Source organism: Glycine soja, chromosome 12 (genome assembly GCF_004193775.1).
Source record: "Glycine soja cultivar W05 chromosome 12, ASM419377v2, whole genome shotgun sequence".
NCBI lineage: Eukaryota > Viridiplantae > Streptophyta > Magnoliopsida > Fabales > Fabaceae > Glycine > Glycine soja.
This window is the reverse complement of record NC_041013.1, coordinates 5,645,036-5,715,921: the sequence shown is the minus strand read 5'-3', so window position 1 is coordinate 5,715,921 and position 70,886 is coordinate 5,645,036. Positions and strand designations below refer to the sequence as shown.

The following is a 70,886-nucleotide window of genomic DNA, read 5'->3' as shown; positions in this document are numbered from 1 at the left end:
TTTAAATTTTGTTTTAATATATATTATAATTAAAAAATTATAAGCTTAATTACACATTTTGCCTCCCAATTCTCACAATATCTCAAATTTCATCACTAAACATTTTTTATACATTTTATCTCTTAACTTTTAAAATCTCACACATTTACGCCTCTTAAGAAAAAAGATAAAAGAAAGACTTAACAAACAAATTTTCTCTCTAAATCTTTTCTTCATTTAAAAATTTCCATTTTTCCCATCTTTCATTTAAATAAAGAGTAAAATTATAAACCAGGGAATTTAATTCAATTTATTAAATAAAATACGTAAATTATTATAAATTTTGACATCCTTGAATTACTACTCACCAAAGAAAAAAGTGCAAGCTGGAAGCTTCTTTTTTGCGAGCCCCCTTGGGGACTGAAAGTGGAAATAAAACTGGTGTAGCTAGGTGCACCCAACATTATTGTTGGTGTACCCAGCATTTTGCACTTTTTTCTTGTGATGAGTGTGTGTGAAGGTGATCCGTAAATCGTACGGATCAAGTCGATCCGTAAGGCTTCTACGGATCAAGTTGATCCGTATTGTTATGTAAAAAGCTTATGGATCAAGTTGATCTGTAAGGCTTTTATGGATCAACTTAAATGACTTACGGATCAAGAATATTTTCGTCATTTCACCTTAAGTGCCGGGTGCACCTAGCAACACCCAAATAAAACCAAGTGCTGAAGAAGAAGCCCAATAGTTGCCCAATAATCTTTCAACGGGCCCAGCCCAATATGTATCGACAAAGCAGAGAAATCTCTCCGAGTCGGAGTTAGCATCGTCGACGTTGCGATGGAGAAGGAAGCGAGTAGCACCGACGACCCTTCTTCGTTCACGCTTCTAGTGTCGTGTCCTTCCGGCCTTTCACCTTCACAGGTTCGCTTCACTTCGAATCCTCACGATTCGCCGTTAAAACGTGCGTCGTTAACGAACTTTTTTCTATCGCTTTTGAAGGTTTCTGTGGCATTCAGCGACGCCTACGACCGGATCCCCCACTCTGACGTCATCTTGGAGAACACGATTTCCGAGGTGGATCGCATTCCTTAACATTCGTTTTCGCAAGTGATGCATTCATGTATTCTGCGCGTGCGGGCGTGTGTTTGTTGGGTACTCGGGTTTTTTTTTATTTTTATTGCGTTTTCTGCTTTCGTTTCCTCTCATGCTTATTTTTCTGTTTTCGTTGTGCAGATATGGAAGCAGAGGAGTCAGAAGAACAATTCGCTCTTCAATGGGAAGAAGTTCAGGGTATGCACGCCTTGTTAATGAGATATTCTTACTTTCTCTGAAATTACTTCACCAAAATCCAAGTCAAATATACATGCAGTGATGTTAAGAATATGATTATTTTAAATTAGATTCCGGTTGCTTAACTACTGGAGATATTAACTAACTAATGTCATAGCCTGAATATTTTTCCTTATTAATGTGTGTAATGGAATGGATCAGATGAACAATTGAGTTTTAATTTAATAATTCATAATTCTATATGACCTGAACATATGGCCTATTGGATCATAGCATGCTTATTAGTCCATATCTGTATTCCACGATATAATGCAATGACCTCAATCTCTTTCTCTTTCTTTAATCCTTTATGTTGTTATGTAATGCTGTGCATCTGAGATGTGTTAGTGTATCTAGAGTAAAGTTTGAGGTTATGTTTGCTGACTCTGTTTAGGACTATCCCTAACAGAGTGTCCTTTTTTATGCAAATATAACAGTATGGAGGGTGTGTTTTGCATGCCAAAGATGGATCCGACCATGAATGTGAACCGCATTTATGCCTCCATCTAGGTTTGACAGATTACAGGTCTCGTGTCTGTGCCCCTCTTTTAAATGTTTCATTTTTTTATATAGCATGGTTAGTGATATTGATAGGATGCTAATGAGAATATAATCTTGAATGATAATTTATAATTTCATTTTTCACGTGGATACCTCAATGATCTTAATATGTATCTTTTTCATTGTTCTTTTTCATTACTTCTAATATATATATATCTATCTTTGATAGGTAGTAAATAGTTAAAACTCATATTTGGTAAATTAGTGGGAAACTTTTGTATTTCCATATTAAATTTCAACATAAGGTAGCCTTTGGCTTAAAAACATGTGCATGATTGATGTATTAAACAATTTGTATAATATATCAGCTGACATACAAATGTCAGATGTTATTTGCAGCAAATTTCATATATACTGTACAGTTATTTTTGGTGTTTTTGTGAAACCAATGGAGGATATCTCTGCCATGCTGCCTTTAAGCCTAGTTGAATCTTATTGCTATTCTCTCCTTATATTTTGCTTATCAGTTCTACTTCCCTCTATTTATTAATTATTGGTTAAACTTTCTTCCAGGACTTTTGTGGGGACAAATTTAAGTCCTTTGTGGGAAAGGTTCCTGGTTCCATCAGAAGGTAAATCATTACAATTTTCCACCTTCTTTTTAACTTAAGTACTACTATTTTGTGGTTACCCTATGACCTTAAACTGTTAGCACCTAAACTTAGGTAATCTGACACCTGACTTTCAAAATGAAGCTGCTTTGATGTCCAAAAAAATTATCAGGAAAGGATCAAGGGGATGGGGGTTAAGTTATTGAAAATTTAAGGCAGTAGGAGGGTATCTCTCTTCTGTTTCCCTGCTTGGATGCAGTGGAGTTTCCCTTTATGTCTGAAAATATGTAGATCTCGCTCTTCTCTCTGTTCCCAAGTAGAGGAGATATTACTGGATCCTGAAATCATTAGCCATTTGGGAACTTGAGCATTCATCATCATATAGCTTTCCAATTCCATAACTCTTAGTACAGTAACCCAATAACACAGGAACCACAATCTTCATTCAAGTTATAACTGTTTTAGGTCCTGCCTTCCTCCTTTGTACCTTGTTTGAATTGGATTGTGTTCCACTTTTTAATCAGAAAATATTCAAAAAGGGTAAAGGATGTAAAATTGTTGCCTTTTTTATGCCTCAATTGTCATGTAGGTTCATAGAATTGCTAAACAAGGGAATAAGAAAGAAGGAACAATATTACATATTGGCTGCTTTATGAGTTGGTTGTTTTCATTAAGAGGATAACGTACTATGTCACAGTTGGAAGATATAGAAGCTCATTTATGATTAGTAGTAGGAAGAGAATGTACTTATGTCAGAATTCATATGTTTTATATATTTTTATTTTATCCACCACTTTTCGGGGACAAAGTAGACACGGCTTTCATCAAACATTGTTCAAACATGTTAGCTTCATCCTACGGTTAGATGTATTGGTTGTTTTATTTGATCTCTTTGATTGAATGTTATTAAAAAATAATGGATGGAATTATAAGGACCAAAATTGCGAAGCTTTTATGTTCCCTCTGGCTCTGCCTCTGCCTCTGCCTCTGCCTCCTCCTCTTCCATCCTTTCTTTGCTTTGAATTGGTATTGATTTATTTCTCTTAATCTTCTGGCTTCATCCTTATCTCTCTTCAGATGATTCTGTTCTTTGTCAGCACACCTCCAATCCACTAGGAAATGGTGCAGTGGTGGAAACAAATGACAACAAAATACTTGTATTACAACGAAGTGATAATGTTGGTGAATTTCCTGGACATTTTGTTTTCCCTGGAGGCCATCCTGAGGTATTCAATGGTGAAATGGATGTAATAAATCCTTTCTGTTGCTGTTATCTAGTATTACAGTAGTACATTTATTTTCTACAATAGATATGTAATCTAAGAAGCACGGACGCGGCACTTCAACGGTGTGTTCGGTGTTGGACTAACGCCAGACACGGATGTGGACCCGACTCGTATGCGATGCGGTATCGGGTGCGTTCACCGTCGCTGGACATGGTTGGGCCGACGGACATGCGTGATTGGACGAGGACACGTTAGCTATTTGTCGACAGAGGGAGACGACGACAAGACGCGCAAAGGGAGAATGTTGTCGGTTGCTTTGTGGCCGTCAATAATGGCAACATTGTCCGTGGTTCCTCCGTTTTGGTCAGCAGAGGGTTTGACTAAACTTGGGCGGAGAATGTGCTCCTGTGGTGCCTCTTCAACTGCGACATTGTTTCGGGGATGACGCTCAACGGTGTGTTGAAGTTGGGGAAGGCCGAGGCACATCCAGATCTGTGAGAAAGATTTTGGATTTTTGAATTTTTGTTACGATTGGTTGTAATTTTGGATTTTGGTTATGATTGGTTAGGATTTTGGATTTTGGATCTGGTTGAATTTTTATTTCTTTTCTACCTTGTGGAACTGTTACTTGCTAATCTATTTATTGTGAAATTTAATCAATATCGAACGAGTTATTTCTCCATCGGTTATACACCTCTTAGTCTTAGTACTTTTTGTTAGACATATGACATATCTCTTGATGCCTCTTAGTAGTTAGTACTTTTTCTTAGATTATCATATAAATATATAAATTTTATTGTCATGCTTGATCATATTTAAATTTTGATCACGTTCATATTGAGCATATTTTACATATATATAGGTGTCGGTCGTGTCCCTGTGTCCTATGTTTTTTATTGTAGGCTTGTCCCTGTGTCTGTGTCCATGTCGTGTCCGACACCGTGCCCGAATCCGTGCTTCTTAGTATGTAATGGACAGTTCTAAAATAAGTCTTTAATTTGATTTTTGGGTGTGTGATGCATTTATTTGTCATGATATATGCTCCTTTTTGCTGTACCATATTGTCGTTTGCTCCTTTTTACTTTACTGTATTGTCTTCTGTTCAATGATTAATTGATTACTGAATAGAAGCACATAATTTTTCCTGTTCATAAAATTTCTGCGTAGACTTGGCTATACATTGATTTTTCTTTATGATTGATTGACAGCCTCAAGAAATTGGTATAACATCTCATCAATATAACAAGGAGTTAACAGAATCTATTAACACTAAGGTTTCACAGGAGATGTTTGACAGCATTGTTCGTGAAGTAGTTGAAGAAATTGGAGTGCCGGCTTCATCCCTTGTAAGTTTCATAATTCCTATTTCCTACTTTAATATTACTATGAGTGAACACAATATACATGGTTTTTACCTTTATAAGTGAGTGAACTTCAGAGCCACCTAGTATGCTAGCTTTGGTAGACTTTGTGATTTACACCTGTTCTCATAGTGAATTGATTGCTGGTTAAATTTCAGTTTGTTTTGCTAATATTAATCTCCTGTTCCTTTTCTCTTTGAAACTGGGGTTAGATAGGTTCCAAAACTTGGAATCTAATTTTGATCTTTTGTCATGTAGAGCATCCCGGCTTTCATTGGTATATCTCGCAGGAACTTGAATGTTAGACCAGCTGCATTTTTCTTTATTAAATGCGGTCTTGACTCAAAGGAAGTTCGGCAGTTTTATTCAAGTGCACAAGATGGCTATGAGTCAACTCAGCTATATGCTGTTCCAATGGTGAATCTAAAGCTTGTTCTTATTGTGTTAGCATGAAATCCATTCTAAATAACAATTATGTGATTATTTTCATTTTTATTTTTTTGCTGTTTCCATTTAAGAACATTTGCATTATTTTGGTAGTGGCATTAAAAAGAGACGAGCATGGTCTTGGTAGGCTTTTTCCTTATGCCACAGAAGGCCCATCAAAATGATCATGGGTTCAGACTTAAGAGGAGCCACTGTTGGTGGGTTGCAGCTGTAGCGTGATGAATCAATGATAGTGACATAGCTACTTGTTTAGTGATATTTCTTTCTCTAGGTTATTGTGGGATCTGTTGGGACTAATAAACTTGATAGTTGAAAGCTAAAAGCTAGTTTATTGTTAGTTCGTTACTAAAGTTTAAATTGGCCATTTTAGTTTAATGCATATGTTTGCGACCAACCTTTAGCCTTGAAACTATAACTCGTTGATTTTGTATCTTTCAGATTGAAATAGAAAACATGACTTCTAGGATGCCTGGCTGTCATCGAGGTGGATTTGCCCTCTATAAATTGATGGTTGACACCAGGAAGATTACTTGATGGAAATTTGTAGCACTCACAGGTGTCAAGAATCGTAGTTGCTTGCCTTCAAGGATTTTTCCTGCGTGATGTAGTTTGATGCTGACATTACCGAGTTGAACCTCCACTTCCCCGCCCAATGAAAGAGACATAATTTAACCGAGTGCAAATCTTCCCACTGAATAGTGAATGCTACAGATGTTCTATTTCATTGCAATAGATTATACTCATGCTTGTTTTCAATTCATACCCAAATAAAATGAGGACAAAACTAAGATGCAATTGTTTAGGACCTTGGGTATTTTTAGTATTATTCTTAAATTAGAAATAGAGTGTCGTCTTGATAATTAATTGTGTAGTAAAGGTTTCCATTAAATGTCAACACAAATAATTGAGGTGAAATTTTAATGCTAATTAGAGAACAACATCAAAATACCTATAGAACTACATCAAAGTTTCGCCGAAAAGTAAATAAGCCAATCTATTCTTGTATTTATATTTTATAGCATTATCATTTCGAATGGCTTCTACCCGATGGTCACCCTACAAAACACGGGTTGGCGTACTAGAGCTCAAGTGGCTCAATCTGCAGTCCATTTGGGACGAGTTTGCAGTCCACTTTAGATTTATCGTCATTTATGAGATATTTATTTCGGATTTACATTTATTTATTTGTAAACATGAACCCTTTTAAGATTGAGATATGTTTCCTGTATCAAGCTTTTTAGCTTTGTTGCCTATAATATCATGCTGCAAATTGAGCTTGTTCATTTATTTATTTATAAATGTATGTTTTACGAAGGAGGTAATTACATGATATAGGATTATGCATTTCTTAAAACCTGTTACTTTTTTTCTTTTGGGGGATTTACATCGTGAATTGTCGACACTTACTGTCTTACTCTTCATGCTTATCCATCGAATAACACTATGACCTTCACGGCTGGCTGATCGTTGAAACTTGTAGCGCTGACAATTAATATTTAGCTTCAAACTATAGAAAATTCACAGTTAGGCCAAATTATTCGATTTTGTGATTTGAGACTTGGTGCATTCAAGAAGCCTTTCAACTTGCGTAAAGGTGGACCTAGCTGTGGTGCTAGTATAGGGAGGTGGCTACTCAAAGCCAAAAATTTCGTTTGTAAATTGTATTTAATTTAATTCATTTGGTAGGCTTTCATAAAGTTTTAAATTTGCCCAGTTTTAATGTGCAAGTAATCTCACCTAATATTTTGTAGTTATGCCTCCCCGTTGAGTAATTTTCGGTGTGACACGGCACGAGCAGTTGCTGCTGACTTGTACTGCCAAAAGTGATTATTCTGTATGTATGAGTGCATGTTTGATTTGTAATTGGAATTTTTTTGACACATTTAAATGTAAATTCAATGGATAAATAAAAAAAATAAAGATTTTGATCAGTTGGCAAAATAATTTTTGCTTTAAACATAATTTTATAACGGAAAACCAGACATGCATTTAGTATGATCAGATTCCTAAGTATTATCTTCATTGTGAATCTGAGAGATAGAACCTAATAATCTTATATATCACGAAGAGTTCTATAATTGGACCAATGTGGATGCTATACTTTGAAAAATACCATTATGAATTGGGCATACCAGCAGTGTAGCTTAAACTCCGTATGTCAGATCATGCTCGTTGGTCAATAATTATTTCAGTGAATGGTCAACGGCCGGAAACATAAAAATTGGTTATCTTCCTAGGTCAACTTTCAGTTCACGTCAAACCAAAATTTTAATTTGACCTTTTGAGTTTGGACAATAAGAAGTAGGGTACTAAAGCCCACTATACGAATAAATACTCATTAAATTTTTACACGATAAGACGATGAGGAATTGATGATGAGGGTCCTACCATTTACTGTAACATTTAAAAGAGAAACTAGAATTTTCAAATAACCTTATCATATCAAAATTTATTTTAAAAGGATTTATTCCCATAACTATTTTTATCTGATATATTAGTACGAAATAATTCAATCTTCGGGACCATATACTACTATCTGGTACAAGAATTTTATTATATTAATATTTCAAATATTAAATCAATAACAAATAAATAATATTAATTGTATTTAACATTTTAAGAATATACGGTACCATCTTTACTTACTAATTATTAAAAATTTAAAATTATAATGTAACTTAAATTTATTCATAATACTGCTACAAGCTTGCTAGGTACTGTTGTGACTTGGGAGTTGGTTAGCAACGTTGTCCAGGCAGGATGATATATTTCCAACAACCAATGGGTGGAGTGGAAGTGTAAAACTTTTTATATTATTTATATAATTTAAATTATTTTAAAATAATTATTTTAAAAATTAATAAATTTATCATATATTATAAATTATGATTCAATAATTATGTGAAACTTTTTATATTATCACATTTTTATTGATATCATACATTATATAATCATTTTTCTCAAATGAATAATGATATCCTGTATCAGTATACGTTATTTTTTTTTGTTAGAAAAAAGTTGACTAAACAAAAATTTAAGGTTTGCTTAATTCTTCTTTCATTTCTTATATTCACATTTTTATTATAAAATTATCACTTTATTTGAGTTTTTTTAAAAAAATTGTACAGGATATAGAAAAAAAATGTTTCTAATATTATTTTAAAATAGAAAGCATATTAAAAACAAGGCGACAATTTTATAATTTAAAAAAAAATAAAAAAATAGACCTTAAAATTTTATTTTCAATACAAATTTAACATTTCCTTTTCCCCCTTAACATGATGGGCTTAAGGAAGCCGAAAATCCCTCGAACCCAAAGTTTTTAAAAGACTATTTAGATATAATTTAAAAGATTTCATTGAATGAGTTTAGTTATTTACATTATATATTATATTATTTATTTTTAGCTCTCCTCAAATAATAGGATTCTGGCATATGTATGTCAGTATGTGTATTATTCATTTCTTGACATCAGTGTTTTTTTTATCAATTTAGTCTCTCTACTGCTAGTCTGCAGTCTCGTAGTTATTGTAGTAGGTTTTATTTTAGCTTCCTACACCCTTACTTTCTATTCACTTTTCCAAATAGAACATTCATGTTTTGTCTTGTGATTGCATTGTTTCAGTCAGTTGCTGTTTTATATTTTTTTTTATTCATCGTTGCTGCTTTATATATGCCTAAGGAAAATAGAATAAAAAAGACACATTGCGTCTCCCACTGCATTTTTTTAAAAAAAACGTAAAATAAAAGAGGGAGAAAGAGGAGGAAGTTGATTAAAAAATGGGATGATATAGTTAATTTTATAAAATAAGAGTATGCTAAAAGGTAATTTAGTAAAAGAAATAATCTTATTGTCTTTATAGATTTTGTGTTTTATACTTTATTTTTTCATTAGTAAGAATTGAATTTGATGTCAAAGAATTTACAAAAAGGAAAATACTATTTTATGCGAATTGGCAGGAATTATCCATGCAATAACTACCTCCTCCTGAATTGTGTCAAAAGCCTAGTTTTTATTTATTTTTTAATTCAATATCTGGTCAATCATATTTAAACAAGAAAATACCTATTCCTTTAGTAAAACAAATTCGCACTATATAATATTGCTGTTACAACAAAATATACAATACCCAACGAATTGAATTAAACCTTATTAGTTGGGCTTAATACACTCAATTCATTCTTATTCTTATTGAGGTTCCACTTCTATAAAAAAAATTAACATTAACTTGGTCAAAGAAAACCGATCGTTGATTTTGTTTGGATGCATGGCTCACAATGTCCATGCGACTCTGACTGAGATGTTCCGTATTCTCTTTTTTTTTTTCGACAAAGATTTTCTCATTTGTTGTAGGTATTGTTTTATTGGCTTTCTCTTTTAGTTAGATATTATTGTTATGATTTGGTTATTTTTTGTTTTTATTTTCATTAAAAATAAAAAATAATTATAAAAATGTATTTAGTTAAATTTTTGAAAACATTTTCAATAAAAATATTTTTTGAAACGAATCAAAAATTGAAAGTTCATTTTTAACTCATTTTGAGTAAAATAAAAACACGATAAATATAATTTTAAATAAATTTTAAAATATATTTTTAATATTTTTATTTCTTAAAAATAAAAAACAATAAAAAAAACCAAATATATATTTTCAAAATTCTAATTTTATAAAAATAAAAATAATTTTCAAAAAATAAAAATACAAATAAAAAAAAACCCTAAATTCCACACAAAGTTACACAACATTTGCACTTACGACATCTTGGAGGTTGTTGTTGTTGTTACGTTTGCCAATTTTGTCCTTGTAGGGTTTAGGATTGTTTGGGTGGTGATTGAGGGAGTGAAAGCAATTGCGTATCTCCTGCTTCTTCGTCTGCGCCGACTGCCTCAACTGATTTCTCATGGTGGTTAGCTCCCTTGCCGCCGCACAACACCGCTCTCGTTGACAACAGGATCCTTGAGAGGGAGAAAATAATGTGCTTATTAAAAACCTCTTTTAATCATCTTAATCATTTAATTATTTGAAGTTAATAATAATTATTAGCACTGTTCAATAACAAAAGGGCAAAAATTTGACAATAACAATTACCTTAACTTTTTGTAATAAAATTAAATTATAATTACCAAGGGGCAAACACGTAAATTGCCCCACCACCATTAAAAATCTAACTTCTCCACAGGATTTCATGGACCCAATCTACTCGTTAAATATTATATTTATAAATCTAACTATCACCCTAAAATTTGACCACCAAACACAATAAATTTATATATATATATATATATATATATGAAAATTCTAATTAAAAAAAAATATTTTCTTAAAGAACAAAATATTTGTTATGATTAATATCATTAATTTAGTTAGAATTTATATTCATTCCATTTTTTATTTTAGTAGTTTTTTGTCAACAAAATTGTTCGAAACATACATTTTGATAAGTTATTGTAAATTTTGGATGAGATCTATGATTTGAATAATATCTTAAAAAAATTCAAAATTCATCATATATATGCGTGTTATTAAAAAATATATCAAGACGTTATAGTTTTGATTTTTAAAATACTATTTCCAGAAAGTAAATGGTACATTTCACATTTTTTGTATCTTTCTACAAGTTGTTAGATAATGATAACATTTAAGGTCGACATAAAGGTAAAATTATTAAAGTTGAAGTTCACCAATAAAATATTTTTTATAAAGCAAAAAATATTTCATATTTTGATGATAAATGTCATGTCTAATAATAACTCTCTTATTAAAAATAAAAAATCTTAAAATTTACTTTAAACCTTATTTATTATTGGATCAGCCTTGGTAACACTGATTTTATTATAATTTCATTTTAAAAAAAAAACTATTTAACTGTACGCATACTCCTACAAAAAAAAAAAAAAACAGACTGTATGCATATTACATAATATTTGTATAAATACATTTTCACATAACTTCATTTTGGCAATATTAATGTGTCTTCTAATCAATAATATGTTTTTCATAAAATTGAAAGTAAGTAAAAAAAATGTTTATTCTTAATTATCCTTTTACACAATTTTTCTTGGTTTGTAAAATTAGCAAAAAAAAAAAAAAGTTTCTGGTCTTGGGTTGAAACTTGAAAGAGAAAGAGTCCGTGATTCACGTTTTTTGTGTACTGTGTTTGTGAAATCGACCGGTATTTGAAGAATATATGTTAGTAATTGCAGAGTTCGTGTACAAATTAGCATTTAAATGTCAACGTTAATAATTTGTATTGCTGAATTTTTTTTAGATTAGAAAATTGATGAACAAGATGAGGAAAAGTGGCAAACTTCTTTGCTGAAACTGACAGACTATTTGATTTATATAAAGTAATGTTATAGCGTCTTTTAACAATTTTGTTATAAATAATTTTAATATTTAATGAAAATATTAAATAAAAAAGTAAAAAATAGAAATCCTAATATCCGAGTCAATTCCTATGACTAAAAAAGAAATGAAAAGTAAAACGTAGAAATCATGTAGTATTTTCTTTATCAAATAGGTAAGAAAATAGTAATATTTTTTAAGAATATTTAAAATTATTTAATTATATAATATGAATTTTCCCATAGCGGAGTAAACTTTCCATACTTTTATAATATGTATTATCTTTTAAAATATATTTTTTACTTAATATATTTTTAATTTAAAATAAAAATCATATAAAAATGAATATGATTATTTTAAAGAAAAATATTACATAAAGACCCCCGAAAAAACTAGATTTTATAGTATTTGTTTGATAGTACTGATTAACAACAGTCACGCGCGCAGCAGAACTACACTTGAAATATGGCATCTTACTGTCGTATTTATTGATACACTCGAGTATTCAGACGGATCCATTTATATTGTATATGAAGAGGAATTGGGTTATTTTTTTCTTGGTTGTGTTATGAGAACAAATATCAAAATTATGATAAAAAATAGTAATTTACATAAGGTTTATTAAAAAAGTTATATTTTTATTGCAACAAAAAAAAACAAATATAGATAGATAATGGTGATATATCATAATTAGCACTATAATTAATATAGTGATCCAAAAATCTGGAGATAATACAAAATACATGTGCAAGAAACATATGGGGCTGACACTATATAGCATAATTTGGATTTTCCCCGCAACAAATAATAATCCTTTATTTCTTTACAAGTAAACGAAGTGACATGAATTTTAAGTTATACTTTAAAAGTTTTTTCTTTATAACTATACTTTAGTGAGTTGAATTTCTGGCACTCATTAGAGTTAAACATATCTCAAAACTCAAAAAATATTTATAAAAATACTTACTAATTATTTATCAATAAAATTCTTACATTAACAACGAAAATCAACTCACATCTTTAGAATATGAATATATTTTTTTACCCATTGAATAAACTTTTGTTAGTAAAAGTAAACTTAAAATTAAACTACTGTTTTCATTTTAATTATGTAAATGTTCTTATGACAGCATTCTAAATTAAGATGTTAAATAGTAACAATATTTTACGTGTCGTTTTTTAGTTTATATTATGGCTAATCACAGCATAATGAAATTTTACGTTGCAAGCGTTCACTGTCTCTCTGAATTGACGTAATGTGCTCGTGAAAATTCCACCACTATCCTGACATAGTCAACGAGATGAAACAACCACCAAACTCTTGAATGATGTTAGCATATTTATTTATCTACTTTGAAAAGTTGGCTACAGAGCTTTTAATTCAGCAATGTTAATCACTCCAATATTTTACAGCTTCTTACATACTCCTTGAAAATGAGAAATTCAATCCTAGTTCATTACATTTTCAAATGACCGTTACTTTGAGTCAACTTATGGTTACGCCAGTCATATTACTATTTATTACCATTAACTTTTTTCTACAAAACATCACAAGTTTTTTTTGTCTTTTTAATTAAACTCATAATATCTCTTTATCAGGAATAAGGACTAATATTAAGATTCATTAAAGCATTAACCTCTATTTAAAGCCATGGTTGAAAAGATTCGGTTCATTTTTTATAATAAAAAGAAAGAAAAATTAAAGCTAATTCTTAAATAACTAGAAATTTGAAATTCATGTATCAGCAGTATATATCTAATTCTAATTGGATAAAAAAATATAATTCTAATAGTCTGGATAAAAAACTAATAGTAGGAAAGCAATTTAATTTCTATTATTAATCACGCCATATTTTGTAGTATATAGATGATTATATTAAATTATTATTTATTATATCGTATTAATGTATAAAGATGTCTTTATTAGCTAAAAACTAAAAGATAGTTTAATTAAAGAAAATTTTGATGAAAAAGAAATATTATACAGGTTTATACAATTAAAACTTCTTAATTTCTCTTATATAAAAATCTTCCAATTAATTATACAAATACCTCCCATAGTCCCAAGTCTTATGTGAATAAAATAATTTATCTCTTTTTAATATATTTTTCTTCTGTAAAATCTACTTGTATAGTTACATGGTACTCCTATATTTTTTAGATTTTTATCTAGACCGTTTGATAATATTGACAAACACAAGCTAAGAGCCTAAGACCCACACTGTGACTTCATAATATCGGTTGTGAGAGAGACATTATTGAAGGAATTATTTATAGGGAGCACTATTATTAGGGAATTTTGTGTATAGATGTAGATGCCTCCTTATCTTTGAGTGCAAATTCTAAGTAAAGATATTATATGCGGAAATTAAGGCAATTATTCTCTGAGACGAAATCGAGGTAATGCCATAGTTAGTTTTTTGTCGGTTGGGAATGTAAGGAAAGATGGTTAGAATCTCAATCTCTTACACCACTCTGCATTGCATGGATAAACAAACCACTTTGCATATGCGTTTTTCAGTGTTTGTCGGGTCAGATAACCCAAATGAAACATGTTTTATGGGTGTTGTTCACGGGTGTCCTTAGATAAAATATTTAATATAAAAAATACATAAATAATCATAAACAACATAAATTTTTACATTCTAAAAAAAAAAAAAATTATTGTAATTTTCTTAACTAGTCTCAGAACACAGTTATTAGTATTTTCCTTATTTCAATATGAAATCTGAGAGTTGTTGCTTGAATGCTGATTCTGATTTTGCCTGCACCTTCACGCGGAGAACAAGTTCCACCATGTGCTTGAGTACCTGAATTTTTTATAAAGGAAAATTGCGATGGCCATTATTGACCCAATTTTTAAATGTAAATTATAATATAATACGAGTATCCATTTAAATAATGTGGCATGAGTGTGCCCACTTTCCCACGTCCGTCCAAAAACAGATACTCGCGAGTCGCCAAGACCAATCGTGTGGACCCAATATTGAGTCAACTTGCTGTAATCCCTAATCACTAATCACACCTGATACAAAAAATGGAGGAGGTGGATTAGGGTGAAAAGAGTTAGAGGTAGTTAAATTTTATTTTATTGTCTTAAGTTTGATTTAATTTAATCATTTGAGTATTTGAGTTTAATGAATTAATATTGGATAATATGTTAATTGATATTTTCATATATATATATATATATATATTAAATTAAATCCTGAGAGTCGGTTAGTTTTTTTTGTGTCATTCTAATGTAAAAGAAAAAAAAGTAATGCTTCCTATCCTCACCCGTGTCCACCGCCATCACATAACAGTTTTCCTTAACATGCCATCTATACTAATAACAATCTATATTAATAATAAAGAGAATATTTTTATTTGGTGTACATATTTTACTAAATCATTTTATCCTTTTGTTAGTTTTCAAATTTTTGTTACTTCTCTTAATAATTATCCACTGCTCTCATGTTTTTAGTTTTTTTTCTAAATTTCTATTTTTTTTTCTTTTTTCCTTTTTTTATAGTTAAAATAGGTAGGGGCATGGAGTGCCTCTATCCACTAGTTATTTATAATCTTGTTATTACCACTATTAATATTCTTAGCAACTCCTATTTTTAAAAGCAACTCTTATTGCTATCGTCATATATGACACCTTCACAATTATCATCATCATTTTATTCTTATCACCACTAATTTGATATCACTAGTAATAATTATCTCATTCATTATTTGTATGTAATTTATGCGAATATCTAATAAGTTTTTCAGTGCACATTAAACATCAAACTATCTTATTTTTTATTTATCTCTCAATAGTCAATGCACTAAACAATATTTATTCATGCTTAATAAATATAATTTTCACGATTCATGATTTTTAGAAATCATAATTCTCGAATATAATTTTTTTTCCTCTATCAAATACCCCCTTATTATCTTATTTAAAATTAATCACTCAAGTTTATATTGCTAGAATCACCTATTTGTTAGTACATAATCATATACATTGATATTGTTTACTTAAGAAAACGGAAATATCCACCAACCAAAGATGAAAAAATTATTAACAATGAATTTTACAATGTTTCATCACGGTCACAACAAACTTACAATTTAAAATTTGAAGATAAGTTAGTATTTTAATTCTCTAATTTTAATTTAATTTTCTAATTTTTCCTTTAGTTCAGTTTAATCTTTTAACGGCCGTATTTTCTTTACAGAAATCTTTTAAGTCTTAAAAATGTAATATTGTAACTTTTCATTTCATAAAAAAAAAGTGAGAAACTCTCTTGTTATAGAGTGAATTAACAGAAAAAGATTAACATTATTATAGCAAAAGTTGATGATAGAAACTGAAAAGGACCACCGAAACACGAAAAGAAAAGTTTAATGATTAAAATTGACCAAAAAATGATTATATTAAGTTTTTTTTTATATTAAAGTTAAAGAACTAAAATATTAATTTTATCAAACTTAAAAACATTAGTAAAGGTGACAAGTATCTAAATTATTATGGGACAAATTATTATATGACAAATGTTTGATTTTATCGAACTTGTATTTGACAGATTAATTTTGTCAAACTTAAAAACAACAGTAAATGTGACGAATTAAAAACTTTAATCGAAATTATTAAATCAAGATTTTTATTCAACTTTATGTGACTATGTAATTTAATTGGAAACTAAACAGTGTTGATTTGACAAAAACGAGCTTGTTATGAACAAACATGTTTAACATATAAAAATTATAAGTTAAAATATGATTTTAATCTTTTTAATTTTAAATTGAGACATGTTATCCCAATTATTAAAGGATATGTAATTTTAGTCTCTTATTTTTTAATTGAGATATTTTATTTCATATTTGTAATTTTAATCTTTTAAAAGAATTTGTAATTTTAATCATTGTGATAATTTATTTTAATAAATATAATATAGTACTTTATTATTTCTAAGTATATTTCTCAATTTAGAGGAGTGGACATTAGCCTCAATCGATGAAAATCCTATTCTTTTTAATTACGTCTTTATTTTTTTGATAGATTTTAAGATTTTTTTTTTTACAAAATATTACATTGTTTTTGATAGAAAAATTTAAAAAATGGATGAAAGAGAATATAAAGAGGGTGAAAAGAAGCTGGTTTAATAGAGATGAAATATAATGTGAAGAAGATGAAACGTTTAAATTAAAGTAGTGTAAGAAAACAAAAACAATCATTAAGAAAATTCTCATTTTACCCTAACAAAAAATATCATTTCGATGATTTTTTTATAAAACATATTTTTCAAAATTAAATGCATATAATCAATTATGCCTTTGGTCTTATCCGATTATATGCCTACCGCAGAAGACATTTGTTGTAACAATAGCCATATAACCATTGTAATAGAGGGTTATTTTTGGCAACAAATAAAATAGTCTTATCAATGTTGTCTTTTATTGCAAACTAGTTCACATGGGTAAGCTGAAAAATAAAAATTCTAATATAGGCGTGGACAATACAATTATAATATTATATAATATTGTTATTTATTAAATTTGAAAGCAACTAAATGAGATAAAAAGTAATATAAGCTAAAAAACGAATCATTGACACGTATAGATTAAATTGGATGATATTGCTAAAGGAAAACAAATATCATGTACCAAAATAAAATTAAAAAAATCATAATGTTAAAGACATAGTTTGTAATAAAAGCTTAACAACTAAATAAATGTGCAATTCACAAAAATTTACAATTATAACTTCAACATTACAATAGATTTATAAATATGATCAAACCAAAATAAAGTTCACATTTGGATCAGAAAATTCAAAGACTATTTCCATGTCAAGCTTGAAGCTTTGGGCTTCAAAAAAGACTCTTCAGTCGGATCCAATCTTTGTTGTCTTTCGTTACTCATTGTAAACAAGACGACATTCGACACAGTCTTCTATAATCAAATGAGTGAACTTTTTGTCTTTTATAAAATAATACATACTACTTGAAACATTGTGACATAAACAATAACTTAGTTTGATATATTAGATAATAATAAAAAAATTGACAAATAAAGGTGCTTTTGAATTAATTAAGTATATGGTTAAGTAATTTACCGAGTTGCTACATGTGACTTTGTATTTGTTCAGAAGCATCTTGAAAGTGACTGAATTTGACACTTAATGATATAATGAGTATCATTTTGAAAAAAAATTTACATCACTACTGATTTTGAATATGATTAGCAAGAAGAGACACTAACCATAATAGGTTAATGTCACATGGTGATCTCCCTCAAGTCCATAGAAAGTTCTTAGTGTTATCCATCCATGTATAATGGTTAGGTTGACCAAATATTTGTTATAGACAACATCATGTATATTGTCATGTTTATCTACCAAATGTCACTGATAATCTAATTGATCCTTCCATCGTAGCCTGATCTATTGATTTCAAAATAAAATTTGAACAAAAAGTGTGAAACCATGGAAGGAAGATGAAGAGGAACAAAGCCGAGACAAGGTGGAAGTGGGAATAGCACCACAGGTGGAGCTTGTGGACATTCTTTTATTACTAGTAAAGGTAGATTTCACACCTTTTTACTCATTTTTACCGAAAACAAACAAGCATGTTTTTTTATATCTTTAATCCCATTTCAAAGTTTTTTATTTTCCCACCTCTTTCATTCAGCTGAATTAAATGAAGCATTAGTCCTTTTGAGATGATTATTAGATTAATCCTTTATCCATAATTTAATCTCTCTTACAATTTCTTCATCCAAAGTGAAAAACAGAATAGAGATATATGTTGGTACTGTGGGTAGTGCCAGGAATAATACAAAGTTCTAAAAAAATACAAAATTAAAAAAAAGAAAAAGAAAAAAAAGGATAATGGGGACTTAAAATTAGCGATGGAGGAGTCAACTGAAAAACTGTTCCTTAAAGAGAGCATTGCCCACTCGCGGCAGTGGGAATCGAAGTGCGCGTGGTACTTCCTTCTGTTAATTCCGTTTCCATTCATTGGACGCTTTCGTTTTGTTGGTCTCTCTCGTGGTTGTCTTTCACCGCATTATAGCCACCGCCGTTGCTGTTTGCCACTCTTGTTTCTTTTTATTCGTCTCTTCACTCTTCATTTTTTTATTATTCACAACACTTTCTCCTCCTTCCAATTCCATCGTCACTAAGTTACTTAAGTTTGGTAGCATAGTTCTGCTTCTGATTTAGATTCCGCATAAAGTTGTTGCTTACATGTGCCCTTCTTCTCTTATATCTTAACCATTGCCCTCTATTGCCTTAGCCTATGCTTATTCTTTTCACCTTCTAAATATTCATTGCCCAGAACCAAATCACTTTCTTTTTTTCATTCTCTGTCCTTAAAGTTCGTTGCTTTACATTACAGGGTGTCCAACCAAAGCTACCCTCAAATCTCAATGCTTTCTACCAACAACAATACAACAAGGTGAGACTCAGACTCTTCCTTCAAACTCAGTTATGACACTTTTTTTTTCTTTTCTTAAATTTGCACCTTTGTGATTACTTCTTTTTAAACTTCACTCCTCCCTCTCTCTCTTCAACATGAAGAAAATGCAATAATAAAAAAAAAAGACATAGCTTGATGCTGTGCTTTTAACTTTTTAAGTTCTAACTCAGTTTTCTTTTTTTGGTGACCAGTGCAATGATTCTGGAGGGTTGCAGGAGGATAAAAAGTTTCTGATATTTTTATTTTTTTGGGTATTGATTTGGATGATCCTCTCCTTTGAGTTGCTGCTTCAAGGAGAGAGAGAATTATTTGGGATGAAAGATGCTAGTGTTGATCTGGGTTTTTGCTGGAAGGAAGAAAAGAAGGTTCTGAATTCTGATATATAGTAATCAAGAGTCAAAACTGAGGATTCGTTAGGTTGGTGTTGAATCCAGTTCCAATGGACACACCAAATGCACAGCCGCAAGCTGCATCAGCAAGCACGCCAAGGAAAAAAATGACAAAGCAATTGACAGGTAAAAGGGATGATACACCTTTGCACTCTGCAGCAAGAGCAGGGAATATGACTGTTCTGAAAGACACGGTTGGTGGCACTGAAGAGGGTGAACTACGTGTGTTGCTGACAAAGCAGAACCATGCCGGAGAAACGGTTCTTTATGTTGCTGCTGAATATGGTTATGTTGATATGGTTAGGGAGCTGATTCAATATTATGATCTTGCTGGGGCGGGAATTAAGGCCAGGAATGGGTTTGATGCACTCCACATTGCTGCCAAACAAGGGGATTTAGGTATGTCTTCAATGTGGTTTTGTCGTCTGCTTGTTCTTTTGTGGTGTGATCTTGGGAGGGAATCTCTGTTGTGTTTTTGTTGAGATGCCTTGAAGAAAAATGCAAACAACACACTCTTTTCTATTAATGGAAATTTATTGGAAATTACAAAATTTTGTGGGTTTTGCATCTTATTCGATGAAATTTTCACATGATTTTGTAGTTTTCAATTAACTAACACGAGAGTATGTTGGAAATAATGTGTTGCTAGGACTCCTCATGCCTTGAATTTTTTTGTTAGTGGATTGTCCTGAACTAAAACCCAACCCAATATGTCTGAGCTCAAAATCTAAGACTTGTTTTTTTTACTTCCTTGGAATGTGAATCTGTTTATTGGGTTGCGCTTAGGGTAAAACAGGGGAGGGGTTGTTGATTGTATCATTGATTGAGACCCTTTGTATTTGTTCTCTGAAAAGAAATTGAGTCTCTCTGGCTATCCATGGATGTAGGTCACATTGGCCTTTTCTATTTTTTTTATTATTTTCGTACTTGCCATAACAGTTTTTCTTGTTGCAGATATTGTGAAGATCTTAATGGAGGCTCATCCTGAATTGTCAATGACTGTGGATCCATCCAACACCACAGCAGTGCACACCGCTGCATTACAAGGGCATACTGAGATAGTGAAGCTTCTATTGGAAGCAGGTAGTAATCTGGCAACCATATCTAGAAGTAATGGGAAAACAGCTTTGCATTCTGCTGCGAGAAATGGACATTTGGAGGTTGTGAAAGCGCTTCTGGGGAAGGAGCCTTCAGTTGCAACACGGACTGATAAGAAGGGACAAACAGCAATTCACATGGCAGTGAAGGGACAGAGTCTTGAGGTGGTGGAGGAGTTGATAAAAGCTGATCCCTCAACAATAAACATGGTTGATAATAAGGGTAACACAGCATTGCATATAGCAACCAGGAAGGGCAGGGCTCGGGTAAATTAGACTATGCCTGTCATAATTATGCTTATATTTACATAAAAACTTCATATGTAAGATTGTAATGATAAGAAGAAGAATGTGATTTAGATCACCATTCACTTATAATGTTCTTTTCGTGGTGTGCCTATCCTGCATAGAAAACAAGAATATCATATTGTTTGATAGTACTCTATTAGGAATTCATGATAGCAATAAGCTTGAATGATTTCTTCGGTATGGTGGAAGTTCAATTATCCTTTTCTTTTAGTTTAAAATGAGTCCATAATCTTTTATTACTAAATGAAAACAAAGATAGTGAAAATCCTAATTTTTTATGATATTTGGTTAATCATTTTGGGAACAGTAATCTGAATTCTGAAGTCATTTTGAGTTACTTTTAGTGCCTGTTATGTTATGCGCTTGTTCCCAGGACGGATGAAAAATGTAAGAATAGATTTGGCCAACATTTGGGTTGAAATCTGATTTATAGTTGTTGTTGTGGCCTATTTGCCTAATTGGTCCCTTGAACAGTTTATGTGTGTTCTTCATGGCAACTGAGGATTCAATTTTTACATTATTTTAGATGCGAGGAATTTTGACCTCCAAGAGATATGCATATGTAGCGTCTATGAGTGTTGAACTTATTCAGCCTTGCAATGTTTTGATTTGTAATATTTATAACAATGTTCAAGTTCAGGTCTTGGTTAGCTCAGACCTAGGTCTCATGGTAGGATCCTTTTGAACATTGTGGTCCTTGGCTTTTACATTCTGAAAGTGCTTGCGAAAGCATATTGTTTTTTAAATTAGAACTGTCTTTAACATTTTTGTCTGTTGAAAAGAATGAAAGAAAAAAGAAGGAAATTTAGAGTGCATGGTCTTATTTTAGTGACTAGATTCTTGAGTTGAAGAGTCAATAACCAGAAATAATGTTGAAACATTTATGGCTAGGAGTTAGTCTTGAACCAATTTCACATTCATGACAAATGGTTTTTTGAGGTAAAACCGTAAAAGAACAGGATGGTTAATAACATATAGCACGATACTCATCATGAACATGAAGGAACATTCACCTGTGTCTCTGTAAGAGGGAGCAGTAGATACACATCATTTGATAAATCATCCTTTTCTGCTTACCTATTAACAAGACTAGAATTGATCCTTTTGTGTGACTGAGTCATCTCAATATAGCAATCCAATCCAAGTCATCTTCAATTTGCTGTAATGCAAATGAATTGCTAGCATAAAGTATAAAATAACAATGTGGCTGGAAAAGTTAATTTAATATTTGTTTCTAAGTTATTGGATTAATGGTAGAGTCTGAACTCTTAATTTCTCTTTGTGCAGATTGTTAAGTTGCTTCTTGGGCAGACAGAAACCGATGCCTTGGTAGTTAACAGATCCGGCGAAACTGCACTAGACACAGCTGAGAAAACTGGTAACTCTGAAGTTAAAGACATTCTCCTGGAACATGGTGTCCGAAGAGCCAAAGCCATAAAGGCTCAACCAGGAACAGCCACAGCCCGAGAGTTGAAACAGACTGTGAGTGACATAAAGCATGAAGTCCACTACCAGTTGGAACACACGCGCCAAACTCGAAGAGGTGTTCAAGGCATTGCCAAACGCATCAACAAAATGCATACTGAAGGACTCAACAATGCAATAAACTCCACAACTGTGGTTGCAGTCCTCATTGCCACAGTTGCCTTTGCAGCAATCTTCACAGTCCCCGGCCAATTTGCTGATGAACCAAAAGACATCCCTGCAGGTTCAGGAATGACCATTGGTGAAGCAAACATAGCCCCACAAGCTGCATTTCTCATTTTCTTCGTCTTTGATTCCATCGCCCTCTTCATTTCTCTGGCCGTGGTGGTGGTGCAAACCTCGGTTGTGATCATAGAAAGCAAAGCAAAGAAGCAGATGATGGCCATCATTAACAAGCTAATGTGGTTGGCTTGTGTGCTTATTTCTGTGGCCTTCTTGGCACTGTCATTTGTAGTGGTGGGGAAGGATCAGAAGTGGCTTGCAATTGGAGTCACTATCATAGGGACAACTATAATGGCCACAACTTTGGGCACCATGAGTTACTGGGTCATTAGGCATCGCATTGAGGCCTCAAACTTAAGGAGCATTCGGAAATCTTCAATGGGAAGCAGGTCAAGGTCTTTTTCAGTATCAGTTATGTCAGATTCTGAGCTACTAAACAATGACCGCAAGATATTGTATGCCATATAGAATCACTAATAAAGCCTTGTTGCCCTTTCATTTACTCTCTTTTTTCCACGGCCTGATGGATTTATATCCAACTAAAGTGAGTACAATCATACTAGCTTGATGTTTAATACTCTATTTTCCCCAGCTCTCTTATGATGTGGGGTTTGTTTCAGGTTTCGAATCTGAGTCTTAGTGATCTTATCCAATTTAAACAAGATTGTTTTTAATGGAGGATACAATCTAGATAAAAAAAATCACATTATTTTAATATAATGATTCTAATTTTAATTAATAAAATATAAATATATATGAATTGATTAATTTTCATTACATTGATTCAAGTGGATCTGATTCAGATCTCTTAAGTAATATGTACCAAAGGTGCTTAGTTAAGGATTTTTTTTTTTACAAAAATTTATAATTAATAAAATTTTCATACCATACCATGGATCTGATTCAAATCTTTTAAGTAATATGTATCAATGGTGTTTAGTTGATTTTTTTACAAAAGTTTATAATTAATAAAATTGGTAAATCCTTCATACCATTAAACTGATAACAAAAAAATGAATTGGTTCAAGAAATGATACTATGTTATTAGTTAAAGAATAAATCGTTAGTTCATTTACTAATCTACACGCCTTTTTAAGTACTGATTAAGTTATTATTAATCAATATAAAAATCATGTTAATATACATAAATAACACGTTTGCTTTTACAAAAAGTACAGCCCCATTGTCCCACGGTAAAAAGGAGAAAAAAGAGAACAAATAATTTTTCTTCCCATTCATTGAACCAAGCCAGACAGTTTTCTAGTATCTCAGGTACAACGAAGTTGTAACAAAAAATAAAAAAGAAGAGGACAAAATGCAAAAAACAGCTGTCCCAATTATTGTCATAGTTGACATTTTAGTTTATATTTTTTTCTGCTATGCGACAAGATGTATAAAGAGTTAAAGACACATCGAAATGACTAAAACATGGCATCAGTTAAAGAAATCAAATGAGAGCTTTCTTGCTGTTGGGCCTAATGTATGATTTGTCTGGACTGTGATGTTCATATCTGCTGGACTGAATGACCTGATCAAGACTATGCTTAGTAGTTGATACTTGGTAGGTTGAATCAGTGTTGTAGTAATATTTCTGTTTCTCTTGTTTTGCAGTTTCCTCTTCAATCCAATGCATGACACAAAAATACAGTAATTTACTTTTTGTTTTTGACTTTCATTGTCAGTACAAACATTGAAAAAAGTCTTACTGAAACAAGCTTATTCTGTGTTATTGCTGATTTTTAAAATGTACTATTTTAAGTTAATTAATAATTAATAATAAACCATGAAACTACTTCACCCATAAATATTTGGGACTTTTAAGTATGTAACCGATAAATATTCTATTGATCCTAGGAACAAATCAAAAAGCCAATGTCATAATCTCATTTCAATTCGAAAAAGCAAGAGCAAGTTCATAGCACATGATATTCATTTGGGCTAAAAAAAATTATCTTGAAAATGGATATGGAACTCAGAGGGAGAATGTTATGTCTTAAATATTCATTAATGACTAATGAATTCACTTTATGCTCTTTCTCAAACTGCATTCAATAAGAACTTTTATTTTTATGAGATTTTTTTTCCACATATCTCCTTATAAGACAATCTTCTTTAAGACATAATTAAACATTAAATATAAATATTTTTCTTAATAAAAACTCAAATATCAGTTCAACACGTTATAAGAGAATATCTCTTTTCGGCCGACCTAATCATTTTTGGTTGTTATTTTGAGATTGAATATATATAACTTAAAGCTCTTGAAAATGTAAACTAATGATTAATAAGAATGAATGAACTAGTAAAAAATTTAATTGAAATATGCTCGTAATGTAATAGTTTTCTACTATGCCATTCAAATATAGTTTACTTTATATGTAAGTTTGTCAATTTTAATATAATTATTTTAAAAATGATTTCTAATCAAATGTTAATGTAATAAATTTTGTCCTTATAATGTATGACAATTAAAGTCATAAGTAAATCTTTTGTTAAATTTGTGGTATGGCTAATGACTTATAAAATGTCTAGATTTGATCCAATAAAAGTACACCATGATGATAACAGGAAAAGAAAATCATTAAACTAGACTCAAGTTTGACATGATTATGACGTAGAATCTCAAATGAAACTATTCCTTTCCTATAAACTATAATTTACGAAAAGAAAAGAAAAATGGCTTGACCATTAGGTTGATTGACACTTCTACACTTTTTAATGATATATTTTGTACTTTTTTTAGAATATTTTTTAAAGAGTCTATTAAGTGAGTAAATAATCATTACATGAATAGTGTCAATCCATCACAACTTGTTATATATAAAAAGTTTATTAACATTTAAAATAATAATCTTTAAAATTATACTAACAATAAATTATTGAGAGTGTAAGAGGTTTTACATAGTCAATGTATGAATTAAGTATAATTTTTAAGGTAGTTTATCAAAGTTAATAAACTTATCATTAATGATAATTTGTAATGAAATGAAAATGTAGAAACATTTTATACTACTTTACATATCCTGTTTTCTAATAATCAAATTTATTTTTTCATTAAATCTATAATCCAATTTCACAACTCATCCTAGACAACTAAGGCCTCGAAATTGGGCATACATAGGCCCAATTTTCAGCTTTTATGGACCTAGCTTGTTCATAAACTTAGAACTAAAAATTGCTTTATGCACCCCAAAATTTGTAAAGTCCTCATCTTACCCTTCTTCCCTCGGTCACTCTTTTTTTTTTTTCTCCATCTTCCTCCTCGCATCGAATATTCTCTTCGCCGCCACCAATCCTTTCCCTCGCACCTCTGTGTTGTCGGCACAACCTCTTCACCCTTTGAATTCCAGATTCAGAGTTACATACAAATGTATTACGGATGGTGATACGTAATTTTACAGTGTAAAACTATGAGCTGCTACTTGATAAAATTATTTTACAGTGCATAATTTATTTTTCATAAAAAATAAAAAAGCTGAAAATTAAAAAAATATTGATTTAAAGTCACTTTTTTTTATTAATATTTAATTTTTCTAAAAAAATATCTAATTAATCACTTATAATAATATCTTTCATTCTAATCACATTTTTTTATCTATAAAATTTGAATATAAAATCTTACTAAAAATGTTTGAGTCTAATTTTAGTCATACCAACCACAAATCCATAAAATTATAGAAACTAAGCTCATATAAGTAATAGTACACGTGTTTGATAGCTAAAAGAAGTCCGTTACTATTATTATAATTATAATTCAACAAGATTTCACCATGCACGACAAATTGTTGATTATACGGGTTATCTTCAAATTCATATCAATATCCTTTCTAATTTCTAATTGATTTAAAATTGTAAAATTTTGTATAATTAAAATGCATAAAAATTAAACACTAATATTTTACTATTTTGCAGAAGGATTAAAAGTATATATAAGAGACTAAAACTATACATATATATATATAAAAAAAAGGTTAATAACCAATAGCATTAGGAAGAGATCATTTCGTCCTTAATCCAAATTTCCTTCTTCAACAAAATCGTGTGACCCGATCACAATTGCAGTGGTCACTGCAAATACAAAACCGAAGAACATTTCAGGGATCCAAACGCCCAATCGGATTCGCAAGCTCGGAAGAGCGAAAGAGAAACGCATTGCAATCTTCTTCGGTGCGTGCGTGAAGATCGAACCATGGATGACGAATTGCTCGAGCTGCAGCGAGAATTCGAGTTCGCACAGCAAGCCAAGTCCAGCATTCGATTATCGGAGCGAAACGTCGTCGAATTGGTCCAAAAACTGCAGCAACTCCAATTCATCGATTTCGAGCTTCTGCACACTGTCTCCGGCAAAGAATATATCACTCTCGTACGCTCTCTCTCTGCTTCGCTTCTCTCGCCTATTAGGTTTCCGCGTTCGTAATTTTATTTTCAATGAATTTGATTGAATTCGATAGTCGATTGTGTTTCCGTGCTTCGTTTACTATGTTGTGCTGATTCTTAGTCGAACGTTTATTAATGCGATCGTGCATGCTGTTAGGATCAGCTGAGGAACGAGATGGTGGCGGAGGTGAAGAAATTAGGGCGCATTTCTTTGATCGATCTCGCTGACGCTACTGGAGTTGACTTGTACTACGTGGAGAAACAGGCTCAGAGCGTTGTAACAGAACACGGAGAACTGATGTTGACTCAGGGAGAAATTATGTCGGAGTCTTATTGGGACTCGATTGCAGAAGAGATTAACGAGAGGCTTCAGGAATGTAGTCAGATTGCTCTGACCGAACTCGCCGCGCAATTGAACGTAGGTTTGGACTTGGTTTCCTCCGTGTTGGAGCCGCGCCTTGGAACAATTGTGAGTTTGTGTGTGTGTGTGTGTGTTGGTTTGAATTGAACCGTGTTGTGTTAAATTTGGAATGAGAGTGATAATTGTGTTTTGGTGAGTAATCAGTGAGAATTTGGAATGACAGCACAATCCGTTTTTGAAAATAGGTGAAAGGAAGGCTTGAAGGTGGACAGTTGTATACTCCTGCCTATGTGGCTCGTGTTGGTGCCATGGTTCGTGGTGCTGTGCGGGGCATCACCGTTCCCACGAATTTGACTGTGGTATGGAGCTCATTGCAGCAGTTGCTGCAAGAAATTGATGGAACCAGTGGTTTGGCTGTTGAAGGATCTTTCTTCCAGTCTTTGTTTAATGGACTTGTGAAGGAAGGCAAGGTTCTAGGGTCGCTTCGTGCAGGAGTACACTGGACGCCCGCTGTAAGTGGATCCTTCCCTAACTAACTAGGAGTCTAGGATCTCAGTTCACATCAATAATCCTCTGACGGTCTGATCATTAGAGCCTATGGGTAGAAGTAGTCAACTGCTGCGGCATATCCCTTGGGGCATTGAACTAAGATCCTATATCTTTAGAAAGTATTTGTTATGACTTCCATTTCTTATGTCACTCAACAGGTATTTGCTGTAGCTCAAAGGGAGTTTGTGGACTCATTCTTTTCTCAGGTAGGAACTCTCACTTCTCTCATCTTTCTCTTTCGTTGAAGATGCCACAACTTTGCCTACTTCTAGTATATGATCTATTCATCAGAGCTATATAATTGTCTTTACAAGTTTGATAGATTGAACTTGTATACTGACTGACTTTTATCTGTTTATTCTTTGTAAATTGTATCTTTTACATGTATATTCTTTGTAAATTGCTTCTTTTACCTTCTCATTATCTTTTGGCAAAGCAAAATTCTGAACCCCTCTGCATTCATTTTTGCCATCTTTTTGTATGCTATAGAATTCTTTTATCACATATGAAGCGCTGCACAAACTTGGAATTCCCCAGCCCATTCAATTCTTGCAGGTAGCTAAATTGCTCCTATGTTGATTCTTTTTCTAAATAATAACTATTAGGATCATAGATATATGTGAAATGAATACTTTGTACTACTTGTTTCCCTAGCTTAGTTAATGAAGCCTAAGTTTGCGCAATCCAATTTAGTCCAGATATCCTGAAGGCAAGCCGCTAGTTACAACATTTGTTCATTCCTCGATGATTGAGATGGTAGATGCTTCTACTGAGGATGCTCTTGACCGTGGTAGCTGGTAAGCACCATAACATTTTTTTCCGCATTATCCCTAGTTTTTGTTTCCATTCCTTTCTTCATTACTAAATTCAGCCAGGCTTAATACTATCAATTGATCTACTAATTGCAGTTGTACAGTATAAACTAAATATTTTGAATTATTGTCATGTATATAGTGGTGATTTTCTTATCTGATGGATGACTGTTGTGAACTTGTGATATTTTTACTCATCTATCCCTCTGATTTAAACTAACTTTCACATTACCTAGTTATTGGCTTAGCAAAAATAGATATCCAAATTAGACTATAACATGTTCTTTTGTAAACTCTAATTTACTTATCGTTCCCAGTATCAATAATATGCATGACTTTATTTAAGGGGTCTGGATGAGTTGGTGAAGACACCGGCACGCCCTAAAACCCAACTTCTCTTGTTGCCCTTGTTATGTTAAAATTTGTTTCTTCGTATGGATAATGTTTGTTGCCACTGGATGATAATGAATGATCCAATTTTATTGGTTTTGCTCTCTCTCTCTAGTCCTAGGCAGAACTAGATACATCTATATGTTGTGTTCTTGAATTTGAAAACTCTTGTGGTGAAAGTTTGGTTAATTTCTGTGAGAATCTTTATGCTATGTGAGATGTAGTGCAAGAATTTTCTTGACATTGTTTCCAAAAATTATTGCAAGTTATATTTACTATTTACTCTTTGGAAGAAATTTCTTTCTAAGCATTGTATTCTGATATAACAATGCTGCAGGAGTGATTCTCTTTCCTTATTGCCTTCATCATTTACACCCCAAGATGCATCTAAAATGTTGTCCCTATGTCAATCTATTCAAAATGCTGTTAAGGTGATATTTAACCACATTGTAGATTTATGCTCAGTGTATTTGATTCATGTGTTGATAAGCTTTATTTTGTTTGCAGTCTAACAAAGCACATATTTTTGGGGATTTTTATGTGTTGAGCAGCAGCTTTATAAAGGTCCGTTGTGGCATTTGATATAGTCATGTAGATGTCAACTTAATTATTTAATTATACAACCACATTGCCTATTTTATAGTGCAAATGCTACTACTATGTCCAGTTTGATGATTGGTTTAATAGATTAGGTTAGTATTGCCAATGAGAACAACAATTAAGATGCTAGACATATGTTATGAAATTTGCTTAGAAGAGGTTCAGCAGTTTAGTGAATACACTGTTCAGAAAATTGATGCTCTGGTCACCATCACAACATGGCTATCAATGGGAACCCTAAAAAAAGTGGTGATATAAAATACCTGCAGTGCCATCTACTGTACAGAACGGAGTAAGATGTTAGGTTAATATGTATGACCCTTTTTTTTAGTGAACATATGTATGACCCTTTTGGGCTTTATATTTCTTTCTGTGATTAATTTCTTTTACTATGTGCAGATTTTGGTTTCGTATCTTCTCTCATTGCTTAAGAACCAAAATCAATTGTAGAAGTTACTGTTGAATAAAAAAAATATCTATATGCAACTATTTTTTATTGTTGGTTTACTGATGCCATGTTTCTCTCCCTCGTCTACTAGGACATCTGTGATCGTGTTGTGCGAGAATTGGAGACATTAGGTGTTTCAGGGTCTGCTGGTGACTTTCAAGTATCCAACGAAGCAAAATTAGGGCATGAGTCAAGCAGGTTGAATGACTCCAATGAGATGGCGAGTGATGGTGGTGCCAACAGGCTTGCTGATAAAGGATCAAAGAAAAAAAAGGGGAAAGCCACTGGGAATACAGTAGCAAATCTATCTGAAAGTGCTGCAGATAACCAGGAACAGACTTTGACAAAATCTAAGAGAGGCCAGAAAAGAGGTAAGGATACATCTTCACAGACGTCAGATTCAAAGACAGGTTCTAGGAAAGAATTGCTTAAAATGAAAGAGGATAATCCCGGTCCCTCAGAAGAATGGATCATGCAGAAAATTACAGCATTAGTTTCCGATTTTGAAGAACAAGGTCTGTTGATTTAGATATCAAATTTGTTCTTTTTCCTATACATGTTACCCAATGTTCTCAAATGCAATGCTATAAATTGTTAGGTATAGATGACCCTGAAACAATTCTAAGGCCTTTGGCTAACCAATTAAGGCCTACAATAATCAGTTCTTGGATGGAGAAAAAGAAGGCATTGCTTACAAACAATGCAGAAAGAATGAAACGTTTGCTTGATAATTTGCAAAAGAAACTTGATGAGGTTTGACGGCTAAAGTTTCATTTTTTTTTTGTTTTTTCTGCATCCACTATTGTTCTGTCTTTATGTAGCTTTATTTCTTCTTTAATTCAAGGGTATTTATCTAGCCATGCAAAATTAGTGGCCTTTTATATGTACAGTTTCCTATGTGCGTTGTTTTTTTTTTTTTGGCAGTCTTTCTTAAACATGCAGCTGTATGAAAAAGCCTTAGAACTGTTTGAAGATGATCAATCAACTTCTGTAAGTTTGATTAAGTTATTTGAAATTTGGGGTTATTTTCTTGGATGAAACAAAATAAGTTAATGCATATATGATGCCCAGGTTGTTTTGCATAGGCATTTACTAAGGACGGTAGCAGCTCCTATGGTGGATATGCTTCTTCAAAACCTGGTATTATATCTAAACAAGTTATTCGTTATGTTTCATGAGATTTAATAAGATCTAAATCTAATGCTGGATTTATCATCTGCAGGATGAGCACAACAAATTAAAGAATGGACATGACGAGCAGGAAGCTCCAAATTCTGAATCTGTTTCACTTAGTCCTGGAGACAGAACTGTCATTGTAAGAATAAGGCATTATTCAGTATTTGGCATAATTACATTCATCATTTTTCTGTTTTTTAGTGTATCAAATTTTGTATTAGTCTCGTATTTTTTCTGAAGATCATCATTTGGAATGAGCACATAGAATGGCATTAAATCTCTTATTTATTATGTTCTTTTGCAGTTTAAGAGTTTTCCAGGAGCTCTTGCAAATAAGGCTCTTGCTGTTGTAGAAGCATTGGAGGGAAAGGTTAGCATTTTTAATTCAGAAGCAATTCTCATTGTTAAGGTTCATTATATAGGTTTACCTCACTTTTCAATTCACAATTACAGCTGGTTGGCTGGAAATATCTTTTTAGAACATGAAACTTATTATTCTGTATTACTTCTTAATGGTTTAACTAATATTTGAATATTCAATACAACAGAGTGTGGAGATATTCATGGCTGCTTTTAGAATGGTAACAGAAGAGAGGTAATGTGTCTTTTTTTTTTCTTTGTAGGACTTTATCATTGATTTGACCTCCAGTTCTTCTGTCCTGATGTGAACCCTAATACATAGCTTGTTCATTAATTTTTCCAGTGGGTTGCCTTTGAAAAAGCTTGACAAGAAACTAGAAAGAACACTTTTACATTCATATCGTAAGGTATTTATGTTTACATTTATGTAAAAACTTAAATATAATTTTTTGGATGTTAGATTCTACTCAATTTTCACACAAGAATATTCTTTGTTAATAATGAAAACATCATCTTTAATTTATTTTTATTCATAAATTTTACTTAAATTTGATAATTTATAAGATACTCTAACAGGGGAAAATATTAAGCGAGTTGAAATTTATGGTTAATTAATCCTTTTGTCTTTAGTTTATCTTTATCATTAATTGTATTTCAACAATGATTTGTAATTCTCCTTAATATTAGTTAGTGAAGCAATTCCATGTAAAACTCTGTCAGTTTTGTAAGGATACCCTACAATTTGATTGTTCTTAAACTGTGTGCCTTCTATCATTGTTATTAAATAGGAGTTGACAGCTCAAGTTTCTGCTGAGACTGACCCTGTATCGCTTCTTCCAAAAGTTGTGTCTTTACTTTATATCCAGGTAACTACAGTCTTTCTTTTTTTTTTGCTCCCACCTCCCTTTTTCCATTATAAACATGGATACTTGTATGAATAGGTTTACCACAAAGCACTTCAAGCTCCTGGAAGGGCCATTTCTGTTGCTATTTCCCATTTAAAGGTATGTTCTTTCTGTCAATTGATTTAGTTGTGCATCAAATCATAACTAGAACAACTAGTAATATAAAATTATAAATACCAAATAATGATGATATGGTCACCAACCTAGGAATTGCTCTTTTTTTTCTATTTCCACTAAATAATAATTTTAGTTGAGTTGAACGCCTAAGATAGACAGTGACATCAAATCTGTTGTAATTGTAATTGGAATGAAGCCTGCTGGTGTTTCCCATCCAGACTTCTTATCCATTATGATTGCATATCTTACTGATAGAACCTAGATCCAAGCAGTCTGTCTCATGTTACAATTGAATGGTTGTATAATGCAATGCTATTATTCATGATCCTCATATGTTTTATTTAACATCTAGGATTTTACAATTTTAACCTTTATAGAATTGTTTGCTCAGTGTATTTTTTCTTATTTTTTGTTGGGTGGGGTAGGGGTACCCAAATTGGTCCCTTAAAAGCACTTTAGTCCTAAGTGTTCCATATATGAAATCTTTAGGGACTAAATTGTGTTTGTTTAATTTTTTCAAGACTCAATTGAGTGTTTATTTTAATTATTTTTTTTTCTGGGGTGCTTGCTTTAATATTATGATCACTGCAATCTGATTTGGTCTACCAGCTGCTGCAGTGTGACATTCTAGTTCATGTTTCTTCTGCGATCACCGAATCAGTCAAGCAATAGGAATGGGTTCAAATTTGATACACTATTAACATAAAGTAGTAAATGCTATTATGTTTTTTACACTTATATTCTGTTGAAAATAATTTGCAACACCTACCTTGCTTCACATCACATACAATGAATGTTTTAGGCTCATTTTTGCTCTAGCTTTGACAATGATGTAGAATGAGACAACCAAACAAAGGAAAAAGGAATCCTCAGGTTTCCAATAAGAACAATGAATACTTTAGAATTGAAAAACAACCAATAATATTTTTTAATTTAATCACAATCAAAAGCTGAATAGCACAAGACACCTAAAGTGCTAAAGGGGTGTTCAAAAGTGATGATTTGAAGTAGTCTAAACCCTAGTTTTTTTCTTCATTTTGTAATATAGCTAGTTGTCACGGTGTTTGCAATGCAGTCTATGTAATGGTGTACAATAACAATTTTATAGAACTTCTCCCTGATTTTGTTTAATGTGTATTAATTGTCAGGATAAGCTAGACGAGTCAGCATGCAAGATTTTAACTGATTATCAAACTGCCACAGTGACTCTTTTGACATTATTAGCAGCTTCACCCGGTGATGTGAGTAGCTATTAATCAATCATGCATCCTTCTCACGTACATGTCATATCAAGTTTGATTTATGTATCTCTTATAAGTATCATTCAAGTAGTGCTATTCTTTTAAGGCTAAATTTTCTCGTACAGTTTTTCCAATCATTTTTTTAAGTAGCTAGAATTTTTTTCCCTCTGACTTCTATATGAGCTCTTTTACATAAAAAGCTTTTTTAAGATTAGTAAAGAAGTACCAGCTGAAAACACTCGGTTAATTTTTTTTTTTTTTTTTAAAAAACATCCAAACAGAAAAATGATCAATGAAAGCAATATTCGAAGGTTGTCTTTCTATCTCTTTTTTTGAGAGACAGTGTCACATTTGTGAATGTTTTGATCACCCAATTTAGGTTGTTTGGTTTAATTTATTTTAAAGAAATAATCACTTGTTTTTATTAACCTCTGGAGAGAGTTTTTGAAAAGATTAAGTGACTATCTTAAAAAGTAATTGTTTCCAAACATGCACACAATATTTAGATTATTTTGAATAATTAAAATAATGTATATTGTGTACTACTTTTTCTTCCCATTTTCTACAGGAAGAGGATTGTGCATCTGATAGGATTTTGAGTAAAAAGGAGCTTCTAGAGAGCCAAATGCTGGACCTCAAAAGCTTGGTTTTGAGCACCTCCCAATCTTCGTAAAAATTTGTAAAGCCAAATTGACTGCTGAATCAAGCTTCATCGTAAGGATGCATTAATTTTGTGTTGTCTATTTTCTTAGGTTCAACAAAGCTATCATACGTTGCATTTTGCTAAAGTAGACAATGCTGGGAAGTTAGATTAGATTTTGTCGCTATTCATTTTACTCTAATTCACACTACAATCATCATGTCGCAGGAAAGCCTCTTAACCAAAGATTTATACTTGCTTAATTGAAGGTATGCTGGTTTCTAAACTCTTCTGAATGAAAACTTCTTGAGTAGACTAAACCAATTTGCCAAATAAACATTTCATCATTTATAGAAAGCTGACTTTTAGCAAGTGTTGAATGTTTTACCCTGAAAATTCTGAAGTTTTTTATATTGCATTTTTTTTTCTTTTACTTAATTTTTATGTATCAATTCAGTGGCTAAATGCTAATGAGCTTGTATTACAATCGAAGCTTCTTAATATTGCATTATCTTCTCATCGAAAGAGATAAATTCGATAACTCAAATAAAAAAGAAATGTTAATACAAGAGTTTAATTATTATGCATTGACACTGTAAAATATTTTTATACTAATATTCAATTATAAATTACTGTTAATATCATATTTAAAATAATTATTATAAAAGTCAATAGGTTGTTTGATCAAGTAAGGGAAACTCAATGGAATTCATAATTGTCTCAATATTTTTTTCTAATTGTCTAATCTAATTGTCTAAATAGTCAAGAATTAAGACCATTCTAATGCTCCCCTTCGCCATGCATAAACTGAACCAACAATTAGAATAAGCACCAATATGAAAGCTTCTATAAATACGGATACCCCTAATAGATCCAGCAAATGCAATATAAGCATTTGGTTCAGCAATAATGATATCCCCCAACATGCCAAAACTAGCAGTTACCCCCAGTAGTGGGAGATGTAAGTATGGATACATAAAATAACTTTTTATTTTTTTGATAATCATACAAAGCAGGAGAGATTTTAGCCATTTGCATCAAGCTCAAACTTCCTTCTTGCATATGCGCTCCTCCGGATTCACATACCAGAATAAGAGGTAAAAGTTGATTAGTAGCATATTCTATCAAACGGGTGATTTTACCATACATAATAGATTCTGATTGAATAATAAGTTATGATTGAATGACGGTATTAAAGTGTTTTACATTGTCAAAGTATATCCTATTTTCTCTAAATATAATCAAGTAAAACTTTAAAATAGGATATACATTGGTTGATGACAAATTTTCTGATAACTAATTGCTCGAGTCCAATCTTTAAAACTTTACACTTGGAACGGCCATGATGACGGGAGCTGAGTCACAATTACCAACACTTATTCAGGTGGAATGCAGAATGCTAATTGAATCATGGTTTTTTTTTTTCAGTATTGTCATGTATTTAGAACCACGAACATACTACTCGGATCATTCATCATCTGATATCTTTCTCTTGCTACTCATCTTTGTTGTTACAGAACCACAAATGCAATAACACAAAATCTTCATGCAAACAAGCTCTACCATTTGCTCAAGTGCAACAAATTTCTTTTGTTACCAGATGCGAAGCCCATTTGTCTACAGTTTCCTAGCACCACATGTTTTATGTAAAATCTATGACTAAATTTAAACATTTATCTCAGTTAGATTCAACAATTTAAAACTATTAAAATATCAACTTAAAAACAATCAGACCTTTTAGAACAAGTAGCCAACAATTGAAGAACCTTGAAATGTCATGATGTTGATGACAGCAAAAGGGCAGGAAAAATGTCAATAACGAGTCTAGCAATTTAAAAGTAATGTCGTCCTATATACATCGTTCTCAACCTTTGCTCTGTACAACATAACTTTTACAGCAATTAAAGCCATGGCCAATGGCTTTGCATCAAAGTTTGGTGCTAGCATGTAATGCGTGATACACGAGCTTTCATATACTAGTACAGTAGTCACCATTAACCATCGATCAGTTGAAACCATCCTACAAGCTGGGCCAACCTAGACTACACATCAGGGATTATTATACCCTCACATAAACTGCAATATACTAATAAATTAATAATAGACCCCAAAAAGGCAATACAATAAGCTGGTCGTTACAGGTGAGAGGAGGATGGCATAATCTGATATCTAAAACGTGGAAAATCGTTTTTTCAAATGCTTTATCAGAAGGCTGCATAAAGAAAGACAACTATATTTTACAAACAAACTATTTCAAAATCCCTATCACGTAGTCCCAACCATTTTTTTTAAATTAAACCTTTAACAGTAAATACTAAATATACTACTTCATGATTCATCAATTCAACCTCATTCAAATCGGAAAAAATTACACATTTAAATATTACATAATATGGTTAGTGACAAACCTAATATAAAATTATTAAAAAACTTACATGTCTAACAAAATGAAAAATCCATAATTAATAGTCAAACAATAAAAAACCATGCTTAAATTTCACGCATAAACATCTATTTATTTAAAAATATTTTTGAATAAATCAAAAGATCATTTTTTTAAAAAAAAAAGCTCAACTATTTTACAGCTACTGATTTTATCAGCTTTAGACCAATTAGACTAGTACTCGACCAAATTTTACTTCCACCAGTTATGATCTACCTGGAGCATTTTTGGATACCTTTAAAATCATGGTGGCTACCTCAAAACCCGTGATTCCATAATTCATGGTCAAGCTGGTCAATTCAATTTTAGATCTCTGATTGTAACAGATTCAGATTAAGATAATTATTTCGGAAGGTGGAGTATAACTCCTAGACAGTACATCCATTTTCGATCCAGGTGTTCTTCCTGTGTGCATTAGCTAAGGGGCAGAAAAACATGTTTGTCAGACAGCTAGGTTATCCTACGTATCCTAATTATTGTTTGTATTAAGGCAAGGAAAAATAAAATACTAGCTTGGATCACTAAAGCGACCAGATTGGAAGAAACGCCAAATTGAAGAATTCTAATGCTGCAAAATGACTCCAAGACATTAAATCCATAATTGAAACTTTACAATAAAAGGTTTTTGTTTCCTCCTCAAAGTTGAGGCAGATGTGGTCTCTTTTCCAACATTTCATAATGAAGAACAAAATTATCCTGCAAGGAGGTTCTACATTAGAGGCTAAAAAACAGAACAATATTAATAGGAGGAAAAGTTCACAAACACCATCGACAGAGTATATTCAAAAAAGCTAACCTTTCGGACGGTTTCAAATATGCTTGGATCGAAACAGTGATAAGATCCTCTCTCGTATGTGTTTGTTTTAACCAGCGGCTCCATGTTGGGAACTCTTATAAACCACAAACGATGTTCTTTGTGATAAAACCAACCTCTGTTGTAACTGCGAGCAACAACCCCTACCTCGTTAGAAATTATTGAATTGGGAAAACAATTTCAGAGAATTAAATTTAGGAATTTGTCAACATATTTTTAGTTTAGGAATACTGAAACTAGATAAGTGGTTAATGTGTTAACCACACATTATTTAATTAACCACTCATCGAGTAATTCTACCCAAATTATAAAAATTAGAAGCAAGCTCAAATCATCCAAAAATAAAAAAGAAACAAAAAGGACAGATTGGAGGAAATGGGCATACAGCTCACTGGCGGCGTATAATTGTGCTTCATCTTTGGGCATGCTGCAAAGAAGATTATTTTTATATTTAATTATAAAATAACAAGCAATTCAATGAAAAAGCAAGTGATATTTAGATTTTAAAGCCACCTGTAAAATAAGTAAAACAATGTTTCCACCGAAAACTTTGAAAAATAACCTTGCTGCATCATGCAATAATGAAAAGTTAGCCCAAAGAAAAGGTTTGAAAATAGGGAAATGAAATTATAAAAAACATAATGTAAATATCTCACATGTAGAGCAGGTGGCTGTTTGGCATAATAACATTGTGGCACAGTAAACTCTGGATCGCCCTTAGCTGATTCATCAGACCATGGAGACCCAAAGGTCTTGTGAAGATTTTCTGATGAATTCAAATTTAACCCCAGAGTAGTAAGATCAATTCCAAGAGCAAGAGACGTCAGGTCAGGATCACTCATCCGGATCACACTTAACAGGCCGAGCAAACCAAATGGATCTGGTGCCGGTTGTGCAGTTTGAATAGACTTCATGCCCTGATCCCTAAAAGACTGATTTACAGCTGACATTTGAAGGCGGAACTGGGACTGATTTTGGTGCTGTTGATATTGCTGGATGAGCTGGTCATACGAACCCATACCAGAAACTGTATTTGGAGAATTTAGCGGCCTTAATCCAATGCCAGGAGGTCCACTGGTCTAAACCAAAATACAAAAGTGATTAGAATGTCAGAAATACTTGTTTCAGAAGGAAACATGTAATTTTATTTGCATCAGGCACCTCATCTTGAAAGACAAGCTGAAGAGAAAGGAGGGGGGAGCTTATTCATTACAAAAACAAGTTCCATCAACGAGAACAAAACTTGCACACCTGTGAATGATAGGTCGAATGTGAAGATGGGAAAATATCTGATCCATGTAGATGGAGAAGATCCTGGTTGTTAACAGATGAAAAAGAGACATTGCCACTACTGACTGAAGGAGCATGCTGTTGCTGTTGTGCTCGATGTGATGAATATGTACCCCCTAAGCTGAAACCAGCTGACCTTCCCATCTGCAGATAGAAAGCACGGAAAGTTCAGAAATGAGAACAGTGTTTTGATCCATCAAATATTGTACAAAAGGATATGTATATAGATAAGATTTCTTTGTCTTTTATATAATGTAACCCACAGAGAAATGCTGAGATTGCATCATTGGCACAGCATTGTCATGAAGTTGTTCTTTCTGGTGCATATCCATAGCATAATCTGCATTACCACCTGCACAAATAATATGGTAAGAAACAAATGTTTAAGTCAACTGAGCAACTTTGACTAAGTAGAATTCTGTAAATAAACAGAGGTAACCAAAAATAATTAAAAACCACAGTTGTCATTTCCAGCAAAGCAATCTAAGACTTATCAGCACAAACCAAAGAAGTAATTAATTTCCTTATAAAATTTAGACACAATATTGCATCCTCACTAAATGTATAACAGATAATACGGATGGTTAACTTAAGACAGAAAGCAGGGGCACGTACACCTATCACAACCAATCAAAAGCCAAGCACTGAAATAATACAGAGAATAGTAAAATACAGAGAGTAATAAAACAAAACACTGAAAGTAAACATGCATACAGATCCAGAAAACCCATCTCTCTAAGAATACTCTTTACACTCCAAAGTATAAGGCATACTACACCTTTGAATCCTGGTAAAGCTGGGAAATCTTCATTTTGAATGCTAAACTCTTGGTTTTGTTGAACAATGGGACTAACACCAAGACCCTGTTTTCGTAAAGAACCTGAAATTTATTTTGTATATATCATATCATTCTTTATTGTACAAGGTGCATAAATATATCGAACATAAAAAAAAAACATTTATCATCACTTACCCAACTGTCCTTGAGGCCCTCCAGCAGAACTCGGACGACTTGTCAGTTGAGGGAAGTCATTGATGTCAAAAGGTGAACTGTCATTGGTATTCACATCATTCAACATCCCCATTGAGTTCAAGTTACTCACTGCTTGAACATGGCTTTGGGAAAGTGGACCCCCACTAGGATAAGAATTTCCTAGCATTGAAATTACCTGTGGAGATCCTGCGTCAAGAAAATGTTGGTTACCACAGTCAACTCTATTAAAGGGGAAAAAATTATATATTCAACATGCATGAAACGTACAAACAATTTGATCATGCAATTCATATAAATCTCAAAACAACCAGCAGTTCTTTAAGTTGTTTTCAATCAAATTTTGCTGTCATAGTAACATAACATTCACATGTCATATCAAGAAACCCTTTTTATATCAATACATGAAAGAAATAGCATAGTGACACCACCAGAGCCAACAAATTTGATGCAGGCGAACAAGCAGCAATTAATGCAACAGAAAGCTTAGCCAAAATATCAACCCACATTATCAAATCTTAGAAAGTGAAAATTGCAGACTAGCTGCTCTTGTAGAGGGGACAACAGTCCACCAGTCCACATCGCAGTATAATGTGGTTCAGAGGGGTCCCACTTTTAAACAACCCATGGTGTCTTTGATGGCTGCACTATTGCAAAGCACATGAAAATAGTGGCCAGAGTAAATATGGCTGACATATGGAAATTATCTTCAAAACTCCCATTACCCCTGTTACAGCCTTTGGCTTCTTACTTCAAGAATTTAGTTGTGTTTCACATGGATATAAATGTTGAAAATAGCAAATATGGCTGAGAGATGGGAATTATCAATATTTAATTATAGCAATATAGTAAATATGGCAGGTTATATTCTTGTAATTATGACTTCTAATATGAATATATGCTCTGTTGTGTAATTCAGACACACAATTCATTATCAGTGTGTTTGAATTGGCGGTGAAGACCCAAAAACCAGAGTCAGAATCTCAACATGGAAAATAGTTGAGGATTCTACTCCCAGAAATAAATAATTTCTTCATGAGACGTATCATTTTTGTGCCTGAATCGCACACCGAATCACATGAATCGTGTTAGAATTGCACGATTCTGGTTCAAAATGGGTCGCACCCAAAGCATGTTAGGTCATGTGTGGCCCGATTCAGAAACCCTAAAAAATACTTTTTCCAAAAACTTGTGTAAAAAGAGGGAACCAGCCGATTTTCTCCCCCCGAAGAGACCCAACCTGTCCCCATTGTGTGCAAGACATATTTGTTCATGTGATATGAAATCATGTCTCCTTCTTACCTTGTTTTTTCTATTCTCCTCTTTATTCATGCAATGCGAAAAGAGAGTGACCCACCCTTTGTGTCCTCTCTTTTTGTATCTTAATGTGTTGGTTGAGCAATAATGCAACCACACATGCCTGCAAGCTGAGTGGTGGTCCCCTGTTATTATGTAGAAAGTGTTTGTTTTGAAGCTTATATGACACTTGGTTAGCTATTTGACATCCAAACGCTTAATATATATGTGTGTGTGTGTGTGTTTTCATTTCTCATGTTTCTTTATGTTAAAATGATCCTAGAGTTATGTTTTTTAGTTATTAATCATGAATTTGGGCTGATATGTGTGTGAGTATTATTACTGATCATGAATCTTACGATTCACAATTAAAAATATAGGCTTTCCGATTCATGACTTGTATCCCGATTCAACTACCATGCTTGCAGCCATTCATCAAGTGACAATATGTACCCCATTTCACTCACCAATGACAATATTTGCCCACTTCTTTTTACAATACAAAAAAAAAAGATTTTGAATTAATATGGCAAAGGGGGAATAGAAAATGCTTACATTAAGGTAAATTTCTTTCATATACAAATATTCCATATAAGAAGAACTTGTAACATTAAAAATGCATACCTTGTGGAAGCACACCACTCATCAATCGATTCGGTCCTTGCATACCTAAACCACCGGATCCACTGTTTGCACCCAAATTTAGACGAGATGCGAGAGCAGGCACAGACAATCCTCCACCAGTCCTTCCAATATTCCCTCCTCCAACCATGTTTCCCACAGAACTTGTGATTCGAGGACCTGCATTTCCCAAAATTGGGTTTACTCCCAATCCTGGAACAGCATTTCGGTTACCAACTGCAGCAGATGTAGGAAGAATCCCAGGAATAGAACCACCAACTCCATTTGTGCTACTACTAAATCCAGGGTTTCCTACAACACTTATACCTCCTCTATTGGTGATTCCTGAATGGGAGCTTCCATGAGATAGCTGCAAATATAATTGAGACAGGCGAAGAAACAGTAAATAACATAACATAAAAAATACAATGACAGAATGAAGAGGTGAGAGTACGCTCAAAATTTCAGTTATTACTCTCATACCTGAGACAATGCAACTGGGAGATTGTTGGATGTAAATCTTCCACTAGAAAGGCTTCCAGTGGGTTGTTGAACACCCCCCGATGGTACATTATTTATAGTTGAGTTTCTTGATGTGAGTGTACCGGGCATGTTGGGAACATTAAAGCTCCCATGAATATTGTGCAATCCTTGAATAGCTCCTGCAGCAATAACCTAACAATTATACAACTACATGAAAAGATTTCCAAAGTAAATCCAGTAAAAGCTCCCCACCAGTGTGATGAAAATTTGGGGAGGCTGCACCAGACTGACCAGAAAACGATGAAGCAAAAGACCGTCCAGCACCATCTGGAAGATTTGAAGCAGATCCATTCAGAGAAGACTGCAAGGAAAACTCTGCTAAGATTAAAAGTTAAGATAGGCATGCTAAAAAGAATAAAATCTAAAAGTGTCAATCAACATCTTATGATTTAAAATATTAATAATCATAATATATATATAGATGTGTGGGGATAGATTTTAACCATGTAATCCTCTTAAAAAACTCAACGCATCATACTACCATGCATGTATGCAATGCATCATATACCAAAGAAATGAAAATATATCAAGCTGGAATTTGTAACTCACAACTGAGAACGGAAATCATATAAATCCTAATATAAGCCGTCTACTTCAATTTAGCAAGAGAAAAATCAGAGTTTTTCATGAAAACAAATCAAAATACAACATTACAGCAAGTAGACATGACCACGCAAAAAAGAGTGAACAGAAATATAAAATACTGAAAATAATTGCCAAAAGAAAAAAAATAAAACAAGGATGGGAAGGGGAAAAGCTTTTTGGGACATAAGGGAATACATTAAGTAACCCCGACATCACATGAATTTCAAAAGGTCAACCCAAAAATCATCCCTTGCTGAAAATGGTCCTCCTTTGTACTCAAAGTCCTCAGAACAATCTGAGAAGTGTTTCCTTGCAACCAAATAACAACCTAAAATAACATGACGTAAAAGACAATATTAGACATGATGCAATACAGTAACTTTTAAGCATCCAATAATACAAAAAACTAAAGCAAACTAATTAAAATGAAAAAGAGAGTCACATTTGACAAGTTCTCCGATCAGAATCCTGTTCCCTTCTCCAAACTAACATGAAATTCATCTAGGTTCTACCATTTAATCCCTTGTAACTAAAGATTCTCTATAAATCCAGGTTATCTCTCCATATAACTAACATGGAAACATCCACAACTTCAAGACAAACAAACAAAATAAATACAAGCTGAAAAACATACTACACACTTATGAATTTAATAGGCATGCAAAATCGACATAAAAAAAATATACTATCATCCATTCAGAAATTATCTTTGGTTAGACTTTTAAGGTTATTATAAAAGCTAACAAACTTATACCATACGCGACAGTTTGTTAAACAACATAGTCGGTACATTTATTTATTCTACACCTTATTTACTTTCTGACATCAAAATAAAATTTGTTGTTCCACTTAGAATAGACCAGTATTGCAGTTGCAGTATTGTCCACAACCATATCAACCCACAATTGCGGCGTTGTTTCCATTAATACAAAAAAAAAAAAAAACACAGCATAATCCCAACACCTGCAACGCAACAACAAAGGTCTACGCGTTCCAGATTTTGTTTTAAAAAAACAGATGCATTCACCACAACTCATGTCACAGTAGTCTCAACTCCGGCAATCGCATTAACCACAGCGCAGCGCAATATTCTGTTCGCATCACAATTTAAACACTATAGAAAAAGCAACCGACGCATATTTCAACTCCCTTGTTTACAAAAAAAAAAAAAAAAAGACGTGTTAAGCTAAGCTTAAACCTCTAGTAACGATGTGCAAACCCTAAATAAACTTCCAAAGTACATCTCATTTCTTCACAAGGATACCAGGGCGTGAAAAAACAAATTCGAAGCAGAAACCATTGCCAAAAAATATTGCCGACACACTGATAAATCAATTCAAGACCAAAAAGTTACAAAAACTAAACCGCGTTAAATTTTCAACAGCGAGATGCTAAATTCTTTCTCATCGCGCAGATAAAAAAAAACAGCATGCAAATCATTACACAGAGAAACACGCCACACTACAAACCAATGGCAACCTATAGGTTTCAGTTCGCTGAATCGAACTAATTGTTAGGAATAAAAACCTACAACGAAATTCGAAGCTGGAGAAGCTGAAGAACAAAAGCGTGGAGAGTTACGAAGGAATGAGGGAAGAGTAACGAGGATCTAAGGGAAGGAAATGATGAAGTGAAAAGCAGAGTAGATCGAAGTTGGAATCAACTCAGAGAGGAAGAGAGAGTACCTGAGAAGCAGATCAGAGCTAGTTCTGAGTCAAAGACCGAGTTCGGGAGCCCTAAATCGGAACCAGAAAAATGAAAGTGAAAGCTACAAAGGAAGAGAGAGAGAGAGGAATAATACTTCGGATTGGTTTGGGTCCGAGACGACAAAAGAAAGGTTTATTATAAATTTCTGGTGTAAAATGAAAAACAATGTGCATGCGGCTGCCAATACAGGTTCGTTCGCACCACTTGGGCCTGTCTAATTTGTAAACTAGTGTTCCACCACTGTTTCATTTAAGAGCCTAATTTTGTGACAAAGGTAGACATGGCAAGAAAACTAAGTACTTTGTGAGTATTCGCCCGAAATTGTAAGAGGTATTTAGTAAGGTTGTTTTTTGTTTTTATTTCTATTGGGAATAGAAAAGGATGATAGAAATGTATTTGGTTAGATTTATATTTTCATTTTTAGTGAAAATATTTTTTCAAATACAATTGTAAACAATAGAATCGCTTCGAGAGTTCTCAGTTGAAATCAGGAACTCATCTTTGATAAAATGAAAACGCGGTGACAAAAAATATAATTTTAAGTAAATATAAAAATATATTATCTTTTAAAAATCCATTTTCAGTGTTTTTATTTCTTGAAAGAAAAAAATAAGAAGTCAGGTCAAACATATTTTTAGAATTCTAATCTTTTGACAATAAAAACAGTTATCAAATAATAAAAATAAAAAATAAAAATACAAACTAAACACACTCTAAATGTACCAAGGATTTATGTATAAAACTTACTAAATTTTGATGTGTAATTGAACGTATTTTTTAGATCAAATGACACAACATTCTTTGTAACCTTGTTTATTAATAAATACAAGAAATATCATTCATACCAACAAAGCATTTTCCTATTGAAATTGTGAAAAATCCAATTTGATGAAAATCATAATTCGTGTCATTTTGACGAAAAAATACGTTCGTAACAAATATCATTTTCCCTGTGAAAATAAGTAAATGAAATTCATTTGTTAATACTTAATTAATATTCACTATATTTGACCAATTAAATAAAATCCAATATAAGTTACTTGCCCCATAGAATTATTGTTCTAGAAGTCTAAACTAAATACATTCAACATATGATGGCGAAGGGAACTACTACATAAACAACATAGAAAGATCATACCCAATAATGGTTTTTTGTTTGTCCGAAAATCAACCATATCACATCCTGTAGCAAAAGAAAAAAAAAATCAACCATATCGATCAAATAAATAGAATGTTGAGTGAGTATACGAGAGATCACTGCTTATAAAAACAAAGTATAAGAGAGATCACCCCCGCATGCACTTAAAAGGATTTGCCACAGTGGCTTAATAAAAAAATGCCTTTGGGAAGTTAGTAAAATCAAACATCTCCAAGAGATAATTTGAGTACCTTTCAGTTAACTTAGAAAAAAGTGGGAGGTCTGTAGCAATAAAAAAGATAAAAACAGTGGGAGACATCAAGTGACACAAAGTCACAAACTAGCAAAATTTCAAATCATGAAGTTATTAATTATGGGTGTTTCACTAATATCAAAATTGTTGATTTCTAAAGATACAGTTTCTTAACTTTTCTGAAATATCGTATCAGTGTGACTTTGTGGAGGTAGCAGGATAGACACTCATAAATTGAGTACCATTCCCAGGGTTGGCTTGAGAAGTTCAAGCTAAAATACGAATCAAGTCATTTTGTCGTTTTGAAGATAGTTATTCGGTTGATACAAGAAATGGAGATTAAATTGAAATCCAAAAAGAAAAAAAAAAACAGACTAGTTTCCTTTCATATTGTTTTTGATATGGATAAAAATGTTTTTTTTACAAGTGACAAGCTGATTATTCTTTTGCAATAAAACAACTTAAAGGAGAAAATACAACAAAGAAAGGTTTTCAATTGTTATTTATTGTAATGAGTCAAGACATGGCAATGGCGCGGATTGAGTATGGATATTGTCTCTCCAATCCCTTAATCTGACTCCTCAATATATCCTCATACCCGTACCCGATACCCGACGGGTTTGAGTTTATTGTCTCATCCTCGTACCCGTCGGGTATCGGGTATCCCCAACCCCATTCCACACACCATTTAGAAAAATATTTCTTCTTTTGTAAAAAAATATTAAAAATTTGATTTTAGAAAAAAATAAATTGATTGTTAAACATTTATTTTTAACTACTTATATATCAATAAATTTATTATAACGCGTGTATCTACATAAATAGTTAAGAAAATAATATTAAATTATGTAAAAAATTTAAAATAAAATTAACTAGTAATAAAAATTATATGTCTTTTGATTAAATTATGCAAAAATTCTAAAGATTTTAAGTGGTGGGGTGGGTTCGGATTCGGGGTCGGAACGGGTCTAGTAATCTCATACTCGTACCTGTACCCGACTTTTGGTTATCGGGGAAAACCCGAACCCGAATCCATACCCGATCAACTCAAGTATTACCCGTCAAAGTCTCTCATTCAAGCCAAGTTGAACATGGAGATGAAATTTGAAGTCCATAAAGAAAAATGAAAATTAGACTAATCTTATTAAAAATTGTTTTTTTTCTAACCCAAATATTATTCGAAATGATGTTGAAGATCACGAATGATGAATTTTTAAAGATGTATACATGCACTTGGGATACATCACATGATGAGACAACAAATCTGATAAGGCAAAATTTCAAACCCAGGAACAAACAAGAAAACGAAAGAGGAGAGAAATTTTTTCGGGGTGTAAAATTTGGTCAGGAAAACTCAAATATACAGGACTGAAGGGAATCATATGATTGTTTAAATCGGAAAATCCCATAATTGTTGTGATTGAATCAAATCAAAATCTATCACATTAAAATTAAGGATTTTCCGCCAAGCTTTTGTATTTTAAGTTCAAAATAATCTCAAAAAGGATTTTATTAAATTAGAAAGTAAAAAATTTGCACAATCCAATATTACACACAAAGGAGGAATCAAATCTGCATAATTGCACTACAGCAAGTGCACATGATCCAAATTAAACTTATGGTGAGTAAGACTTTCATTTTTTGCTAATCACTTTGATAGCTCACATCACAAGATATATGCATAAACTAATGAGACAAAACTATCTTTTGATAATGTGAGATTTTACCTTTTAAAATATCTATCAAAATTACAATAAATATATTTTTCAATGAAAACAATTTTGTTCAAGAAAAAAAAAACTATTATGACAAACAAAATTCTCCCTCCCACAATCTATTATCTATATACACCTATTTTTTAAAAAAGCTATTCACAAACTGATTATATGGATCCCAGATTGTTATTTGTTGGATCAATGATAGTGGAAACTGCATGTGTCATACCACGCATATGACATTTTATTGTCACTTTCTATCTCTATCTGTTTCTTTGTTTATATTCCAGGTGGACAAGTGGCACTACACGCATGCTTCTGTTCTGGTACGTGCCCCAACAATTCAACTATCATATCCTTATTTCATTTTCGTATTTCCCAATTTCGCTTTTTTGTTGGGTAGTGAATGAATTACACTCTTTTGTTTAGTTTTCAGCAAATGAAAGAAAGAAAATGAGCATTTGATTTGATTTCACGTGAGATTGTCCACCTCATAACGAGGAAGTTGTTGCAGGCCACCACATCTTCCAACATTCATCTGATAACACCTTCCCCATACGCATCCTATTATCTCCTTTTAATTTGTTAATTTTGTTTTCTGTTTTTTAATTAATTAGTTTTCTTAATGTATTATGTGATACTTGCGGGCAAAGAAAATTAATAATGGATGATTTTGACGTAAAGACAGAAGGACGTGCAGTAAAAACCCCTTGTTTTTTTTAAGTAATGATAATGAGAAGAAAAAAATAATAAATGTAAAATAAAAAAATTCAAAAAATGTAACTCAATTGATTTATCAAAATAAATAAATTATTAAAAATCTTGGATATTATCTTTAATTCCTATGATAATACGAAGAAAAATAGAAGTTAAAGATATTTAGGAGTTTCAATAAAGTTTAATTTTAGTGTCATTGTAAAAAAATTACATTATCAATTCATAAAAATTATTATAAATATAATTTTAATATATTTGCTGTAGAAGTTATTAAATTTATAATTAAAAAATAGTGTAAATTCTATTATACTAGTGTATTACTTTCTCTTTAATAAATTTATAACATTTTTATAAAATAACTAGCAATTGAAAATTCATAACAAGATTTGAACTGAATTTCTTCCCCTTATATGTTATCATGTGTGTAATATATATTTTAATACTACTATATTGATATTTTAATACTCTAGTTTGTTTTGAAATTAAATGTTCCGTTTTCTCGATTAATGCGATTTTTACTTTGACCAAAATTGCATGAGAAAACGTGCCTCTACGTTGTAACGAAAACATAGTACTACCTAAATGTTTTATGTGAACTGTCCCATGAGGTGAAAAATAGTAAAATATAAAATTAAATTCCCATGATTAATACTGTGTTAACAAAACAGTTTTCTTTCACATATAATTCTAGAATATAAAAAATCAAAATTATTAACACATAACATACAAATAACGACATATTTAATTTAATATATTTAAAATTAAATATGATTAGATAATATATTAACAAGTTAGTATATTTTAATTTTACAAAAATGATCAAATAAAACAATCGGTTTCTTTAACCGATGCCATTTCTCCAAAATATTTCTTTCCAATTTTCAAGGAATTTCATTTCTTAACGGCCATCACTGAGAAAACTTCAATTTTACGATATTTTGATTACACTTTAATAATTTATTTCATTGCCCGTTTCTTACGGTTACCCTCGTCTGCACGAAGATATTAGTATTAATATCTTGCTCATAGCTCAACGTTTTCATTTTCTGGCTATTATATTAATCATTAAAATATTAATTCCTTATCTATGAATCGTGAGATTTGTAGGTTTGACAAATTTTATGTCAATGTCGAGGGTTCAAATACAATTCTTCTCTTCTATGTTGGTTTGAGACCAATTATAAAAATGGTTATTTGAGAAAATTATCAAAAAAAATATCTTATTTTAAATAATATTTCGTATGATCCTTTATATAAAAACAAATAGATCTATTTTTTTTATAAATATAAGAAACATAAACTCACTTTTAGATGTATTAATTGTTAATTTCTTTTTTATATCTTAGTTTACATTCTTTTCTACTATACCTTAATTTACATTGAACTATAATAATGATATTTTTTTTCTTAAGAGAACTCTAATAATGAGATGTTCACTCATTCTATATGCAAATAGATGTATGTACTTTCATCAAATAATGGGTGAGTTTATTTAAATTAAAATAAGCATTTTATGTAAGTGTTTTTTTAAGAAGTAAATAAAAATTTACTTCTTAAAATAAATATAAAATTATTTTTTTAAGCAAAAATAATTTAGACAAATACATTAAAAAATATGAAGTTATTTATTGTATTAAAATAAATATTTAGTTCATCAAATAAGTTTAAACCAATTGATTGATTATCATTACTTATTTTTTAAAAATATTGTCACTACTTAACTCATGTAATTTCATGAGTATTTTTAGAATAAAATTTAAATTACTATATTATTATTTAAAATTATTTCACTTATCTATTTTTATTGTTCTCGATAAATTATTTATTTTTTATTATAAAAAGAATCGGATAGAGTACTTTTAAGAATTCAATTTTTTATTAAACATAATAATAACGTCGTGTAACTCAATAAATAAACCTATGTCGTTTTCATCAGTTTTTGGATGGATTTAAAAATACTTACTTTAATAATAGTAGTTGGTTGTTAATGAAAAGCTGAGTCTGAAATTCAAATAGGTCAATATATTAATTGAGAGAGACATAAGATTGTTGATATCGTATTATATTCGGTCACTATTTAACCAACTTTTTTCGGTTCATTGATGGTCACTGCCAGCAAAAGCGAGCCCACAAGCATATGGTAATGGCAGAATAAACATTCATCTCATCTCCTCTGTTGCCAATATCATTGCATAACAGAATCATTAACTCTTTTTTATTACTGTTTATATATTTTTTTTAGTCTGGTATTAGTATGAAACAGTACTCATAAAAAATTATGACTAATATTCATTGAAAATCATAAGCATCCATAATAAACTAAATATGAATCTCTTATATTCTTTATTTGATCCCAAGATTAAGATTCGTATCTGAATGATTTAATTAAGAAACATAAGATTATGTCATCAATTTCAAACCATTGTAATTGTTTATTATTTATTATTATTTTATTCCCAGATAGACATGAATCATGGTTCCACCTCAAAAACCAGGTCATCTATCTGAAGCATAAGCGGTTTTTCAATTTCAATCTTGTGCACACCCTTTTGACCTTGTTTCAGTCTTTTCTCTTTCTCTCTCTTTATTTAATCTTTCTTTTTTATTTAAATAAATAAAGTAGAGCACAAAAGAATCTAGGACTATATATATTAATTTCGTTCAAAAAAAGGACTATATATTAATTACTAACGTTGTCATCAGTTTATACCAGCTTGTCCTGAGCTAGATGCGTGTTGGCATGCGTTTCATCTTCGGCTCTCATCATTTGCATTGAATTCCTTTCCATTCAACAAAGGGTATTCAGATTTGCGTTCTGCACTTCTGCTCTTTGGTTCTGGTGGAGCTCTCAAGGTATTGTATTGTGTTTAAACTTTGAAGGTGCAATGTTTAATAATCGGTTTTCATTTTCATTCTGTTCTCTGTGTTTTCCACCCTTTTAGTTTTATGATTGACATGTAGAAATTCATTGCTTTGTTTTTCTTTTCTTGCATGTACCGGTACTCTTCCTTTGATAAAATCATAAGGCAGAAAAGAGAAAATTTGAGAGAAAAGGAGAATAAATTGTTATAAACATGAGGGATTGCAGAGAAATTTGCTTGTTCATCTGTGTCTTATCAATCTTGCCCTTGGTATGTTTTTCTGCCAACTTTGTTCCTACAGATAATTACCTTATAGACTGTGGATCACCAACCAATACTCCAATAGATAGCCGCAATTTCACAGCGGATAGTTTCTATAAGAATTTCCTTTCCACACAACAAGATATTGTTGCCAGTACCTCCTTGAAATCAATCACTTCCACCAGTGATTCGCCTCTCTATTCAACAGCTAGAATTTTCACTGCACCCTCAAAGTACACTTTTCCTATTAACAAAAAGGGGAGACATTGGATCCGTCTTTATTTCTTTCCATTTGCATATGAGAAGTACAATTTGAGTGCTGCGAAATTTGCTGTTTCCACCCAGAACTATAATCTTCTCAGTGACTTTAGTGTGCAGAAAAATCCTGTTATGAAGGAGTACTCTCTAAATGTGACCTCAGACACCCTTGTGATCACCTTTTCCCCTTCCGACAATTCCATTGCTTTCGTGAATGCCATTGAAGTTGTTTCGGTCCCTGATGACCTCATTATTGATGATGCTAACACCCTAAATCCAGCAGGAAGCTACTCTGGCTTGTTTGCACAGGCACTGGAGACAGTTTTCAGGGTTAACATGGGTGGTCCAACCATCTCCTCCGGCAGTGACACACTTCAACGAACTTGGGTTCCTGATGAGAAATTCCTTATACAACCTAACTTGGCCCGTAATTTTACAAATATAGGTGCTGTGAAATATGTAGATGGTGGGCCAACAGAAAATACTGCTCCACCTTCTGTTTATGGTACTCTAACACAGATGAATTCAGCCGATGATCCCCGAAGTAATTTCAATGTGACTTGGCAGTTTGATGTGGAGCCTCAATTTCAGTACCTTGTTCGACTTCACTTCTGTGACATAATCAGCAAAAGTCTCAATGAACTGTACTTCAATGTTTACATTAACTCCTGGTTTGTTGCCAAGGATCTTGATCTTAGTACAATAAATAATAATATTTTGGCTGCTCCGTTTTTTAAGGATATGATTACAGCCCCATCTGCCAGCACCAAAATTTTCATAAGCATAGGCCCTTCTACTGTGAATAGCAATTATCCTAATGCTATTTTGAATGGGCTGGAAATAATGAAAATGAACAACTCTGTGAGTAGTCTCAGCTCATCAACAGCTGTGCCTTTGTCTAGTACTTCTGGTTCAGGTTCTAAGAAAGTTGGCTTGATAGTGGGTGTGAGTGTTGGGGCATTTCTTGCAGTGGTCATTGTTGGAGTTTTCTTTTTTCTACTATGCAGGAAAAGAAAACGTTTGGAAAAAGAAGGGCATTCGAAGACATGGGTTCCCTTATCAATCAATGATGGAACTTCTCACACCATGGGAAGTAAATATTCTAATGCCACAACAGGAAGTGCTGCTTCAAACTTTGGGTATCGCTTCCCTTTTGTGACAGTTCAGGAGGCTACAAATAATTTTGATGAGAGTTGGGTTATTGGCATTGGTGGTTTTGGTAAAGTATACAAGGGAGAGTTAAATGATGGTACTAAAGTTGCAGTTAAGAGGGGGAATCCTCGGTCTCAGCAGGGGCTTGCGGAGTTCCGAACTGAAATTGAGATGCTCTCTCAGTTCCGCCACCGCCATCTAGTATCATTGATTGGATATTGTGATGAAAGGAATGAGATGATATTGATATATGAATATATGGAGAAGGGAACTCTCAAAAGCCATTTGTATGGTTCAGGTTTCCCAAGCTTAAGTTGGAAGGAGAGACTTGAGATATGCATTGGAGCAGCCAGAGGACTGCATTACCTTCACACTGGCTATGCTAAGGCCGTTATTCACCGTGATGTGAAATCTGCAAATATCCTGCTTGATGAAAACCTCATGGCCAAAGTTGCTGATTTTGGGCTATCGAAGACTGGGCCTGAAATTGATCAGACACATGTGAGCACAGCTGTCAAAGGGAGTTTTGGGTACCTTGATCCCGAGTATTTCAGGAGGCAACAGCTTACGGAAAAGTCAGATGTGTATTCATTTGGGGTGGTTCTGTTTGAGGTTCTTTGTGCTAGACCTGTTATCGATCCAACCCTTCCTAGAGAAATGGTGAACTTGGCTGAATGGAGCATGAAATTGCAGAAAAGAGGGCAATTGGAGCAAATAATAGATCCAACACTTGCTGGGAAAATCAGACCAGATTCTCTTAGGAAGTTTGGAGAAACGGCTGAAAAATGTTTGGCTGACTTTGGTGTTGACAGGCCTTCTATGGGAGATGTCTTGTGGAATTTGGAGTATGCTCTCCAACTTCAAGAGGCGGTTGTTCAAGGTGATCCTGAAGAAAATAGTACAAACATGATTGGTGAACTCTCTCCACAGGTCAACAATTTCAACCATGAAGTAAGTGTTTCTGCTGCACAATTTGAAGCTACAAGTCTGGATGATCTGTCTGGTGTATCAATGAGTAGGGTATTCTCACAGCTGGTGAAGTCTGAAGGGAGGTGATTTTGAGCATTACATCTTCTAAATTTGCATTATATTACTCTTTTTTTGTTATTATTTTAGTGGTTTGTCTTCTGAACGGGTAGTTCTCAGCCTCCTTGCCTGCTTGAGGCACTTTATAGACTTGTAAAGAAAGGTCAAGTTAATGAAACAAGTTTGCTTAATTGTATCCCAACAATACATTTCCCTGTTAAATATCTGATTTCTGGTGTTTGAGTAGAATTGTCTTGAAAAATGAATGCAAATTGTATAAATATGTTCTTTTAAGTACCTTGCCTCATCAGCCAGAGAAACTTCTGAATGGCAAGTGCTTATATTAAATTTGTCAAAAAGCCATGGGTTTCTTTTTTGTACAAGTGGTGATAGTGATACAAAGTTGTTTTTGACCAATAGCCTAACATGCAGTTTCCCTGAAATGGTTGTTCAATTAAATGTTCGGCATGCTGTAATTTGTTATTCTTTGCAAGTTTTGGTTCAACAAGCTTCCAAATTTTCTAACCTGAATTTTATTAGTTGCAAAAAATTATGTGCATATCATATCATGCTCATGCACGGTGTCAAGATTGGAGACATATATGATGGCGACATTGGTCAGAAGGAACAAGAAATTTAAATCGTTTGATTTAGCAGGGGATATGTCAGCCATGGCCACCATTGGTTCATGGCTGACATAGAATACGCCAAAAATCTATTAGATATGGCAGGTCTTGGATTACAGGAATCAAAATATAACTGTCATAATCGTAGTACTATATATCAGACCTAATTTTACTATAAGGAAGTAAATATCTTTTGGACAGGATAAAAACATTGTACGTGTAGATAGTGTATGCAAGGGGTTAACAATATGTGGGTAGGTGGATTAACAATATGTGGGTGTGGGATCTCAAGTGGAGAAGAGTGTGGTTTGAATGCGAAAAGATTTTGGTAGGTGAACTTGAGTCCTTACTAGAGAGGGGAAGTATTGGTAGGGAGGGGGAGGATCATTGGTTTTGGGTAGAAGATGATTCAACATTATTTTCGGTTAAACCGGGCATATTTGACCTTAAATGATTTGAGAATTGGTTCTTGTAAGGTGGACATATTCAAAAAGCTATGGGAAATTCATATTCCACCAAAAGTGTCTTTCTTGATGTGGAGAATATTTCTCTATAGGATCCCAACAAGGATGAATTTACAAAAAAGGCATATACAATTGCTAGATCACCAGCTTAAGTGTGTTCTCTGCAATGAGAAACCGGAAGACACGTCCCATTTATTTTTCACCTGCTCGGTTTCTCACCTTATCTGAAAAAGATGGTCACTGGTGCAAGTTCAGCTCTCCCAGAATCTGCAACGGATCACTTCTGGCAACATACTCATGACTCGCTTGGGGGTAAATACAAGAGATTGTGGTTGGTGGGGTGGCTCCATATTGTGGAATATATGGCTGCAACGCAATGCTATTATTTTTGAAGGCCATCAATTAGATCGTGAGAGGTTATGACATAAAATTATCTTTTTCACATGAACATGGTTGAAGGCACTCCATAAGGATTCTACAACTCCCTTCCAGCAGTGGCAAGCAAACCCGAGAGCTTCGTTTTTTGTCCTTTCAAAGCTTATTTTATGCGGTATTGGAGAGGTTTACGGTTGTTGAGGAAGTGTATCTTATTTTATGCAGCTTGCAGGTAGTATAGAATAAGATTCATTTCTTTCTTATTGGCCAAACTCATGTATTATTTGATGGCTCTTAATCTTTTCGGGGATGTGCGTAGTATAAGACTATGTGTTATTGTGTATTTCTCTTTTAGCACGTCTTGTGCTTTTAAAAAAAAAATAAGTGTATGCAAGGTTTTTTTTTCTTCTTACTTTAGCCATATCATCAGTAATGATTCTTGATTCAGGAAACAGGATTATTGCTTGAGAAGCCTCGTTACATAAATTATGTCAATACATACGACCGATGTAGGATACTCATGGTTGGGTATTTACGTAACTATAACTAATTAATAACTAGATTATAAGTTCATGAAATCCATAAAGTTAATATTTCATTATCTTTAGCTTTGTCTATGCTCTTCAATAAATTTCTAAGAGTGTGTTTAGATGGGGGAATTTTAAATTCTAAGAAATTTTAAATTCTAAGAATTTTAAATATTTTAATTGAAATTTTTTATTTTTAAAATTTTGTGTTTAGATAAAAAAATTAAAGTTAGAGATTTTTAATATTTTAAGGTTTTCGAGAACTTTCAGGTAGAAGAGATGATGAAAGTTAATAAGAAAATACGCTAAGATTTTAGAAGATTCTTTTATAAAAAAAGAACTTCAATTTCTCACCTTTTAGAAGGAAATTGAAATTCCACATTTTTAGTTGTTTAAAATTATGTTTTAAAATTTCAAAAATTTAAATTTATCAAGAAAAGCAATGAATTCTAGATTTACAAAAATCCAAATTTTCAGATAAATTATTTTCCTCAGTTAAAATTCTCTATCTAAACTAAGTATAAAGTTAATGAAATACAAAATTTTATTATCTTTTTCTTTAGTATTTCATTATCTAAAAAAACTTCATCCAGGATACAACAGAATATAAGTTAGTATTTCATTATCTAAAAAAACTTCATCCAGGAGTACTTCACAGTATTTATGCTCCTTTATAATGCTTGAGGAGTCCTTGTTCCCAAGAACCGGAAAGTTGAGTTCATACAAAAGGTATATAAATGAGCACTTCCAAAAAGTTTGCAAGACCTGAAATCAATTAAAGCACATGCCAAACTAAACACTCTAGCCATTTGATTATCAGTTTAAGGCTTGAAGCAATTCACAATAAAAAGTTGAGTTACAATTTCACTTCAATATTATTATGCATTTTAAATACATCAAATATCTTTCTTAAGTATTTCTAACTTCTAAAAGTATTTTTAATAGAAAAATTTATTTTGAGATCTTAGTTACCTTTTTAGTGGATGTTATAGTGTTACATCATTCTTAATATCTCTCTCATTTTTAATTTCAATAATATAACTTATTTTGAGATCTTAAATCATTTTTTTAGATTCTACAAAAATTAGATACAAATTAATTTTGTGGAGAAAGAGAGAAAGTAAAAAATATTTTTTAAAAAAATGGATACAGTTATTGACAATTCTTCTACAAGTAATGGATCTTCACATAAAATCTAACATGCTATTCCAATAATTATTCCAATAATAAATCTTAACAACATCAGATTTTGAAACTAATATCTCCTTACAAAGATTGGAAATATTCTAACACTTTATCTAGAAATAAATTGCAACCATCCGTTTAATTATACAATTTGCATGATGGCCAATAAAACAATTCTGATTCAATATTATATTGGTCTCTTTTTTATATATAACATGAGATTAATGCTCCAAAATTAGATAACTATATTCAGGAAAATAAAGAGCATTACATGCTATGATAATTACCTGATGCTTAGACTTTCAGGGAAGAAAACGTTGTGATTTCTTTCCAATCTGTATTATATTTCATTATTCCTAAGGCTAGTATAATCTACAATAAATCTAAAATGGAGAGATGTGAACTCCGTAAGCTTGTGATCATACGCAATCAAGATAAAAGTAGTAACAATTCCAAAAAAAGGCATACTATCAAAGTGAATTATGAAGAGAAAATGATTTGATATGTAAGCTAATATACAAATGAAGAATAAATAAATAAAATGTTCTTAGTTCCAACAAAATAAACAAAGAAAAAAGTAGACAGAAAGGTAAACATCAACATAACAATGTCAACTCGGCTTTGATTCACTGGAAGATGGAATGCAATTGATCGTGTCAATTATGTAAACCACCCTTGATGTGGAAAAAGTTACACCAACTCTGCTTCATGACCATCTAATCTGAAAATAAAAAATAAAATAAAAAAAGAAAAGAAAGAGATTAAGGATAAAATAAATCCTCTATATCAACAAAGCAACACAATTATTTAGGGTCATCAATCCATGACAATGACCAAAGCTTTACATTAATTTGCTCAGGTACAGTTTAGGAAAAATTAATAACCAATTTGATGCATAAGAGTTAAATAATTTATTACATTCTACCCTATGCATAATTTGGAATTGAAAAGGATTCAGTAATATCTAATTGCATATCTCAAATTTAGCCTCAAGTGCACCCAAAATTGCATCTGGTATTTCAATGAAAATTAATCAATCTTGTATAACATCAAATATTGATATTTGCGGTACAAAGCCAGAAACTCCACATATAACATCAAATATTGACTTAGAAATTTTAGCTTCACCTTGGAAATGACCATATTCGTTATTGAGAAGCTCAAAATGTGATAATTATGAACAAAAATTAAAAGAAAAAAGTCAAGTACGTTACTGCAAAAAAAATAAAAAAAATTACGAGCCAACCAGAATGTGAACTGCCTCACGGCATCCGTCTTTCCTTGTAACCACTTATTTCCAGCCTCTCCTAGTGTTTGAAACTTTCAGTAGCCGCTAGAACCTGTTTGGCTATTGACTTCCAAGGTCACACAAATCATTGCAAATGAGCATCTCTATTTGTATTTGCAATGAAAAAATATTAAAATTTTATATGCTGCTGATGTATAATGGCTTAAATCACAAATTTAAAATAAAAAGTCATAAACCTTAGACATTATTCTTATGCACATGGAGGTCTCCTCTTTTAGCACGCCTAACAGCTAATTCAAAACTGTTTGTCTGCAAAAATACTCAAAACAAAAATTTAGAAGTTGATTCGAATAAGGTATCCATTTATGATATTGTGATCTTTTTTGCATGATATTATGGGGAAGATGAAAAAATGTTGGGGGCAGGTTTGAACCCAAAGGAAATGGGGAACAAAAACAGAAAGCCACTTCCTTTGGGCTGTAATCCACCTTCTTCAAATACGATGAAACTTCCTTCACAAATTTATCATACCTTGCCTTAAAATACTTCGAAGTTGTTGCATGTATCTGCAAAACAAACAAACCAGAAACACTTGAGCACAAAACAGAGTAAAGATTAAAACAAAAATCCATTAAATAAGGAGAGCATGCTCATGGGTCTGATCGTCCTTGAAGATCCCATCTTCAAAACCACCCATGGATGAGGTTGCAGTCGTAGAGTCATAGTTAGAGATCCAAACGACGCCGTTGTAGACGATAGAGAAGGTGGACAGGCCTTTATAATGTTAATAGATATCATGTCTATATGTACCATGCATTATTTTGTGCAGTTATTATATATATATATATATATATTCCAGCAATGCTACAATTCTTCATTATTTTGTTGATTGGTGCTTTGCCTTCTACTGGTGGTCCTATTTTTTGTTGTTTGCTGGCTTAGCTTATTGTGGAATTGTAACGTTGGAGAGGTTTGTTAGAGATTTTAATTTCAATATGTTCTAGAATAGAAAACGTAATTGCCATACAATGCTACAAGTCAAATTCATAAAGAAGGTTAATATAACTTAGAAGTTAAATAATATCTATCTCCACGAGTTTTGGGTGGCAGGCTGGTAACAAGTTAAATCTTAAGATTCAAATACATACTATTCTTTTATTGTAGCTAACACTTATTCCTTCAAGTTACTGAAATATGGTTTAGCGTATTACCTTCAAATTTAAGTATTTTTTTTTGCTGTGTAATTTATACAAAAAACTGTTATTATCTTTAAGGATAGAAAATAGTAGTAGAGAAAGCAAATAGTCTCTTCAGAAAAAGTAATTATGAGCATACGATACTTTTAATATATAAAGAACACTGTAATTCCATCATCATGTAAAAAGTTTCACCAAATTTGGGATTTAGGATTCTTACTAAACTCAAGAATGTGTCTCTTCAGAAATATGGAATGCTGCTCAAAAAATGGACTGACATTTTAATCAGAAATACTTGGAATTTCCTATATCAAGGAAAGCAAAGAGTCAAAACTTGAAAAGCTCCTATGGAATAGCGGTTTTTTAATACTCTAGCTCTTATCAGAAAATCTGTAAACAAAAAAAGCTCTTATCAGAAAAATGAAGGACACTCACCGGACCAAAATAAATAAAGGCCCAATTAAAAATAGAAATCTTCACAAATTCAATGGTGTAATAACAGAGGTTCTAGGATTTTGCCAACTTGAGTTTTAATGTTATTGTATTCTTCTTTTTTAATATTCTGAGTTTGGTCATAGCCTCTATGTCTAATCTGTCGTGTTTTAATTTTATCAGGATATATTTGAGGAGGTTCAGCTAGGTGAATGAAATATTTGGATAGAACAAAGTGGCTAAAAGCAATGCATTAAATAGTGAATAATACTTTTGAGAGTTTCATCTCTCCATAACTCGTGATTATTTATGGAGTGAAGTCTATCTATATAGTATTAACTATATAGTAAAAGAAAGTCATCTATGACATTTGTTGGCTTCTTATGAGTTATTTTCCTGCTCATTTTTACATTTGGTAACACATGTTGTTTTTACTTTTTTGGACATCTGCAATAACCGTTTAAGCTCTCCCTACTAGCTATTTGCAGCTCTTGCAGTAGAAGCAAGAAAATCTTTGTACAATTGGTGATAAATGTTTTTACTTCTTTTTTAAACTCAAAAAGCTCAATTCATTTCAACAATAAGAGTTTTAGAGCATTAGTTTCACCCCCATCTCTCTCATATTTGTTAGGGAGCTATCTTCAAAATTTCTTTCTCAGAGAACAATCATTCTTAAACTTGATTTCTAGTGTCTATGATGTGATAAATTGTCAGAAGAAGATACACTAGCCAATTTCAATAAAATCACTTTTGCCTTTAAAATAAGAAATCTACGTCCGTATTACCTATATGGTTTAGCCTTTGGGGTCTTGCATGACCGTGCTATTTTTAAAGAATGATTGAGTCATTGGCATAATACTTTTCTATAGGGAGAAGTGAATATTATCTTTTAAAGAATATAGATTTAGATTCTACTTTTTTGCATAACACACAATGTTGTCTCAGAAGTGAGTAAAGGAAGCTATAGTCCCAATCCTCAAAGAAGCAGAACATGAAAGAGAGACACTGTATGGGAAGAAGAAAGAGACTAAGACCAATCTATATTCAGTCTCAAGAACCTCCTATAGCATGTGCAAGGTAAGTTCTTTGCTCCGAATTTAAAGACAAATTAAGGTAATCTAAAATGGTTTTTCATCTCATTTCAGTTGATTTTGTGCTTTATTTTTTCTTCTTCTTTCGATGTCAACAGTATTTACTACATGACAGATTGGATAAACGAACTTGGACTATTTTTTTAACTTGCTGTGTTAACACTGTTCAGACCTTCCCTCTCCACCATTTTTTTTTTACAATATTTTAACTTTGAAATACCCTTTTCAAGTGGGTTTGCAAAGGATCTCAACGACTTTTCTCAAAAAATTGTATGAAAGGGGACCTATTAATGTAGCAATGTATATGTACCATGTATCATCTTTGTGAAATGCATTTTTAATGTTTCTTTTTTGTTTAATAGTCCTAATATTGATGTATTCTATAATGTTACTTCGGTGTAGCTTATTTCATATATTCTGATGTTTTTGGTTTCCAAAAGGTGCCCTTTAACAAGTGGAAGATTTTTTCAATGATCATTGATTGCTTGCTACTTCCCACATCAATTATTGATTAAATTATGTTGCATTTATATTACTTTTGATTTTGCAGACTATCTTTAATTTCTATTTCTTTTTAGCCATTTTGTATGTTGATTTTTTCTCCTATCTTCTCACTTAATCAATGGTTCATTACAGGGGAAACCCTTTACAGTCTAATAATATCCATAGATATCTTATTCTGGCTATGAAAAATGCCAGCGATAAAACTAATCAGCATAATAAGCATGCTATGAGATGACATATAACTCATTGTTTATGCATTTATCGACTGATGCACTAAAAACTGGGTTTTTAACACACTTTCATTGGCTCGATTTGTTTTTACTTTATGTAGATTATTTTCAAGGAATGTATAGGTGACCTATCAGGAAGAGTATTAGAGGAGATGGGAGATCTACAATTATAAGTTTTTAGGCTTTGATTCTCACAGATTTAATTATATAATTTATTGCAAGGATATATCTCAGGCTTAGAGCCACTATGCATAGGTCAATGAGTACATTCATTGTGCACCATTATGTCTACACCCCTATAACATGCAGTTTTCCTGCAAGCTTACTTAGAAATCTTAAAATGCTACCTGTCCTTCCTTCTATCCACTAATTTCATGATAATTTAGCACAATTCTTTCGAATGCTCTATGCTTTGCATTGATGGAGACTGATCTAAACTAACATGAAAAATTCAAATTGAAATGTATTGAATGTTAAGAAGAACTCACGATTCATGATCCAATTTCTTTTGTCTAATGTCATGATATGCGATTTTCATATTGTTAGTGTAACAAACCTTTCAAACACTACTTTCTTCTCAAGTTAGAATTGTTAGGTGAGTTATTCGTAGTAAAATGGCCAAGTCTCAACTTGAAAAAAGGTGAATTGATGCCTATATTATCTTAAGCGTTCACACTTAAATTTTTACGGGGGAGATTACAAAGTCACAGCCACCGTTATTATATTTCTTTAGATTTTTTACAGGAGCGACTGAAATTTTCTGGTGTACAAATGCGTTATGATAGTACTCAGCCATTCAAATGACATGATTGTACAATTTGATTAAAACGGCATGACAAGTTTGTTTTTATGGAGTGTCAGCTGATAGTAGGTGCGATTAATTTTTAAACATCAACCTTTTTGAGTGGGATTAATTTTGGATAGTGAAATTTCTGGTCTATAGATGCATTAAGAGGGTGCTCAGCCACTCAAATGACATGATGTACAGTTAACTGTTTGATTAAAACTGCATGTAACAATAGGGTCTTTCTTCTATTTTGTACTGACTAACCAATATGAATAATTATTTCCCTTGCTGTTATGGAATTTTAAGCTATTGGGTTTGGCAATGTAAACTAGCTTTTTACAAAGGAGTTTTCTTGTCATCTCTATCTTAAAAAAATGTCTGTTTCTCTAATTGATGCTAGAATTAAGTTTTGGTCAAAATCAGAATATGGTTTTGGATTTATATGACTGAGAAATTTAAGTGCATTGTGACAAACCATGGATGGAGTCAGAGACAACGCAATAATAGACCATAACTCTATACTTTTATTATTTTTTAACTTTGAACTTATTTTTACATGTGTTATTAAGGGAAAATTATAGTATCTTACAAAAAAAATATTGGAAGGAATGTCCTGTTGCTTAATGATTAAAAGGAGTTAATGCCTTAAGTATTTGATACATGAAAGGAATGCTCTAGCAGAAGGTTGATTAGCTCCAACTTTGTGCAGCAGTGGGGAGATTAGATCTTTAAACATGGAATACAAGAATATATGCTCTCCAACCGGTATGAAAACTTGTCAAAATCAGTTCAAAGAATTTACTTTTCTATGCTGTGTTGTTTTGTTCTTGCTATGTATATTTAGGGAGCTAATTGATGTGCTTGTGTGTCCATGTGTTGTAGGAAGTCAGCGAGTTATTGTCATTCAATTTGCAGCTTCAACTTTCCTTTTCACTCACAAAAATGGAATTTGTGTTTATAATACTAGGCTTCCAGAAACCAAGAATCTTTTTTGTTCGACAAGTTCAAGAGTCCTGGAAGTTTTGGCTATTTGTCTCTTAACAGTAGAATTGGTTCATATACCAACAATGAAACACAATACTCAGATGTTACATAATCAAAGGCCAAGGATGATGACCAGACCACAACTTTTCATATGATCTAAGAAATGTTTTTTTATAGCATTTATGATTTTAGTTATTCACATCAGAAATAAATAAAGAATCACTAATATTTACTTATCTGCCTCGCTTAGATAAATGACTGATACTACAGCCATAGTGACAACAAATTGATGCTATATTTGTGTGCCATGTTCATCTCTTAATCGAAACTTTCAACTTTATCACATGAATTTATATTTAAAGTATCAATCAATTGGGTTCTTTGTTGAACAGTTAAATGGTACCCACCACTACCCACTATAGCTGCATATGATGAAAAAGGCAACTCCATGAGCATATATTCATGTTCTAAGAAATGTGGCTCTACCAAAACACAAGATCGTGAGCATTCTTCCCTTAGTATGTAACCACTCAAAAGTTAGTATTTAAAGTTTTTTAAGGTTACCTTGCTATGTGTTCTTATACCTTACTAATTGGAAAAAGAATTTTACAATTGCATATAGTGCATATAATCTAATTCTGTAAAATACAAAAGTATTCTAATTAAGTTTAACACATTACGCAAATCTTTTTAGTTTAACATTGCATCAAAGCGACACATTATAAAATTTATCCTTCAATTATTTATAAAATTGAAACCAAAAATTTAAACAATTAAAAATTAATTTGTTATATTGAAATCCAAATAGACTAATTTTTAATGTAACATAATCTGTAAATAAAGAAATTCCCGTGCAACGCACGGGCATTTAACTAGTTTTCTACGTTGAGAAATGCAGGAAACAAAAAAACTAACTAAAATTAAGATCCAAGCTTCGAGACTACACCCTCCCATGCAAATGGAAAAGTTCTATTCGACTAGTGACGCAGACAATGTTGAACACACTCCTCAATGCCTTTACAGGACCAACATCCACCAATAGAAGATGAAAACTACGCATGCGCTGAAGGCCTAAACGACGACAGATGTATTTGAAAATTGGGTGATAACTATTATGCAATAATTAATTGGTCACCAAAAAATAAAAAATTCAAATTTAGTCAATACAAGAAATCATAATTTAATCATTAAATTGTCTACAAAGTTTAGGAACTTATTTGTGATTAAATTATTTGCAAAATTAATTTATTTTGACTAAGCCTTGACAAGTGGTAGACTCAATTTTTGGTCCCTAATTGACTTCGTGATTTTGGCCAAATCTCCAGTGCCAAGTCATGACCTCATACTAAAGAAATTTGATTTGTCCCGTGTTCAATTTTTACCCCGTTACTTATTTTTTTGGCTAAGTCATGGCTAGCCATTAGTTTAATTTTTGGCTACCTCATGGTTTTGATCTATTTCTCGCTTGACTAAGTTCCCAATGCCAAGTTATGGTCCTATCCTAAAGTTTGGGACTTGATTTGTTGTTGGCTTAATTTTTGATCCCTAGTCGACTTCATATTTTTAGCTTATTCTTTTGGCTTGACTGGGTTCTCAAATTATGGCCTAGTGCTAAATTTCAGATCTAGGTTTGTTTTTCATGAATTAATCTGACTATTTACCCAATTAAAATTAGAACCATACCCTGAATATTACAAAAGCAAAACCGCATTTTCTAGCGCATTCTACCAAATCCATTTCAAACACGCCAAATCACTAAACAACAATGCACTTGCTTATCACCCACACAAGTCCATGACACAATTCCAGGTAAAGAATGACTAAAAGCGAAAATTAAGCGAATAAACCAAACACGTTTGCCATCCAAAAACTCAAAACGAAACATGAAACAAAAGTAGGGCGCGTTTGGATTGCTCTAAATAGACTAAGCAGAAGCAATAAACAGAAAAACAAGAATCTGACATTAGCAACATATTGTGATACAATTACAAGCTTGGCAGCAATAACAGCTAAGATAGCTCAATACATTACATGTTATAGAAACCCTTATACCTAAAACACCACCAGCAACTTACTACACCAAATCCTTGCAATTTTTTTCCCTATCTCCCTAATAGCAAGGGTCTCTTACATCCCACATAAACCTCCAAAACAAACGAAACCTAACAATAAAAATTAAAAAAAAAACTAGCCTCCAAATCCGTAGAGGGTTCTTCCTTGTCTCTTGAGAGCATAAACCACATCCATTGCCGTAACGGTCTTTCTCCTAGCGTGCTCAGTGTAGGTAACGGCGTCACGAATCACGTTCTCCAGAAAGATCTTGAGCACGCCACGTGTCTCCTCGTAGATGAGACCACTGATACGCTTCACACCACCCCTGCGAGCCAAACGCCGAATCGCAGGCTTGGTGATTCCCTGAATGTTATCGCGCAACACCTTACGGTGTCGTTTCGCTCCTCCCTTTCCCAAACCCTTGCCCCCCTTTCCACGTCCAGACATTTTGCTCGAAAAGTTCAGTTAACAAACAATCACAGTCTGCAACAAGCAGCAATTAGAACAACAATTAAACGAAACCATAAGGATTAAGCGTAAGATGAAGAAAGCATGGAGAAATTAGTAATTAGTAATTGGAAATTACCGAGAGGGAAACGAGAATGAATAGTGAAATGTGCGTTTCGCGGTACCAATGGAGTGGGAGGGAGATTTTGTTTGGTATTTATAGTATTATGTGGTGCTGGGATTAGGGGACCAGTGCGTGGATCCGTGAGAGGAGTTTCGGCGAAGCGTTTTGGAGCGTTGATGGATTGTTAATGGACGCTTTAGATGTGAGATAAGGTTGCGTCCGGATCGATGACGTGGATGATAAACTAGATTTTGAAAATAAAGAAAGCGTGGTGGCTCCTGTCTTTGGCGCCTTTGCCAGTTTGGACTCCGGAGCCCGCTAGGGGTTCATAATAACTATTATAAACTAAATTTATAGTTAATTGAATTAAACTGAACTTAAAATAACTAATTATAAAAAACTGAATTAAACTTATTCTTTTATTTTAAATAAAAACTTAACAGTTAATTGTTAACTTAACATTTTTACTCAAACATTCACATGATTACATGAGATAGTGAAGTACGATGCACTGACACACTTTCACTCAACAATGCATAATGCCTTGATGCATATTCGTTCTTCACTTTGACTCAATCTTCGTCGCTCAAGGTTCACACTCACTTATGTCTTGCACTCTGGCTCAAGTTTTAGTTCTCACTCTCACGGAGATAAGACCCTAAATCCAAAATCCATTTATGGGTTGTTTGATTTTGATTGAATCATTGTGCTTATACAAGCATCCACTTAGTTTATGGGTTAATAATTTGATTCGTTTTTACGGGGTGTTGTAAGAAGATTGTGAATGCCTGAGAGAATTGTTATTTCTTAGAACTTGATTATGACTGTTTATGTTGAGAGTCTTTCGTTGGATGATGGGATTAGGTATTTTTTTAGGATGTGGGGTTGTGGGTTTGAGCTTGATGAGACTTCCATGGTTGTGTTGTTGCTCTCTGCTTGTGTTTTTCAAGCTCCATACATTTATATTTCTTTTTTTTATTTACTAATATTATCTATGTTATTGCTATTATATTTAATAATGAATAGTTACCAATACTATATATGTTATTGTTATTACTTACAATTGAACTCAATGACTTAATTTTGATCTCTGATGCTTATCGTAATGGTAGAGATACAATGTATTTGTCCTAGAAACTTCGATTATATTACTCTCTGGATTTTAATTATTATTTTTTAGTTTAGATGTTTACTTGGCTAATCGTTAGTTGCTTAGATACAATTTTGATATTTGTGTACCTTAGTTATTGGACCAATTACTATTGACACTTTTGGACAAGCATGAAAAACAAGGAACTTGTTACTTTGGAGAGTTATCATATATCAATTTGTATTTTATACCAATATATCGCTAGTTAGATGGTATATTATATATTTGTCTATATTATATATTTGATTTAAGACTTATGGCTAAATCAGGGTTTTTCCTAATGTTTTAGATATTGTTGTGTATGGTGTGTGAATTTGTTATACTTATTCGCATACCAGTGTAGTGGTTTTTCCTTTACTATTTTTGGTCTTTGTGTAGTAGACTCATTTGTTGTTCAATATTACTAGGATTAGTCTTTGAGTTTGGTTTAAACAATGGCATGCAAGCTTACTTTGTTGTCAAGTATAAACTTCACTTTTACTAAGTGATAGATGTTGTGGAATCTAGAAAAACATAGTTTGCAATTATTGGTTTCTTTCTCTCCTTGTTCTTGCTTTTCTTATAATTGAAATAAGATGGATTCTTCATTATCGAAGACAATAAGACATTCAATTGCTAATACCTCAGATGCCTCTACCACTAAAGCTCCATTACCACATCATTCAAAAGCATCATCAAAGCGTAAAACTTGATCAGTAGCGATGGACCATTTTAAAGAAGATTTCAATGAAGACTATAAGGTGACATGCAATTATTGTGGTACCTTATTTAAGTTTAAGGGTGGACCAATTGCTATGAAGAATCATTTATCGAGATGCCCTGATAATCTAGATATGCAAAGATCAAATGCTTCCCCATCACAAATTGTAGAGGGGCAAGTGGGTGGTGGTGTTCGTTCTTCACCAAGTTGTTTTAAATTTGACCAAGAGTTGTGTTGAAAGGAACTTGTGAAGATGTTTGTGATTGTTGAGTTGCCACTTTAGTTTGTGGAGAATGAAACATTCATCAAGTTTCTATTTGTGATTGTTGAAGAAATTTCTTTCCAAGCACTGCGAGATGGTTTGTCTTACCACGAATACATGGACATCAACCTAGAACTTCACTTATACGAGTTTGACTGCTCACTTCATTGATAATAATTGAAAGTTACAAAAGAAAATTTTGAGCTTTCATCAAATCACATGACATTTTGGAGAGAATATGGAAAAAAAATGTTGACATATGCTTGAATGAATGGGAGTTGAATTAGGTCTTTAGTGTAACTGTGGACAATGCTTCATTTAATGACCTTGAGATTCAACACTTAAAAAAAGGTTCTTGTTTCGATACAACGTACTTTTGAATAGTGATTATATCCATATGTGATGTTGTGCACATATTTTGTGCTTGATTGTGAAACATGTAAAAGATTTTGTTTTAAGAATTTGTGTTGCAATCAAGTATATCATATCCTCATCATCTAGATTGGCTAAATTCAAGGGTTATGTTGAACAAGAGAAAATTCTTTACAAGGGCCTTGTTTACCTAGGCATGGAAACTAGGTGAAATTCAACTTACTTAATGTTGGAGGCAGCTATCAAGTATCAAAAAGCATTTGACAAGCTTGAAATGGAAGATAGAAAGTGTGTTAATGATCTACAAAGAGGGTATGATGTACCTTCAAAATTTGATTGGAATGAAGCTCGTTCGCTCCTACCTTTTTTAAAGATGTTTTATGATGCAACGATGCAGATTTCTGGTTCTTACTATGTCACTAGTAATATGTATGTGTGTGTGTGTGTGTGTGAAGGAAGTATTTGCAATTGGTAGGTAGATCCGCAAGTGTGAAAATGATAATAATGTTTGCGTAAGTTCAATGACTACTAAAATGAGAGTTAAATATGACAAATATTGGGGAACACCTAACACAATCAACATTTTGCTAATGATTGTCGTTGTCCTTGATCCTAGGTGTAAGGTGAAATATGTTAACCACTTTGTTAACTACTTATTTAATGAAAACCAGACAAATGAATTGAAGTTGAAGTTGTCTTCTAGTTTAAAATCACTTTATGAGCAATACCAAGGTGTTGAAGAAGACTTTCAAATTAACCAAGAAGTAGCACAATTGGATGAAGAAGATGATGATGATATCCATGGTATGAGTTTCTATCTATGAACAAACGGGCATAAAATTGATGCAAAAACTAAGTTGGATAAATATATGAATGAAGATTATGAGCCTTTCATTAAGTCAATTAATTTTGATATTTTAACTTTATGGAAGGTAAACTCAACCAGATTTCCAATCTAGGAAGTATGGCCTAAGAGGTGTTAGCAATTCTCATTTCCACTGGAGCATCAAAATCTTCATTCAATGTTGTAGGAAGGATTATTGATCCTTATTGAAGTTCCCTTACTCCAAGAATGATGGAAGCATTGATTTGCACGCAAGATTGGTTGAAAGGAACATCTTTTTCGATATTTACTGATGAGGACTTTAAAGAGCTTGAGAAATTTGAGTAAGGTAAGTTAATATCAATGTTCTACATATTTTGTTATGCTTTTATAATAAATTTTAGGAAGTAACAAAATATTTTTCTATTTGCAGATATATTGTCTCCACATGGAGGAACTTTATTGACAACCACTATTAATTTTGATGATTGAAGGAACATTAATTGAGTGTAATTACTATTTGTATTTACCTTGTTTGTTAGATTAGTTAATGTTGTTGTCTTGTATGGTGATGTTGACTACAACCCATGTATATTTTAGGGTAATGAGATTTTCAAGTAGATTTTAGGCTAATGCTCATTATAGTGATGCTAGAGACTACAATTCTAGGAGCATTGTCATATTACCAACGGTTTTAGGACCAAATTTGTTTCAGACTTTCTATGTTTTGTTAGATTTTTTAGTTCAACTTTTGTCCAAGTATATTGATTAGTGAGAGTATGGAATTTTACTTGTATTTCTATTGAAACTATGGAATTTTATAACTTGCATTTTCGTTGTTTAGTTTAGTTATTGAGAACTGTTTGTATAGTTCAATTCAGTTTAGGACGAAAGCTAAACTG

At 32.4% G+C, this 70,886-nt stretch overlaps 6 protein-coding genes, 1 long non-coding RNA gene and 1 other non-coding gene across 21 annotated transcripts; 5 read left to right on the top strand and 3 right to left on the bottom strand.

Annotated features, from left to right (window-relative positions):
- Positions 1-757: 757 nt before the first annotated feature.
- Positions 758-6,414, top strand: LOC114378213 (nudix hydrolase 9). Of its 2 annotated transcripts, XM_028336766.1 has the most exons (9): positions 758-900; positions 979-1,053; positions 1,213-1,269; positions 1,746-1,834; positions 2,383-2,441; positions 3,498-3,646; positions 4,855-4,992; positions 5,266-5,424; positions 5,893-6,414. In XM_028336766.1, the coding sequence occupies exons 1-9, from the start codon at positions 817-819 to the stop codon at positions 5,986-5,988; spliced, it is 906 nt and encodes a 301-aa protein (XP_028192567.1). In that variant the 5' UTR covers positions 758-816; the 3' UTR covers positions 5,989-6,414. The 2 variants fall into 2 exon arrangements, with proteins under 2 accessions (XP_028192567.1, XP_028192568.1); XM_028336767.1 differs by lacking the exon at positions 758-900 and having other exon boundaries at positions 991-1,131.
- Positions 6,415-18,749: 12,335 nt separating this feature from the next.
- On the top strand, positions 18,750-23,382 carry LOC114379954 (ankyrin repeat-containing protein At5g02620-like). The gene is made up of 4 exons (XM_028338806.1): positions 18,750-19,234; positions 19,447-20,043; positions 20,599-21,008; positions 22,338-23,382. Exons 2-4 carry the CDS (start codon positions 19,695-19,697, stop codon positions 23,223-23,225), a joined length of 1,647 nt encoding a protein of 548 aa, XP_028194607.1. The 5' UTR covers positions 18,750-19,234; positions 19,447-19,694; the 3' UTR covers positions 23,226-23,382.
- Positions 23,383-26,739: 3,357 nt separating this feature from the next.
- On the top strand, positions 26,740-36,482 carry LOC114379931 (E3 UFM1-protein ligase 1 homolog). Of its 5 annotated transcripts, XR_003659629.1 has the most exons (22): positions 26,740-27,120; positions 27,292-27,603; positions 27,741-28,007; positions 28,203-28,250; positions 28,534-28,599; positions 28,738-28,841; positions 29,584-29,677; positions 29,754-29,810; positions 30,386-30,809; positions 30,893-31,047; positions 31,219-31,284; positions 31,366-31,434; positions 31,517-31,609; positions 31,775-31,840; positions 32,019-32,065; positions 32,174-32,237; positions 32,619-32,696; positions 32,772-32,834; positions 34,001-34,093; positions 34,662-34,807; positions 34,962-35,002; positions 36,251-36,482. XR_003659629.1 is itself a non-coding variant. In XM_028338764.1 (21 exons), the coding sequence occupies exons 1-20, from the start codon at positions 26,947-26,949 to the stop codon at positions 34,764-34,766; spliced, it is 2,445 nt and encodes an 814-aa protein (XP_028194565.1). In that variant the 5' UTR covers positions 26,740-26,946; the 3' UTR covers positions 34,767-34,807; positions 34,962-35,258. The 5 variants fall into 5 exon arrangements, 3 of the variants coding, with proteins under 3 accessions (XP_028194565.1, XP_028194566.1, XP_028194564.1); XR_003659628.1 differs by having other exon boundaries at positions 34,662-35,002; XM_028338764.1 differs by lacking the exon at positions 36,251-36,482 and having other exon boundaries at positions 34,962-35,258.
- Positions 36,483-37,479: 997 nt separating this feature from the next.
- LOC114379933 (probable NOT transcription complex subunit VIP2) lies at positions 37,480-45,195 on the bottom strand. 6 transcript variants are annotated; one of them, XM_028338770.1, is made up of 15 exons: positions 45,002-45,193; positions 43,512-43,644; positions 42,924-43,032; positions 42,672-42,850; positions 42,516-42,558; positions 42,192-42,401; positions 40,254-40,460; positions 40,059-40,160; positions 39,544-39,632; positions 39,242-39,424; positions 38,647-39,069; positions 38,504-38,556; positions 38,376-38,417; positions 37,973-38,117; positions 37,480-37,872 (listed from the first exon to the last, which is right to left on the bottom strand). In XM_028338770.1, the coding sequence occupies exons 2-15, from the start codon at positions 43,527-43,529 to the stop codon at positions 37,813-37,815; spliced, it is 1,863 nt and encodes a 620-aa protein (XP_028194571.1). In that variant the 5' UTR covers positions 43,530-43,644; positions 45,002-45,193; the 3' UTR covers positions 37,480-37,812. The 6 variants fall into 6 exon arrangements, with proteins under 6 accessions (XP_028194571.1, XP_028194568.1, XP_028194567.1 ...); XM_028338767.1 differs by having other exon boundaries at positions 42,192-42,558; positions 42,963-43,032; positions 45,002-45,194; XM_028338766.1 differs by having other exon boundaries at positions 42,192-42,558; positions 45,002-45,192.
- LOC114380623 lies at positions 42,924-43,004 on the top strand. The gene has a single exon (XR_003659798.1). It is a non-coding gene; the product is annotated as a small nucleolar RNA snoR35 (small nucleolar RNA).
- A 5,705-nt stretch (positions 45,196-50,900) lies between the features above and the next one.
- LOC114380485 (receptor-like protein kinase HERK 1) lies at positions 50,901-54,784 on the top strand. Of its 3 annotated transcripts, XM_028339565.1 has the most exons (3): positions 50,901-50,986; positions 51,560-51,699; positions 51,873-54,784. In XM_028339565.1, the coding sequence occupies exon 3, from the start codon at positions 51,921-51,923 to the stop codon at positions 54,432-54,434; it is 2,514 nt and encodes an 837-aa protein (XP_028195366.1). In that variant the 5' UTR covers positions 50,901-50,986; positions 51,560-51,699; positions 51,873-51,920; the 3' UTR covers positions 54,435-54,784. The 3 variants fall into 3 exon arrangements, with proteins under 3 accessions (XP_028195366.1, XP_028195368.1, XP_028195365.1); XM_028339567.1 differs by lacking the exon at positions 50,901-50,986 and having other exon boundaries at positions 51,248-51,699; positions 51,877-54,784; XM_028339564.1 differs by lacking the exon at positions 50,901-50,986 and having other exon boundaries at positions 51,248-51,699.
- Positions 54,785-58,053: 3,269 nt separating this feature from the next.
- On the bottom strand, positions 58,054-59,629 carry LOC114378098. 2 transcript variants are annotated; one of them, XR_003659255.1, is made up of 3 exons: positions 59,067-59,629; positions 58,828-58,929; positions 58,054-58,302 (listed from the first exon to the last, which is right to left on the bottom strand). It is a non-coding gene; the product is annotated as an uncharacterized LOC114378098 (long non-coding RNA). The 2 variants fall into 2 exon arrangements; XR_003659254.1 differs by having other exon boundaries at positions 58,828-59,629.
- Positions 59,630-65,992: 6,363 nt separating this feature from the next.
- LOC114378361 (histone H4) lies at positions 65,993-66,795 on the bottom strand. Its single transcript, XM_028336944.1, has 2 exons — positions 66,693-66,795; positions 65,993-66,589 (listed from the first exon to the last, which is right to left on the bottom strand). The coding sequence occupies exon 2, from the start codon at positions 66,551-66,553 to the stop codon at positions 66,242-66,244; it is 312 nt and encodes a 103-aa protein (XP_028192745.1). The 5' UTR covers positions 66,554-66,589; positions 66,693-66,795; the 3' UTR covers positions 65,993-66,241.
- Positions 66,796-70,886: the final 4,091 nt, after the last annotated feature.

What these genes read in the sequence shown, in the direction of transcription:
- LOC114378213 (XM_028336766.1), top strand. Translation starts at nt 817, where the DNA reads ATGGAGAAGGAAGCGAGTAGCACCGACGACCCTTCTTCGTTCACGCTT. An exon ending in GTTCCTGGTTCCATCAGAAG is followed by an intron (nt 2,442 to 3,497) that starts GTAAATCATTAC and finishes ATCTCTCTTCAG; the next exon opens with ATGATTCTGTTCTTTGTCAG. An exon ending in GAGTGCCGGCTTCATCCCTT is followed by an intron (nt 4,993 to 5,265) that starts GTAAGTTTCATA and finishes TTTGTCATGTAG; the next exon opens with AGCATCCCGGCTTTCATTGG.
- LOC114379954 (XM_028338806.1), top strand. Translation starts at nt 19,695, where the DNA reads ATGGACACACCAAATGCACAGCCGCAAGCTGCATCAGCAAGCACGCCA. An exon ending in TGCCAAACAAGGGGATTTAG is followed by an intron (nt 20,044 to 20,598) that starts GTATGTCTTCAA and finishes TTCTTGTTGCAG; the next exon opens with ATATTGTGAAGATCTTAATG. An exon ending in CCAGGAAGGGCAGGGCTCGG is followed by an intron (nt 21,009 to 22,337) that starts GTAAATTAGACT and finishes CTCTTTGTGCAG; the next exon opens with ATTGTTAAGTTGCTTCTTGG.
- LOC114379931 (XM_028338764.1), top strand. Translation starts at nt 26,947, where the DNA reads ATGGATGACGAATTGCTCGAGCTGCAGCGAGAATTCGAGTTCGCACAG. An exon ending in TGGACTCATTCTTTTCTCAG is followed by an intron (nt 28,251 to 28,533) that starts GTAGGAACTCTC and finishes TGTATGCTATAG; the next exon opens with AATTCTTTTATCACATATGA. An exon ending in AAGATGATCAATCAACTTCT is followed by an intron (nt 31,285 to 31,365) that starts GTAAGTTTGATT and finishes TATGATGCCCAG; the next exon opens with GTTGTTTTGCATAGGCATTT.
- LOC114379933 (XM_028338766.1), bottom strand. An exon ending in CCCAAATTTTCATCACACTG is followed by an intron (nt 42,851 to 42,923) that starts GTGGGGAGCTTT and finishes TTATTGCTGCAG; the next exon opens with GAGCTATTCAAGGATTGCAC. An exon ending in TTGTTTTACTTATTTTACAG is followed by an intron (nt 38,418 to 38,503) that starts GTGGCTTTAAAA and finishes TCTTCTTTGCAG; the next exon opens with CATGCCCAAAGATGAAGCAC.
- LOC114380485 (XM_028339565.1), top strand. Translation starts at nt 51,921, where the DNA reads ATGAGGGATTGCAGAGAAATTTGCTTGTTCATCTGTGTCTTATCAATC.
- LOC114378361 (XM_028336944.1), bottom strand. Translation starts at nt 66,553, where the DNA reads ATGTCTGGACGTGGAAAGGGGGGCAAGGGTTTGGGAAAGGGAGGAGCG.